Raw genomic sequence first — 64466 nt, 5'->3', positions numbered from 1 at the left:
TTTTTTGATTACTTCTTTCTTCATCTTTCTTCATGATCTATCTCCTAGCCTTGCCTATAAGCCACCCAGTATTTCATATCTATATTCTTAATAGTTCCCCAAAATCATCTCTCATGTATAATTTCTGTTAATAAGTGGAAGGTCATATTAAAACATTAGAAGATATAGAGACAAGCACACTTATATAATTGGATATTAACCCTATGCAGAATTTTAAAATATTTGTATCAGAGATGAAAACACCCAGTTTTTGTAACGAAGAGAGCCAGTTTGGTGTAGTGGTTAAGGTGCAGGATTAGAAAACAGGAAGCTCTGAGTTCTAGTCCTCCCTTAGGCATGCAAGCCATTTGGGTGACTTTGGGCCAGTCACTCTCTTACCCCAGCCCACCTCCCAAGGCTGTTGTGGGAAAATAGGGAGCATTACATACACCACTCTGAGTTGTCCTCCCTCCCCAAATTGGGATATAAATCTGTTAACAACAATGAAGGGCATCTAGATCCTGCAAAAAAATCAAAGAAGCAGTTTGTCTTTTTATTTATTTTTAGAAAATGTCATGGGTGTCTATACTTTGCATATTTATGTGTAGAATAGAAAAAGAAGAGATTAGAACAGCAATTACAGAAAAGCTATTAAGTTTCCCATGATACCACAGATAGACATTTTCTCCCCATTTCTCTCACATTTGTCTTGAAAAGTTTTGTAGGATATTAGATTTTTCTCATGCCACTTAAATGTCAAATTTTCTTCCAACTTAAATCTAAAGGCAATTGGGAAGTAGTAATGAAGGAGAGCAATTAACTGAGAAGAATTTGGAATAGCACCTGTGTGGAAAATTAATTAAGAGTAAATTAATTGAAAATAAATTACTCCATTGAGCTAAAAGATACAATGCAAATTATTTTAAGAATTTGCTGTGACTAGGAGTAGTAATTAATTGGCTTGCCTTTTGTAAAATTTACTTCCATTAATTTTGAAATTGGCTTATTAGTCAGCTTTTAGGTATATGGCAAAATGATAAAATACTTAATTATTGGGCCTTTATGCACATATCTTTTAAGTATCCTTCAACACTAGGTTGTTTAAAAGTGAAACTTTCTGAAAAATGGTTAGTCCAGGGAAGTGCTGAAATAATGTAAGAGTGATTGCTTGGACAACTTCCATAATTATGGTAGGATTCTGCTGTCGATGAGAAATTCTCCCCAAACATAATGTCATGAGTACTGATGGTGAGCAGGAAGGGGCCCCTATCCAGGGGGGAAAACGCATGCGTATTACTGAGGAGTTAAGCAGCCATTCAAAGAGACACAGATCAGACCCACCTTAACTTTTGGGGTTTGTCTGTCTGGGCTTTTCCCATGCTTCTTCAGTTTGTTAGGATTTTCTGTCTAATGTAGCAGTAATAAAACACTAGATACCTATTCCTTGTCTCAGCGTGGTTCCTGGCTGTTAGGACACATAACTTTTGTATCTAATTTTATTTTGACAATTCAGAATCCTATACCCTTGTGTTCTAAAACTGCATCAATGAAGACAGCTCTGTAATGGCTGAAATACCCTTGGAATTGTCCTTTTTATCTCTGCTCTATTACCACCTGCTGTATGCCCATTTTGTCTGACCTATTATGGATCTACGCAACTGAAAACTGCAGATATATTCAGATGTAATAATGCCCACCCACCTACTTCTATTGTTTTAAGTCTGTCATTTATAATAGTCCAGACTATTACATAATTTTATCAACCTTACACAGACGGCTTCTTCACTGGCTCATTCCATACTGTTGTAATGGTTGCCTATCCCAAATACTCAGTCTCACAAGCTCGGGCTTAAAGATAACTGATTTATTAAAGGAATAGTATGCAAATACAGAGAAAGCTGAGAATGAGCAAAAGTGCGCCAAATACAAACTTTAAAAGCCTTGCCTTCAATCCAGTTCCGCCCCAAGCGCTCGTCAGCACGCACCCCCTCCCAGGTGTTAGGAACCGTTATACACGCCTGGGAAAGTAACCTTGAACAGGATTGCAAACCCAAACATACATTCCACAGGTCCAAAACAAAGGAGAGCGCAGGAATGGAAAAACCCCGAACGAGCCAAGCGAGTATACACGGAAAATGAATTGACATGTGAAACGTTACAATGTTAACAGAACATTGAAATGAGCAACATGACAACTGTGGGGATTGAAAAAATTCAGTCATAAGTAGAAATGAATGCTTTGTTTTAAAATCTTGGAAAGACTTTACAACTATAAGAGACATTCCTATACAGCTACCTTCCATGTCTACAGAATAACGATGATTGCCTTCCACTAATGGAAGGGTATACTTCTACTCCCAGTTTTCAGTTGCAGTGCTTACTCAAGACAATACTTGAATTGTATTGGGTTGTTCATCAATACAACACAGAAGCAAATGACTAACAATTTTAAAAAAATGTTCAGTTAGATAATTCAGCGGAATGTTGTATGTCAATATTGCATGCTTTTAATTTTTGCTGGCATACACACACATACGCACAGAGAACCAGTTTGGTGTAGTGGTTAAGGCACCAGGCTAGAAACCAGGAGACTGAGTTCTAGTCCCGCCTTAGGCACACAGCCAGCTGGGTGACCTTGGGCCAGTGCCCCTCTCAGCCCTAGGAAGGAGGCGAGGGTAAACCACCTCTGAAAAACCTTGCCAAGAAAACTGCAGGGACTTGTCCAGGCAGTTTCTAAGAACTGGACACAACTGAATGGATATGTAGATAGATAGATAATGTTCTTCTATAATCAGAGCAAGATTCAATCTATGAATAAGGGTTTTGGTGCACACATGAAAATTGGCAGTGAAGAGTGTGATCATGAGGAGTCACTCAGACAGTTCTCTGTTTATTTAAAGTGAATAATTCTCATGTTTTGAATACAACTATTTACAGAAAAAATGTGTGCTTCCCTACCTTCCTCTAAAATCTCTTGTTGAATACTGAAGCTTATCATTTGTTATGCTATTTAAATCTGCTGTGAGTTTGCTAAATTCTGAATTATAAGGGGGAAGGGATGTTTATTAATTTTACACTTCTAATGGACCTTCCTTCCATGTTGTAATATTAATGCACAATATAAAGTCAGAGCAAAGTCGAGGGATTCTATTGTTTGAATAAACCATCATTAGTTGTACCTCAATAGCACAGAAAATTGAAATACATACACATAGCTCTGAATTGCCATGGTATCACAAATTCAGCCGGCTGCAAAAATCTACGGGAACCAAAGGGATATCCATACAGGTAGCTTAAGAGCAAACTGCTTCTAAGAAACTCCAGCTGCAACGTACTAAATCCATCCACCGCAACTGAAGCAGATTCGGGGATACAAAGGGGAAATCTCGAATTCAACCTAAGAATAAACCCTAACTTTGATCAAACAGCACTTTAAGAGCAGTTTGTTTTCTACCTTTATTATTTTTTATAAATAATTCAAGGCGGTGAACATATCTAATATTCCTTCCTCCTATTTTCTAAAATACTCTTCCGTACGCCCAGAGCCAAGGAAGCACACGCAGTATGTGGCTAAAGTTTACCAGAAAAAAGAAGCACGCTTAGTATTGGTCTCCACGGCTCCCAGGCAGGGCGGGAAAGTCAGCCTTGTTGTCCCTAACACAGCGGGAGCGCGACACTCCATCTGCTGATTCAGCAGCGACTCCAGCAACACAGAATGGGGTTCTTGCCTGATTGCACCTCACACTCCTTCCTCACCGGAAACTACTAATAAGGTCGAAAAAGCGAATCCAAGTTATTAGCGCTAACTACCTAGAAGCCCGCACTGGCAGTGTCCCCGACACGCTCTTTGACGCCCTATAACCTCAGACCAGCCTCCCGCTCCGCCTCTCCGTAGCTTGTGCTTCCGCCGGTCGCACAGCCCTCTCGTCGCGTGTAGGCGTGGCTGTCGTTGCTAAGCAATTTAAACCTTTTTTTCATTGGATACGTGCGTGCGGTCGCGCGGGTAGGGTCGAGTGAGCGAAGCGGCTTGAAAATATGGAGACCGGAAGTGGCCGGAAGGTAAGGCTGCGTCGGGCCAAGACTCGGCGCCGCCGCTTTGTCAGGCCGGTGAGGTACCGAGCATCCTTGGGGATGGGGACTCTCTTCGGCTGTGGTCGAGTGATTCCTTTCTCATAACCCTCTCAGAGGCAGCACGAACCAGAATCGGAGGCGTCGGGCCTGTCTGGAGAAGAAGTAGAAGAAGAAAAAGAGGAGGACAAAGGGGAGGGCGAGGAGGAAGAAGACGACGACGACTACCAGCCCTATGTGCCCCTCAAGCAGCGCAAGCAGCAGCTGGTAAAGTGGCTGGCGGAGGCGGGGAGCCATTAATGGAAACCGCTTGTTGCTGTCTCTCCATATTGCGCATCTGCCTGGCCTGAGGCCCGATCCTATGCATCCTTGTTTATCGAGGGTTTTCTAGGGTCGATGCACTTATTCCAGTGTCCCTTTGGTTCCTGTATTGGTCCCAATTTCCGACCTGTTCTCAACTGGTGCTAGGTTTTCAGAACAAAAGAAGCGGGACCCTAGATCAGTGGTTCTCCATATGGTAGTCTGCGGAAAACGGGGAAACTCAGAAATAAGCTGGGTGGTTTATGAGGAAAGCCACTGACACTTTAGTTAACCTTTTAACGTTAAATACAGTATAATAACAAAATGCCAGTAAGCGTATGCATCTTTTTTTTCCCAGAAAAGTGAGCATTTTGTTTCTATTACGGTGGAACCCTGTGTGTTTGGTAGAGTGATGAAAGTTGATAGAATCATTTTGCATAATTTTTTGAAAAGCTTTGCCATGTAGTGCTTTGCTTATCCCAAATGGGAATAGCATGATGAGTATGTTAGATACAAAATATTGAAACCCCTGCCCTAGATCAAGACTCCCTATAAAATTGTTGCTCTGTAAGCTAGGTAAATGAAATCAGGCTATGACCCTGTAGATCCTGCTTCTGTTTGTTACTTTTATAAGATCTGTACCAGTTACTGACATTGTTAAAATATTGTTCACTTAGCACTGGCTTTTTGTCTTGTGCTAAATAACTAAAACAGGTATGGGAAACCTGTAGCACATCAGGTGTTGGATTCCAAATCACATCACCCTAAGGTAGTAATGCCTAATGATTGGTGACTGGGAGTTGTTGTTCAGCAGCATTTGGAGCAAATCCCCCATGACTGGCTCAGACTAATGCTTTTTAGTTAGTAAAGAGCATAATATCTAATTACTGTGAGATATAAAGAACAGTGCTTAATAGAGTGATTGAAGTATTTGGATAATACACTTATTAAGTATTATCCAAGTATTAAGATCCAAGTACTAACTACAGAACTGCAGTTCTGCAGTTATTTGAGCTTTTGAATGAACCTGCTTTGCAAGGCAGCAATATTTCTGTGGGTAGTATAATAGTACAAGATATTAGTGTCACACTTACATTGAGAGGCTCCATTAATACACCTATAGCAGTAAACACTGTGGCTTGAATTAATCACAGCATAGTAATAAAGTTTTCTTGTAATTTATTTTTAATATAATCTCAGTGTTGCTATTATCCCATTCTAGGGAACATAAAAAATGCCCTGGTAGTTCCAGATAAAGATTAATTTAGTAATGTGGTCTGTTTCAGAATTTGTAACCACCCAGAGTTGCCGGGAGTCAGGTGGCATATTATCATCATCTAGATGTCATTGAAATCATGAGCACTGTAACATCCTATTTATGTTCTCTACCACTGATAGTCAGAGGTAATTCTGTCTCTGATTATAGTACTATATAGTTATGAAATTCTCACTGTAAAATGTAGTGCTTGGTTTCTACCAAAAGTGGAACCTCTCAGGATTTATTAATATTGTTACATTTTTTTTGCTCCTCTGTGGACATTCAGATTTATTTTGGGGAAGTACTTCAGCTATGTTAACCAGATTTGTCCTATAAAATGCATCCAAAAAAACCTATACTATGAGAACCTTAGTATAATTTGTGTACTTAGTGGGAATTTGAACTTAATAGTCTAAAAAACTCTGTGTGATTTTAGATTTCCATTTCCCTTGATTCCTACTCCTTTAATATCTGAAAATATATTTCACATTTGCTGTGAGACATGAAGTGAAAGAAAATCTGAATATTTAAAATTAGCTTGGAAATAGGGAGAACTGAATGGGTTAGATACATAGAGATGGTGAGTTTGATTGAGAAACAGTTGAGAATACAAATCTCACTGAGATCTCTGTCTGCAAAGAAGCTAGCAGTTGAAGCCAGGCTCTAATGGGATTCTCAGCTCTTAACTTTATTCCTTAATGTATGCTTAGCTGCAAAAGTTGCTGCAGATCCGCCGCAAAGGGGTGCTGGAGGAGGAACAAAGGGATAGTGGCAGTGAGTATCATGGCGATGAAGATGACATTCCCCTGGGCCCTCAGTCCAACATCAGCCTTCTGGATCAACACCAGCATCTCAAAGAGAAGGCAGAAGGTAACAGTCAGCTTGCTTGGTTTGATTTATTAGTAGAGAGATGGTTCTGTGTTAACTATCTGATATGTTACTCTTCCCAGCACGTAAGGAGTCGGCTAAAGAGAAACAGCTTAAAGAGGAGGAAAAGATCCTGGAAAGTGTGGCAGAAGGGCGAGGTAAAGAGCAAAAAATTATTTTCTCAAATAGCTTTGGTACTTGGGAAAATGGTGTTGGTGTTATGGAAGATGGCAAAATTGGGACAGCAGGGAAATAACAGTTGATTATGAGTGTGTAGAGAACAAAAAATTTATTTTGCTCCATGCGTAGAACAAGCATGTTATGGCTTGGAAGTTTGGATGGGCCATTCTGAGAGGTTTGCGGTCCAGCCAGACTGAAACCCATAACATCTTAGTTGTTCCAAGTTTCAGCTGAAACAAATCTGAGGGGTCTTGCAAGAGAGTAGGACAGGCTGGTGCACCTTATTCCTTGTTCAGATGTCTCCTCCTCACTTGATCTTTCTGCACCTTCCTTTCCTGTGTCTCCCCTGCTGTGCATACCCAGCTAGTTTTCCTGCCTCTGATTCCCTTATTTCTGTTTAGCTTCTACTATATGCTGTTACCTTTGTTGACCTTCTCTTTTACAGTACTCACTCTCCCCACCCTGAGACACCACTACCTGGAACATGCATGTTCCAGATCCATGGCCAAGCTGCCTGTTCCATACACAGAACAATCCATGCATGGAAGGTTTTCTACATATTTACTGTAAATTTATTTATTTTATTTATCAAATTGGTCACCGCCCATCTCCTCTCATCAGAGATTTACCTGTGTAAATCATAGGTTCAAGTTCTATGGTGCTTCCCAGGGACTTTAGCCTTCTGTTGCTGTTTCTTGGGATAAAACAATATTCAAATACATTGCTTTTATCTTTTCATGATTGCTGACTGTTGTCTTTTTCTTGTGTAGCTCTGATGTCTGTGAAGGAAATGGCAAAGGGCATCACATACGACGATCCAATTAAAACCAGGTAGATGTGCTGTGGTTTGTACAAGACCCTTCTCAAAATATGATGACAGACATTTCCCTAGAATGTTTATTTATGTTGAAATGCATAAGAAAAGGCAGTGAGGTGCACCTCTGCCTTGATGCTCTGCCTTGGAACAATTGACTCTTGGGTGTGACTTTTCCTCCTTACACAAACAGATGGGTAGCTGTTAAAGTCTTGTGCCACATGTAGCATAAGGTAGTAGCCGTGATGCTCATGTGGATTGGACACAATAATACAAGTGGTGGAGCTCTCTGTGAAATCTACTGAGACACATTGCTTATTGTAGAGAGCATTGTATGCTATGCTGTTGGCTGGCAAACCACGACAGCTGTGCAAGATGTTTATTTACATTGAACCTTCCTTGAACTTCCATAGTGGATAAGGTTGTAGCAAAAACTTTCCTCACAAGGCAACACAAGCTGTAACCTGAGCTGTGCCAGGAGGCTATCAGGGGGGTTACATGAGGTATGCATTGCTATTTAGACCAATCAGCCTTCTGCTATGTGAATTACTGTTTTAGTGTACTTGCTTAGCTGGGGGAAAATAAAAGAGAGCTTACGGCTTGAATCGGGGCTCTCATCCCGAGGAAGTTGTGTCTGTGCATTCTTCCTACGTTCTTCATGAGAGACCACAAGCTCTCATCCTGAGAAAACTTGCAGCCTGTGTATCCTTCATGAGAGACCACCACACTTATAAAGAACTTCAGCCTGAAAGTTGCAGTTGATGTTGGCTTGCTAGGAGAACGAACACTCTGTTTAACAGACTTGACAGCAATTTCTGTTCATAAACATCAGAGTAGAAATTTTAAAATGAAATAATCAGGGTCTTAGATTAATATGTTTTTCTGTGTTTCTGCACCAGCTGGAAGGCTCCCCGGTATGTCCTGTCTATGTCAGAAGCACGGCACGAACGTGTGCGTAAAAAATACCACATCCTTGTGGAAGGGGAAGGCATTCCACCTCCTCTCAAAAGTTTCAAAGAAATGAAGTTCCCAGCTGGTAAGTAACTATGTTAGTGATTTCTCTTTCATTTTTCTCTCTCTTCACCCACATTGACTACTTGGCTGACTCTGTTTTCCCACCCTTTTCTGTTCTGCGTGGGTTGCTTTTTCCTCCAGAGATGCTCCACAGGATTCATTTACAGGGCAGAAAAGCTGCAGAGAGAACTTTTTCAATAGCAGCACGAATGGTGGGTCCATCCAGTGGGCCATGGATTTGCCATCAGGCTTTCTCTGGGTGTCTTCCATGGCTACAGGCTAAGGCCCAAATCGCAGATGCAAACAATACTAATTTCAGTAGCCTATTTAATAGACTTCCCAGCCCCTTTGCAAGGAATAATCAGCAGTCTGGTCAGACTTTGATGTGCTCTCTAAATCCCTCAGATAAATAAATAATCATACATGCTGATGTGTGAATACAGGTAGTCCTCACTTAATGACCATAGTTGGAACAGGCAACTCCATCACTAAGCAAAGCAGTCATAAGGTGAAACACCACATGACAGCGCCTGACTACTGCAGTCATTAAGCAAATCACCTGTGGTTGTTAAGCATGACGTCACGTGACTGTGACTTGCGACTTACTGGTAGCTTTCCCAGTGCTTGCTGGAAGCTGCCTTTGGAGGTTGCAGATAGTGATCATGTTACTGCAGGACATTGCGACTGTCGTAAATGCGTGCCAGTTGTGAGGCACCTGAATCGCGATTGTGTGACTGTGGGGATGCTGCAGCAGCCATAAGTTCAAGGACCAGTCGTAAATCTACTTTTTCAGCAATGTTGTAAGTTTGAATGGTTGCTGAATGAGGCAGTTGTTAACTGAGGATTATCTGTATTTCTGCTCACAGAACTTTCCTCTTTCTTTTGGAGGGGGATAAGCAAAGTGATCCATCATTAAGTTTATGTATTCAAATATTTTATGTATCTGTGGAATCAAATGAAACTGGGAGCAACTGCTTTGTTTTAAAGACTTTATTAAAGTTTCAAAATACAGATAAAATGCAAAATATAAGAAAAGCTTGAGGAAAGAACTAAAAGAAAAAAGACAAACTAAAAAAGTGCAGAAATACTTAGAAATACAAGGAAAGTGACTTCTGGCCTTTTCCAACACAGATACGAATACAAATATATAATACCTTAATCTCTTACTCTAGATTAAACCTTAATAAACATTATTTCTATAATCAACAGCAGTTTAATCATCAAAACCCAAAATCAAAAGTTCATTTTTTTTCAGATACAAGCAGATAGTCCAGAAGCGGTTTCCAGGTAGAAACAAATCCAGTCACAGTATTTTCTCTTATCAATGCTGTTAGTTTTGCCATCTCTGCTAGTTCCAATAATTTCACCATCCATTCTTCCATTGTGGGAATTTGTATATCTTTCTATCTTTGCACATACAAAAGTCTTGCCACTGTTGTCGTATACAGAAACAAAGTTCTAATTGTTTTTTAAAAGTTGTTGGTCCATCAAATCCAAAAGAAAGAGTTCTGGTTTCAGTTGTATATCCACTTTCAGAATCTTTTAGATTGTAATACGTATTTGCTCCCAATATTTCTTAGCTTTCCCACAAGTCCACCAAAGGTGATAGAAGGTACCTTCACTTTGGAAACATTTCCAACACACATTTGATACCCCTTTATACATCTCTGACAACTTATCGGGTCTTAAATGCCAACGATACATCATTTTGTAAAAATTCTCTTTCAAATTATAGTTCAATGTAAATTTCAAACCTTTGTTCCACATGTTCGAAACGGGGAGCAACTGCTTTTAAATGTTGCTTCACCTTTTCATTAGCACGGAGGTAGTAGAACCAAGTTTTCTGCACGTCTGTTCAGTTCCATGAATTGATAGATATGTGAGCTTCATATTGTTGGCATTAGCATTTAAAGTAGAGAGCCACTCTGAATTAACTGGTCTTGAACTTTGTTCCACAGTGTTGAAGCTGTATAAAAAAGATTGTGTTAAATATTTGCATAGTTTCTATAGAATCCCATGAAGAAATCTTGAGCATTTTTTCCTATAGACCTCAAGTACATTCAGATTAGCATTACAAATGCTGAACTGTGTGATTAGCCTAACCAAGAATTTCCAGGTAAAAATGTCTTTGGGCATACATACTATAAAGATTGAGAAGTGTGAATTTGAGTGTTTGGATAGTCAGGCATGTATGCCTGCCTTATTTTGAAACACAAATAAGCAATTTTATAAGATGTGCAAAACCTTTAAAACATGTACAATTTTTGCATCAAGATCAGTTATCTAGTTTGCAAAGTGTTCAAGACCTACTTTTGTATTGCCAAAAATAAGCTGGATTTTCCTTGTATAAGGCCTTCCCCAGCAGTCAGCTATGTCAATATATTTGAACTAATTTGTTTATTTAATCACAAGGCACTTCCTTCCAAGGCTGATAAACTGTATGCATTGCCACAAGAGACAGTGGAACCCTAACCCTAATTCCCACGGTGGATAAACATGTGGCAGATCGCATTGCTAACCCTGTAGTCCAGAGAAGAGGGGATGAGGTTCTCACAAAGCCTCCAGAATGTAGGGCAGACAGGGTGTTGAAAAGAGTTGTAAAGCTGGTTCCTTGAAGGTTAGAGCATTGGTGAACACTTCTATTCTTTCAAGAGTTCTGATAATTGATCTCACATGTCATTTAAAGATCTATCTTCCGATGTTAGGAAGCCCGCAGTACCCGCACAACCCCCGCCCTCTGTAGTGCCTGTTTGCAGCACCCCCCGTCCCACAGCACTCGTGCACCCCCGCCACGTTCCTTGCCTGGGACTCCTGCCACTTCCCACTTAACAGCCCACATGGTCCTGGGGTTATGGTGGCAATGGGGACTGCTGGGATTGTTACTAAGCAATGCGTTCACGTGATGTCATGCTTTATGACCTCATCACTTCGCGATGCAATTTCTGGTCCCAATTGCTGTCATAACCCGAGGACTACCTGTATCTATGGCACCAGGGGTGGCTGCTCATCAAGAATTGTAGCTCAGGCACTGGCAAGTTGACTGCCAGTCCAGGGCCAATCTGACATTGAAGCCCTTCTTGGGCAAGGAGTTGTTTGGTGAGTTCATTGACACAGTGCTGATGGAGATTAAGAATAAAAAGAACTATCTACTTTCAGCAAACAAGACAAAAGCAGATGCCATCAGAGAACACTGTCAAGTCTTTTTCATTTTGGAGATGGTCAAGGAAGCAATTGCTAGGGTCAATAGGATCTACAGGGCAGACATTTTAATGGTGTCATAGGCAAAGGGTTCAAGCCCCAACAGAAAAGAACATAAAATTGATGCCAGAGAATGGCAGATGGGCGGATACTTACAGCAATTTTGGACCACCTGGGAATAGACATGCAGAGACAAGCTGATGCTTGGATCAAGTGGGGATATGCTGCAGAATTCAGATCAAAGCCAACAAACAGATTTCTACCATCACCAACATCCAGGAAGTCAGAATTACATCAAAGGATGTTGAAGTCTGTCATCTGCTGAGCATTCAAGCAATAGAGCAGATGCATCAGCATGAGAGTTTTACTGGCCTGTTCTTGGTGTTGTTCATGATCCCAAAGAAAATAGATCTGTTTTGAATTTCAGTCCATTGAGCAGATCGATTAAACACCGTATATTCAAAATGGAGACATCTGCCAAATGGTTTCCTGGCTTCCATTGACCTGTCTAATGCATAACTTCCCATCCCCATTAGAGTGAATCACTATGTGCTTCTCAGGATTGTTTCAATTCAGGACCCTTCCATTTGACACTGCTTCATCCCCAGTAGTCTTCACAGAGATAATCATGGCCTTAATCAGAAGTGTGAGAACCCAAGAGGTTGGTATCTATGCTTACTGGGATGATTTACTACTCAGAACATCCTCTCACAAGGGAGCAAAGAGGAACATAGATCAGACACCTTATGTTTATATAAACTTGGGTTTATGATAAGTTGGAAAAAGTTCCCACTCTGGCCTTCTACAGTAGATGGATGTTGTATGGGTGGGGCAGTCATGAGAAACAGTGAATATAATATTTCTGTTTCAAGAGTGCAATGGATTCAGGCTGCAATTCAGGAAATACTAGTATTCAGGAAGCACCTTCTCATGGCCTTTGCAAGATTGTAAGGAATTAATGATTATGTCTCAGAATTCAATTCCTTGGATGCAGTAATATGCAAGCCTACCCACTACAATGGTTTCTATTTCTGTTTCAGAAGCCGATTATTTTGAAGACAAATTTAATTCTGAAGGTCCCAAGCACAGTAGTCACCTCCCCTTGGTGATGGTTAGCATCAACCAACTTGTCAGGGGGAATGCCCTTGAGAGAACCCTAGAAGGACCAAATCACCATGGATGCCAGCCTGTTGAGCTGGGGAGCTCAGTCATTCATCTCAGGACCTGGTCCACAGATGAGTCATGCCTTCCCAACAATCAGCTGGAGTCGAGGTCAGGGTGGCTAGCATTAGAAGACTGATAGAAGGGAACCACATTCTGATTTGGACAATGTCTACACAAAAGCATACCTGAACAGGCAAGGGGGGAGAAGGTTGAAGGGACTGCAGATGGAGGTTTATCACTCATGTCTATAGGCAGAAAGACATCATGCCTTCCTCTCAGTGGAGTATATATAGTAAAGTGGATGTAGAATGTGTCTGTAGATTGACTAAATAAAGTCCCTGTTGCAAGCAGAACAGTTGCTGTATCCAGAAATGTTCTAGGCAGTCATGGATTAGTGGAGAGTCCCTTTGGTCACCCTCTTTGCAACAAAAAAGAACAGGAAGGTGACTATGGTTTTCTCTAATTACTACAATGTCAGGATGGAAGGGACCAAAGCTTTGATGTCTCCTTGTCCACAATGCCTATTATATGCATTCTCACCTGCCTCAATTTTATCAAAGGTGACATGCAGGGCAAGATAGATAGGTGCAAGAAGAAGAATGATTTTGGCCCAGGAAATCTTGGTTTTTGACTCGGGTCAAAATAAGCATCCAGGAATCATGACATCTTCCAGTGTGGCTGAATCTTCTGCGCTAGGATCCCATCTTATATCTAGACTCAGGTGGCTTCACTTCTGCGCCTGGAACTTAAACAGGAGTAGCTTTTAAAAATTCTCTTCCAAAAGCAGCAATAAAGATAATGTAAGAATAATAAAGATGATAATTTTATTTATTTATTTTCACATTTCTATCACCGCCCATCTCCCCCTAAAAGGGGGACTCTGGGCGGTTTACAATAAAATTCACCTTAAAACCTGACATCATAAAATCACCAATATTAAAATAATAAAAATATAAATATAAAATCCAAGTGGGAGATTTCCATTCTGTCGGGAGAACTCTATATCACCAGCCACCCCCAGGAAGAGCTATTGCCCTTCCCATCCCAGGTGAGGCAGCAAAACCAGGTCTTCAAGCCCCTCCAGAAGGTTGGGAGCGAAGGGGCCTGCCTCACCTCGGGGGGTAGAATGTTCCACAGGGCGCGCGCCACTGCAGAGAAGGCCCGCCTCTTGAACCCCGCCAGATGAAATTCTCTTACAGACGGGGTCCGCAACATGCCCCCTCTGCATGATCGGGTGGGGCGGGTCGATGTTATAGGGATGGGACGGTCCCTCAGGTAGCCTGGCCCCATGCCATGTAGGGCTTTAAAGGTGATAACCAACACCTTGAATTGGACCCGGAAGCAAACTGGAACCCAATGCAGCTTACGCGGTAGAGGTGTTATGTGTGCTGATCTTAGAGCACTCATCACTGTTCGCGCAGCTGCATTTTGGACCAACTGAAGCTTCCGGATACTCTTCAAGGGTAGCCCCATGTAGAGCGCATTGCAATAGTCTATATGGGAGATGACCAGGGCATGAGTGACTATCCGGAGGGCATCTTGATCCAGGAAAGGGCGTAACTGGCGCACAACCTGAAGTTGTGCAAAGGCCCTCCTAGCCACGACTGCCACCTGCTCTTCGAGCAGGAGTCGTGAGTCCAGGAGGACCCCCAAGTTACACACGGGTTCTGAATGGGGCAGGGCAACCCCATCCAGAACTAAAGATGACAACTTCCCGGATACCGAGGAGCCATCAATCCACAGCCACTCTGTCTTACCAGGGTTCAGCTGAAGCCTGCTGCTCCCCATCCAGGCCCCCACAGCCCCCAGGCACTGAGAAAGGGCATTGACCGCATCACTTACTTCACCCGGGATGGAGATATATATCTGAGTATCATCAGCATACTGATGGCACCTCATCCCTTGGTGACGGATGGCCTCACCCAGCGGTTTCATGTAGATGTTAAATAGGAGAGGGGAGAGAACCGAACCCTGCAGCACCCCGCAAAGCAGGGGTCGAGGGTCGGATCTCTCATCTCCTATCACCACCGACTGGGACTGGCCCTGGAGGAAGGAGGTGAACCAGCCCAGAACCACGCCGCCCACCCCCAACTCCCTGAGTCGTCCCAGAAGAATACCATGGTCGATGGTATCGAAAGCCGCTGAGAGATCAAGGAGAGCGAGGATGGATGCACTGCCTCCATCCTGCTCCCGCCAGAGATCATCCATAAGCGCAACCAATGCAGTCTCTGTCCCATATCCTGGCCTGAAACCTGACTGAAAGGGGTCTAGATAATCCGTTTCATCCAGAATCCTCTGAAGTTGTAATGCCACCACTTTCTCAACCACCTTCCCAAAAAAGGGGAGGTGGGAGACTGGATGAAAGTGGTCCAGCGATGGCTTTTTGAGGAGGGGGTGTACCAGTGCCTCTTTACAGGCAACTGGAACCACTCCCTCCCTCAAAGATGCATTAACCATCACCTGGACCCAACCACATGTCACCTCCCGGGCTGCTTTCACAAGCCAGGAAGGGCATGGGTCTAGATGACACGTGGTGGCATTTACAGTCCGAAGGATCCTGTCCACTTCCTCAGGCCCAACAGGATCAAACTGTTCCCAGATAACCGGGTAAGTACGTTCCCTCAGCATCTCCCCAGACTCTGCCCCAGGCTTAGAGTCCAACTTCTTAGCAGCCAGGTGACCAGGCACAATTCATATATATAACTTGACACGAGCAGCTTTTCTTCATTGGTGCAGGAGGAAGAAGTTGTCTCTGAGAGTATCAGAAGTTTCTCAAGTGGGCCTGGACAGTGCTATTGGATCCATACTTAGGCATAAACATTTTCTTGGAGAAGCCAGACTAATTTTCCATCCTGTTATTCATCACTTTCCTTGGTGGGATTTATCTTTAGTATTGAGAGCTCTAGCAGTAGTTCCCTTTGAACGCATTAGATAAGTTCCTATTAAGATGTAGACTTGCTTTTCTTGTGATGGCCACTTTGGCCAGAAGTGCCTGAGGGCTCTATTGATTGGGGGGAAAGTCATGTGTTTTTCACTTAGATCAAATAGTATGGAGGCCTAATCTTTTTTTCTCTTTAAGCTTAGTTTAAGATTTCATGGGAGTCAGGATATAATTTTACCTAACGTGCTGAAATCCAATCATCCCAGGGAGATGGTATAAGTTGGATATGTGAAGATATTTATGCATTTATCTGAAACGCAGTCTTAGGATCAAAAGACAGGAAACCTTTTTGTCTCATATAAACTTGGGGGGGAGGGCTGGAAAGCAAGTCTTCCGTTAGTAGGTAAGCCAAGGATTGTATTATCCCAGCCAACTAGATGATATAGAACAAGGGCTGACCCAGTGCCAGGAGGCCATCAGTGTCTGGATGGCAGAGGAACAAACTCAGACCAAATCCCTCCAGAATTGAATGGCTTTGGCTCTGTGGGCCACACAATTCCATAGTTGTACCATCTTGGCTCTGAACAGAGTTGTACTCTCCCACTCAGAGGTAGTCTGCAACTTGGGGTCCTCCTGGCTCACAGCTCTTGCTCAAACAATCAGTGGCAGTTATGGCCAGGAGGGCTTTTGCCCAGCTCCATCTTGTGTGGCAATTTCAACTGTTCCTGGGTTGGGGAGTCCTATTCATAATCACTCATGCCCTAGTCACTTCCCATTTGGATTATTGTAATACACTTTATATGAGGTGGCCTTGAAAAGCATTTGGAACTACAGCTGGTACAAATTAATCAGCCTGGGCATTTCTGGTTATACTTGGGTGACCCTGGTGTTTTGGGAGCTGCATTAGCTGCCAGTTGGCGTCTTGGTGCAATTCAAGGTGCTGGTTGTCACTTTTAAGGCTCTGCATGGCTCCAGACCTGGTTATCTGTCTTCTGTATTCATCTGCCTCCCAATCAGATTGAACAGATCACTGCCTCTAGATCTTGGCTGTTTGAGAATGCTATCTGACCGGGCATAGAAAATGAGCTGTTTCAGGAGAACAGTTAAGATCTGGCTTTTCTGTCTCTTTAAGCAGATTGATATGCCAGATTTGTTTTGAGGGATGATATCTAGGCATGAAGATTTTGTAATTTACCGGACCTAGGGAACAGAACACTGAAAAACACTAGCCCTTGCCATTGGGCTAGTAGTTTATGATCTCATCTGTGATCCTGGTGGTTCTTGTAATTGAAATCAATTAGCAACTGAGTAGGAAGGGGCTACCTCCATAGGAGTTTTAGTCCTGCCTTCTAGCTGAAAGTGGTGGAGTTAACCCTCTCCTTCAAGGTTCATCTCTGAGTGGTCAGAATGGCTCCTCATGATAAGTCCAATTTATGTTTTGATAGATTTTGCCAAATCCATAATATATGTAAATCAATGATTAATTCATAAGTTATATCATTTTAAAAATTATTGTGAATGAAGTTATGGGGTTGTTGGTTTTTTTTTGTTACCATTGTTTTCATGTGTGTTTTAGAAATATCTCATGAGATATGCATGCCTTTCATATTCAACAGGGTAAGTGTGAATGACTTGCTGATGCCTCAATATTAAATATCAGCATGAAGAGTACCCCAAATCTTCATAGCCTTGTTCTGGAGAGATGGTGGACATAAACTCTGTTTTCTGATCTACTTCTCTTAGTTTGCTAATCTCTTACCCAATTAATCCTCCAGCAATTCTACGAGGCTTGAAGAAGAAAGGAATCCAGCAACCAACTCCTATCCAGATACAGGGTATTCCCACCATGTGAGTGTTGCAAGGGTACTGTCAACCTGCTTCAGATAGGTCGTTGCTAAGCATTATACAAAGAATGTGAAATCTTATACTAATTATGCTCTCCCCTCTCACTGCATTGCCATGGTAAATTCATAAAGAATCTGTGACACTTTAAAACCTTACAGATTTATTGTGGCAAAAGTATTTAGGTGATGGAGTCCATTTTTTCAGATACTGGCAAAGGTCTGGTTCAGACCTTTTTTTTTTGCCACAATAAATATGTGGGATATTTGATGCTGCAAGACTATTTGCTGCAATCCTCCCCCTTGAAATCTGGCTGGGCCTCACCCTCTTTACGTTCTGGAGAGCTGGCTTTTCCCCCAGGCATTGGGATAGTAAGGTTGGGATCCAAAGATTACATAGATGAATGGATGCAGATAATGGATTAGGCACCTGGTTTTTCTGGGTTTTTGTTTTATTTTATCATTTGTGATATTATCATTGTTGTTAGCTGTCCAGAGTTGTGCTTACAGGATTGGCAGCCATATAAAACATTTAAATAAACAAATAAATGAATAAATTTATCACTGCAAGTATCTCTAAGCCCTTTTGGCTGAAATTAACTAAAAAGCCACATTTTGAATTAGCTTGCATCAAACCATTATTGATAAGATGCTGCAGTTTAAAACAAAGTATTAAATCAATAGCAGTTGGAACAATAGAGAACTGCATATTGAAAAGCAGTCTTGCCTGGTAGAATTTAAAGTCTTTGCTATGTAATCTGGTCTGAAATCTAATTCTTCAAAGGTCATTACCAGCAACTTAAACTGGATCTCCAAATGAATAATAACCAGTATAATTGATGCAGTATATAAGTTCTACATCAGCCTCCTCCCCCCCACCAACATTTGAAAGGTTACATTCTGTACCAGATGAACTTTCTGAACAGTCTTTAAATTGAGCTCCATGTAGAACATATTAAAATAATTTAGTCTGTAAGAAAGTAGGGCAATTTAAACTGAAGGCAAGCTTCATTTTCTCTAGATAGGGTACAGTTTGTGCACCAAGCTAATTCAAAAGGGGCATTTTCTAGAGAGAGTACAGTCTGTGTACCAGCCAAAACTCTCACTGGCACCAACTGTCATGAGTGCCGTTGAGCTGAAGACATCAGCACAACGGCACACATGACAATAACGAGGAAGCAGAGGAAGGGACTCAAGATAAGCATAGCACGCACAACAACAGCCACAGACCCTAGCCGGAGGATGCAGCCATCAGAACACAAAAGAGAAAGAAGGAAAGACAAAGACTAGGCGGATCGTGAGGCACACCCAAGCTGTTAGCAAAAGCGCAACGGAGATCGCCCAGCTGACAGCAATCACCGGCTGAATGAGGAAACCGATGATGGGCGATCCCGGGGCACCAGCTGGGGCCTCGCAACCCTTCACCTACCAGCAAGACAGCATGCAGGACAAAGGGGGGATGACGTAACCCAGGGTAAGGGGGCGCTGACTGGCGCGGGGTATTTAAACCCCGCACCGGCGCGCTCCCCTCACTCTCAGCTTTTTTCGCAACTGACACTACGTACGAAATAGACCGGAACCTGCTCTCCTTTGAATCAGCGTCTGTGTTTTACTCTGCGGTAGGCAGTGCATGACATAAAGCTGAGAGTCACAAACTCAGCCTCGCCGAGCCCCACTGGACAACGAGCCGCGGGAGGAATAGACGGCGAGAAGACCACGAGCGATGAGGCTGACGCGTCGCGGCCAAAGCGGGCGAACCACACGGCAAGAAGCGGAGGAGGACCGATCGAGGCCAGAGGCACCGCGGACCCCAGGAGCCATGGACACCCGCCCGGCCCACCCCGAGCCTCAGCTCCAACCCCAGAGGGAGACGGAGGCGGAGGCGACCCGGACACGGGAGGGAGCAACATACCTCCCGAGACCAGCGGAGACCCCCCCCGCCCCACATCGCACCCCAGCCACGGGCGTGGAGCGTCAGCCCAACTGCGGCAAGCACGGTGGAGGACGGAGAGGCAACCCAGCCGACGCACTCCTAAACGGAGGAACCCCACCAGCGGCTCAACCCGGCGGACACACCGATAGACCCGACCCCAGCTGCGGCGCGGATTTCAGACGGGGAAACTCAAGCCAGACTCACGGCCATGGAGGCCCAGCTACAGGACCTCAGGACCATGCTGCAATCGCTGATGTCCCCAGCGCCGCCCAACGACGTTCCCGTGCAGGCCCACACCCCGAGCGGGTCGTCGCACCCCCATGGGCCAAATGCTAATCAACAAGCGGCCCAAGCGGACGAAGCCATGAGTCGGGAAGCGAGAGGAGGGGACTCACAGAACGCCCGGGCCCCAAAGGGCTTCCCCATTTTCTTCGACGGGAACCCCGCGAAACTGTCGTTCTTCATTACGAACGCCAGGGAGTTCATGGGGCAGCACGGACACTCCTTTAACTCCGAAGCGGACAAGATCGCAGCCGTAGCGATCAAACTACAAGACCGGGCGGCGGACTGGTACGTCCAAATGTACAAGTCCAACTCCCCCGCCCTCTCTGACTTCCATGCTTTCATCACCGAGATGAAGCGCTACTTTGAGGACCTACTAGCCAAAGAGAGGGCTAAAAGCGCACTCCAAAGCCTCAAACAGGGCGCACGCACTGTCCCGGACTACGCCCTCGAATTTAAAGCCCTAGCAGGGAAGATCAACGACTGGTCCGAGACCACCCTGCTAGAAATGTTCAAAAGGGGGCTCAACCGCGAAGTACTTCAATGGGCTCTCTACCGGGACGATCCGGAGACTCTGCACGGCTGGATCCACCTCGCGGGGAAAGCAGAACACGCGCACCGCACCTTCCTAATGGCAACGACGGAAGACAAAACCAACACCTACCCAAAGGTACCCGCGCCACACGTGGGGACGGCCGGCCCCACATATCCAAGGAAGAAATTCACTCACGGGCCCTGCGGGAGGTGTGGAAAAATGGGGCACAAAACGGCAGATTGCTTCTCCAACCGAACCCCAGCGAGCGCTCCTAAACCCGCACTGAAACCTAACCTCAAACCAACTAACCCGCCGCCACCCCCCCCACCGCCGAATGACCGGAGCCACAGCGACACCGGACGAAGGCTGGGACGCTTACTGGGGGGGAGAGGACGCCGTAGACCCAGACCAGCCGGCAGGAAATGCTCCCCGCCTGCCTTAAAACGCGCCGCGAGGCAGGTGGTGGGACAGAGGCGCGGATCACTTCGACAGAGCGGCGGAAGCTCCGTAATAATGGCGGCAATCAAGCTCTCTGTGGGCAACGGAGCCACCACGGCCGCGGCACTAGTGGACTCGGGGTGCTCGAAAAACCTGATCCACCCCGACATAGTCGCAAAACTCGCCCTACGCTGCCTCCCCCTCCCCACGCCGCTGGCATTTCACCAGCTGGACGGCTCAACAGCGGGAGGGACACCAGCCACGATGCAGACCGAGCCGGTTACCCTACAAATGGGTACCCACACCGAACGAACATCGTTCATGGTAACCCACATAGGACGGCCCATCGTAGTCTTGGGAATACCATGGCTCGCAACAAACAACCCGCGCATCGACTGGGAGACCCGCACCTTCCGATTCGACGACGGCGAGTACCGGGCGCCAGTTCCGGCAGGCAGGACCAACCCCACGGTGGGATGAGCAGAGGCAGCAACCCAGGACAACACAGCTACCCCAGAAGACCTACCGGAGCAATACGCTGACTTCTCAGAGGTCTTCAGAGAGGCGGAAGCTGATCAACTACCCCCCCACCGCAAGACGGACTGCAGGATTGACCTGCTGCCCGATGTCCCCTTACCTAGGCCGAAGATTTACTCGATGACCCCGAAGGAGATGGCAACCCTCCGGGAGTTCATCGACAAAAACCTAGAGAGGGGATTCATAGAGCCGGCATGCTCACCGGTCGGAGCGCCCGTCTTATTCCGAGAGAAAAAAGACGGCACCCTACGGCTCTGCACCGACTACCGGGGCCTCAATGCAGCTTCCCTATCCAATAAATACCCCTTACCCCTCGTGAAAGACATGCTCGCCCACCTGTCCACGGGCAGAGTATTCTCCAAGCTGGACCTTCGCGAGGCGTACTACCGAATCCGAATCAGGGAGGGGGACGAATGGAAAACTGCGTTCAACTGCCCCCTAGGCGCCTTTCAGTACAAAGTGCTGCCATTCGGACTAGCAGGGGCCCCGGGGGTGTTCATGCAGCTCATCAATGAGGTTCTGCATGAGCACCTGTTCAAAGGGGTCCTGGTCTACATAGACGACGTCCTTATCTACTCCAAAACGCACGAGGAACATGTGACCCTAGTCAGACAAGTCCTCGACAAGCTAAAAAGGGCGAAACTCTATGCCAAACCCTCAAAGTGCGAATTCCATAAAGCACGCCTAGACTACCTGGGGTACCGAATCTCCGGAGAAGGCATAGAGATGGACCCCGCAAAAGTCGAGGCGGTGGTGAACTGGGAACGCCCCCGTAACAGGCGCCAACTCCAGAGCTTCCTCGGCTTTGCGAATTTTTACAGGTCATTCGCACGGGGGTTCGCGGAGATAGCCCTCCCCCTAACAGACCTCCTCAAGACTAAAGGGGTGGGGGACACACGACGCGCCAAGAACCCGGGCACAGTACTAAATTGGACTCCCGCGTGCCAAACCGCATTCAACAGGCTGAAAGCGCTGTTCACCACGGAGCCAATCCTCGCGCACCCGGACCCAGAACGGCCGTTCGTGGTCCAAGCCGACGCCTCAGACTTCTCCCTGGGGGCCATCCTACTCCAAAAGGACCCCACAGGAGTCCTGAAACCATGCGCCTACCTGTCGAGGAAATTCTCTGAGACAGAAAGGCGCTGGCACGTCTGGGAGAAGGAAGCCTTCGTGGTGAAATCGGCGTTGGAAACATGGAGGCACCTACTGGAAGGAGCCACCCAACCATTCGAGGTCTGGACAGACCACCGGAACCTCGAGGCCCTCCGAACGCCCAGACGCCTCAACCCAAAACAGGTCAGATGGGCCCAATTCTTCAGCCGCTTCAACTTTCAGCTGAAGTTCATGCCGGGCAAAAATAACTTCCTGGCTGACGCCCTCTCCCGACTGCCCCAAGACGAGGAGCCCGCCCCAGACATGATCGGGACGGTCCTATCCGCTTCCCAGCTGGGGATGGCGGTGACCACCCGGAGCGGCGCTCGGAGGCAGCCCAACCCCACGGCACAACCGACGGTGGGGCAACCAGTAACCAGACGGCGCCAACCGCAACTGCCAGGGGGGATACGCGCAGACCTCACCGCCGCCCTCAAAACCGACCCTTGGCTCCTAGCAAACCCCGACAAGGTGACGATGGCACAGGACCTGGCATGGGGGGAAGGCAGAATATATGTCCCGGACTCGCAACACCAGGCGATCTTGCGCAGATCCCACGACACCAAGCAAGCGGGACACTTCGGGTTCCTAAAGACCCTGCACCTAACACGACGCCAATTCCGGTGGCCCGCGCTGAGACGGGACATGAAAGCCTATGTAGCATCCTGCCCGACATGCGCCATGGCCAAACGGGCACCAGGTAAGCCCCCGGGACTTTTACAAAAGGTGGCGGAGCCCTCCCGCCCATGGGAGGAAATCTCCATGGATTTCATAGTAGATCTCCCACCCAGCCAGAAGAAAACGGCCATTTGGGTGGTGAAAGACTACTTTTCGAAACAGGCCCACTTCATCCCCTGCTCATCGGTCCCGTCCGCCCAACAACTAGCCAAACTCTTCCTTATACATGTGTACAGGTTACACGGATGTCCCGCACGCGTGGTGACCGACGGGCACACAATTCACTTCGAAATTCTGGCGGGCCTTCCTAAAGCTGACGGGGACCCAACAAGCCCTATCCACTGCCTGGCACCCCCAGACGGACGGAGCCACAGAGGTCCTCAATGCCACCCTAGAACAATTCATACGCTCATACACAAACTACCACCAAGACGACTGGGTCGAACTGCTCCCGTTTGCAGAAGGCGCATATAACGCTGTCCACACGAGCACGGGGAAAACCCCGTTCGAAGTAGTCTCAGGGCGCGACTTCGTACCCATACCGGAGCTACCACAACCCCCGGGACCCCAAGTGGATGCTAGTGACTGGGGACGGAAGATTGCGGAATCGTGGCCAATAATCACGGCAGCACTGAAGGAAGCACAGGCGGCCTACAAAGAGCAGGCCGACAAGCACCGGCGCCAGCAACCGACGTTCCAGGCAGGGGATATGGTCTACCTATCCACCAAATTCCTGAAGTCACCTCAACCCTCGAAAAAACTGGGGCCTAAGTATATCGGGCCGCTTCGAGTAACCCAGATAGTGAACCCGGTGGCAATACGCCTGGACCTGCCGCACAATCTACGGAGACTCCACCCGGTATTTCACACCAGCCTCCTGAAACCTGCAACCACCTCTCGATGGCACCCGAGCACGCCACTGCCCTCCCCAGTGATGATCGACGGCCAACAACATTTCGAAGTAAGAGACATACTCGACTCTCGCCGTCAACGGGGAATATTACACTACTTAGTAAGATGGAAACACTTCCCCCACCCAGAATGGGTGGCGGCGCAACACGTCAAGGCGCCAGACCTGACCCGGGCATTCCACCGGACGTACCCCGACAAGCCAAAGGGGCGACAAGCCGAACCGGCCCCTGAACACCCTTTTCCCCGCGGGCCCCCCCCACCAGCCGCGCCCCCAGGGGAAAGGGCCCCCCAAGCCCGCGACTTGGGTAGACCTCCCCCCCCCCGGGACTCACCCTCCCCTCGCCCCGGGCCCACGAGGGAGTGACATTGGTCACCAGTGCATGCCTGGGGGCAACGCCCAGGATGCACACATAACAATGACGACGCACTTGGAAAAAGATAAGGGTCCTACCTGGAGCTGAAAAGCACCCGACCAGCCACGCCTCTTTCCTCGACGAACTGAGCAAAACAAGCAGGGTGTGGCCGGAGCATGCGCACGCCCAGGGTGTGGTCGGGGCATGCGCACTGGGAACACACCCTAGATGGACACGAGGTAGAAGGCGGAACAAAGGGAGGGGCGAAAACACTCCGGCGGGAAATTAAAAAAAAAACAAAAAACAAAAAACCATTTTGACAGCTCTCCTGGTGAAAAACCGGAAGGCCGGGGGGGGGCACTATTCGGACAGGGGGCAGTATGTCATGAGTGCCGTTGAGCTGAAGACATCAGCACAACGGCACACATGACAATAACGAGGAAGCAGAGGAAGGGACTCAAGATAAGCATAGCACGCACAACAACAGCCACAGACCCTAGCCGGAGGATGCAGCCATCAGAACACAAAAGAGAAAGAAGGAAAGACAAAGACTAGGTGGATCGTGAGGCACACCCAAGCTGTTAGCAAAAGCGCAACGGAGATTGCCCAGCTGACAGCAATCACCGGCTGAATGAGGAAACCGATGATGGGCGATCCCGGGGCACCAGCTGGGGCCTCGCAACCCTTCACCTACCAGGACAAAGGGGGGATGACGTAACCCAGGGTAAGGGGGCGCTGACCGGCGCGGGGTATTTAAACCCCGCACCGGCGCGCTCCCCTCACTCTCAGCATTTTTCGCAACTGACACTACGTACGAAATAGACCGGAACCTGCTCTCCTTTGAATCAGCGTCTGTGTTTTACTCTGCGGTAGGCAGTGCATGACACCAACGCCATTGCAAATTGTATCAAGTCCAGCAGAATCCCTGAATCAAAGATCTGGAAGAGAGTCATTTGCATATTATTATTTTGGAATTCTTTATTAAGGACCAAGGAATGCAGAATGTGGACAAAAGTAAAGATGAAGAGGCTGAGAGCCACTTAGATGGTCTGGACTTAGTTTAGTAAAATGAATAAGCTTAGCACATAGACTGTTGGAAACCTCTGTTCTTCCATTTCCTTTAGGCTTTCTAAGTTGTATATTTTTTAAAACACATTTCTTAATTACCATAAAGCAGTGGAGGCAACCCGTGGCCTCTAGATACCATTAGATTTCTCGCCTTCCGCCAGCTTCAGACAAGGCCAGACATTAGGGTGGGGAGGAAGCTATGTGGTCCCTTCAGCATCTGGGGGCTAAAAATATAAGTGATCTCAACCTTTCGACATGTCATAGTCTGCAGTGCATGGCAGTTCAGCTCTCCACCTCTGTGGTCAGTGTACCTGAAAGCAGCTTTTGTAGCCCTGTTTCTTCTAACCGCAGCAAGTGCTTCATCTGCTCCTTTATTTTCCTCCACAGACTTTCTGGTAGAGACATGATTGGTATTGCCTTCACTGGCTCTGGCAAGACCCTTGTGTTCACCCTCCCAGTTATCATGTTTTGCCTGGAACAGGAAAAGAGGCTGCCATTTTCCAAAAGGGAAGGACCCTATGGGCTCATCATCTGCCCCTCAGTAAGTCACCTGAGTTTCACTGTGCTTGTGCATTTGACATGGGGAGTGGTTTGGGCCAAGAAAAAGATGCGAGAATAGTCTTAGGGGCGGCAGTCCCTGGCTGATCAGGTTTTTGTTTCTGCAGAGGGAACTGGCGCGACAGACTCACGGCATCCTGGAGTACTACTGCCGCCTGCTGCACGAGGATGGGATGCCCACCTTGCGCTGTGCTCTTTGCATTGGCGGCATGTCTGTGAAAGAACAAATGGAGACCATCAAACAGTAAGGGCAACATTTGAAGAATGTTTAAAGCAGAGTTGCTGCATTTTTCTTGTGTGGGTGTTAAGGAAGCAAAAGGTGCGTTCAGCTTCTTGGTCTAATATGCTTTCTTCCCATCCCTACCCAGTATAAAAGAGCTTGTGGTTTCATTGTCAATAGTATAGGCCTGTTATTTTTCAACTACAGAAATCCCTCTTTTAAAAAGATTTTGATCTAATCTCACTGATATTGGCTACACGCATATCTAAATTACTCTGGTTTCTGGCGTGCTATGAGTTCAGAGCAAAAGCCACATTCATTTCTCTTCTATATTCACTGTTTAAGGGAGGAAACTGCAGATATTTCTACATGCAAAAATAGTGGGTTGGTGGGACGCATGCAGATGCCCATTCCCATGTATCATCCTGCCGCCGCATCAGCTTGCTGTGTTTCACCAGGATTGCTTAAAGAGGAAAGAAAATCTGTGGGGCATATGTGGAACAGAATTACCAGTTCTTCCACTGTTATTGGCAGTGATCTTGAATGATATCACTGGGAGGAAAGAAAGCTTCATTGTTTAATGATCCTGCTCTAATTACATCTTGAGAAGTAGCAATCTGTTCTCATCATTTAGGACTTGATCTGCTGGATGGTGGTAAGAATAGGAAAGGCCCTTAGAGTCCTTTTAGCTATAAAAACTAGCCAAGGGCTATGTGGCTACAGCAATTATAGAATGCAGCTTCCCAGGGTGAGATACAGATGCTTCAGAAGGGAATAACCATTTTTTTACTTCATGTTACTGTTATTGTTACTGGTACAGGGCCCTCTCCAATGTTCTAACCATGTTCTATTCCCACAGTGGTGTACACATGATGGTGGCAACCCCAGGCCGTCTGATGGATCTGTTGCAGAAAAAGATGGTCAGCCTGGATGTCTGCCGCTACCTGGCTTTGGATGAAGCTGACAGGATGATTGATATGGGTTTTGAAGGAGATATCCGCACCATCTTTTCCTACTTCAAGGTACTAGGCAGGGTAGACCTTGCTTCAAACCTGATCCCAGTGAACCCTTGAGCACTTGTACGATTATTTTCCTCTCAGCCTTGTGTGTTTTCTGGTACCAGAGGTGTGCTAATGACAGCAGCGGTGTTCTCCTTATCTAGATAAAAACTTTAGGCTAGTAGTAGAGTTAAGATTTAATCTGTATCTGTTAGGATCTTATTTGTCTGTTGAATGTCTCCACTTGTTGGCCTTATAACTCATATAAACCTGACTGAACATTAGACTAATTGGAAAAATTGCTAGGCAGATTTGCAATCTGGCACATGTGCTCCTTTTAGAAATCAGGCATTGAGTGGGTAGAAGCACAGCTGTCTGAATAATATATTGTGAATGGCTATTTATCACGTAAATTATTCTTTCTCAATTATCAGAGAGAAGAGCCATCTTCCATGAGAACATAGGGCAAAATTAAATTTTCAAAATTAAATTTTAATTATCCTGCCTCTTGCGATAATTCATCTCTTAGCTCTGCCTTCTAGGGAAGAGCAGGTTTGTTTTGTTTTTTTCTTCAGAGGCTAAAAGGAAAGAAAAAAATGTTTGAATCTGCTCTCTCCTTCCCTCCCATCATGGATTAGCCAACTAAAGAAAGGACTACAGAATTCAATCTTTTCTGGCAGCTGTCCATACTATGTCCCTTCACTATCAACTCTTTTTTCATAGCATATCAGGAGCCGTCATAGGCTGTCAAATACTGTTGTTGTTGTTGTTTGCTTGATCATCAGTTCAAGGATAACCTCTTATCGAAACTCCTTCCTAGAAAGATCTTCAGTGACCCATTCACTCCAGTCCTCTTGGAAAACAAGGCTAGGAAGGCTTCTGGGACTAGGCAGTGGATCCAGACATGCATTGCTCAGGGTTACTAAATTACTGACAGGCCCATTACAGCAGGCATCACACCCCATTTTGTTTAGGAGCTGCTACTTCCATAGTTCTGGGAACTGTAGTCCACCTTCTGGACATTTGTATTGCTGCTTCTGGGATCAATTCCTCCACATTTATCAAACATTAAATAGATAAATTGCTCTTCACGTAGTTTTGCAAAGGGTTCTTCAATCTGTTTCTGTCCAGTGGGGATTGGAGAAATACTGTTACAGTACATCCCTTTCTTGTTCAGCTCCATTTCTCTAGGACTTGACATGGATCATCATGGATACTATTTGCAAGAGTACAATTGATTTGTGTATATTTTGCACGTTTGTTCAGTTAAAGGAAGCTGAATCTGTAAGCTATGCAAATTAAATGATGTACATTAAATGGTTTGTTCTCCTACACATTATTTGGAAGGCTAAAAAGCTATGTGAGGCACTAAGCCCTTTTTCTTCTGGCAACTAGAAATTCTACCACCTGTTGTTTCTCTTTCCTCTAGTACCTCCCTTCTAGCATGTGAGTTTTTGCCAGGCATTATTTATGCCTTTTCAGACTTATTTTTTAGGAATGAGATTCTCGGTGTTCTAAATTGTTTGCCTAGTAAAGATGTTGGTCTGCATTTATTCAGACTTGCAAAATGTCTATAAAATATATCCTGTGACCAGGTCTGGAAGCAGAAATTTTACAGTGTGGCATCATCAAAATGAATTGTCCAGAATTGTTTATTTGCCATCTGTGATTCTGTTTTTCTCTTAGGGACAAAGACAGACCCTTCTCTTCAGTGCCACCATGCCCAAAAAGATTCAGAATTTTGCAAAGAGTGCCCTTGTAAAGCCTATCACAATCAATGTGGGACGTGCAGGAGCTGCCAGTTTGGATGTCATACAGGTGTGTCACAAGTTTAGAGAACTTCCTTGGTCTGGGTCTGTTTGTGCCTTAAACTGTACTGTATAGGGAGCCAAACTGTAATGAACTTCTTTAGGCTGTGGGTGTTGGGTAGGAGAGATCTGAAAATGTTTCTCGTTTCTTTTTGTTAATAAATTTTATTAAGTTTCAAGAGAAGAATAAAAACTACAAAAAAAGCTACAAAGAAAGAAAGCGTGAAAATACAAGAGAAATGATAAGAAATATCATTCTTATATAATTAATTCATTACATAATTCATTATAATGTCCTATTCAACCATGCTACCCTTCATCTATGCATAGAGATCTGAACTTTGGTTTTTCATATCTATACTCAATACTTCAATGTACTGATCTGTTGAGCCCTAATGAGCCATCCTGTGGTGACTTCTCTGTAGTGTCTTTTACTGTCTTTCTGGTTCTATCTAGGAAGTAGAATATGTGAAGGAGGAAGCTAAGATGGTATATCTACTTGAATGTCTACAGAAGACTCCACCACCTGTAAGTTCAGACCCATCCTGTGATCACTCCCAAAGTCGTCTTGTCTGAGTTCTCTGTGCTCATCATAGAAAAAGAAGCAGTGTTGTGCAAGAACAACTTGATTTTTGGCTGCTTAGTCATTTGTATTCCATCTTGATTTTGAAATAGGCTCTCCCTTTGATTAAGGGACTGAAGTACAAGCTTCCTTCAAGCATCACTTATATGTACTAATACTTTTGCTTTTCTTTGGAAGGTTCTTATTTTTGCTGAGAAGAAAGCAGATGTAGATGCAATTCATGAATATTTGTTACTCAAAGGTGTGGAGGCTGTGGCCATACATGGTGGAAAAGGTCTGTAAAACTCTTTATTTAAAAGTATTCCTTTAGTACCAGACATAAAATGCAGTAATATGAAAGACAACAGAAACTGGATGTGTGAAAATTTTTCTGGCTTGCTACGGTTAGACTGAGATTTTTCTTTTTAAATTTATTTATTTATTTATCACATTTCTTCACCGCCCATCTTGCCAAGTGACTCTGGGCGGTTTACAATTCGATTAAAATAACTAGAGATTAAAACCATAAAAACAAGTGCATCATATAAATATACAGTGGATATAAAAAGTCTACAAACCCCCATCCCGCTCCCGCCAGAGATCATCCAGAAGTGTGAACAAAGCTGTTTCCATCCAGGCCTGAAACCCGACTGAAAAGGGTCCAGATAATCTGTTTCATCCAGGATCCTCTGGAGCTGCAACGCCACCACTTTCTCAACCACCTTCCCTAAAAAGGGGAGGTGGGAGACTGGACAAAAATTGTCCAGTATGGTAGGATCTAGTGATCGTTTCTTTTTGTTAATAAATTTTATTAAGTTTCAAGAGAAGAATAAAAACTACAAAAAAAGCTACAAAGAAAGAAAGAAAAACTAAAAAAGTGTGAAAACACAAGAGAATTTTTTTTTTCAGATTTACAAAAAGATGTGGCTTCCGACTTCTAACAGCAAGGATATACAAAAATTTCCACAATCAATCTCTTACTCTATATTAAACCAAAACACCAAATTATCTCCTTAAATCATTCTACTTTAGCACATAATAAAAATCACTCAGTACAGCTACTCCTCCCTCTTATATTAAAATAAAGAAAAAAAATTCATATAAACCTCCTAAACATCTTTCTCCCCTCCAAAAGATAATACCTTTTTAATTATTCCCTTCCAAACACTATTCTGTACATTTCTGTCTACTATAATAAGAATCAAATTAAAAAACACATAGGTTGTCTGCTATTGTACTTGATAATACAACAGTTTTAGTTATCTTAATTTTAATAAACCCAAAAAACAAGAACAATTCAAAACAGTAAATCCAAATCTTTAAAGGCTAATAACATCAATCAAATCCTTAAAGGAAACTTGATAAACATTCTTTAACCCTAATCCCACTTCAAAATAAACCAGAGCATTTAATATCCCCACAATGTACATAGAGCTTTTTTCTTGAAAGAATCAAACAGCCCAACTGCCCCCCTCAAAGATTCCAGGTTCTTTCCATGGCATTCCACCAGAAAGACAATTTCACTTGTGGCTTGCAGATCTCTCTCTCCCTTAAATTTCTCCAACTCCACTATCCAATCTTCATCCAGCATCTCAATAAAAATCCCAATGTCACTCTTAAAAAAACCTTTTCTATCGCTCTTAAATTTCTCAATTTCATCCACCACATCCCCAACCTGATGGCACATTTTAGATCTCATATTTTCCACAATGTCCTGGATATCTTGCATAAAAGCTTGATAGAAATCAGAAGAAATCTGTTTAAAATCTTGGTGGAAGTCAGAAAGAATCTGTTTGAAATCCTCCATGTCTCATGCAGTAGATTATGGTGCCCCCTAGAAGCTTAACCAGTGAAAGTCGAAGTTATGGAGAAGTTCCAGAGTGTGTTTACACAAAGCGAAAATGAGATAGGCAGACAGTTCTCAAGGGAAAGTGAAAAGAGAAAGCTGAAGGTTCAAGTCAGCTGATTCAGTGTGTAGGAAAATGCTAATATCTTCAAATTTAATACAAAAATTATAACAGGAAGACAATTGTTTACTCTCAGTCCTCCTTTATATTTGGAAAGAAAACGGAATCCAAAACTTAAAAAAAAAATTTTTTAAAGCAATCCCCAAAATAATAATAAGCTCCAAGAGAACCAGCTTCTCCTCGCTGTAGAAAGCCTCTCTTGGGGTACATATACTTAAAATAATATATACAAATTGGTGATTTAGAAATGGGGTGGCTGGTCTTAGTGTCCCTTTAAGGCTACAGCATGGCTTGGAAAGTGATGACGTCCCCACCTCCCAGCTAGCTCTTACCAGTCGAACGCAAATGCTGTTTGTGATCTTCTGGCTGCAAGCAGCTGTCCGGAGGGCAGATAGGGTGATTCCAGGTGTTCTCCTTTATCCAGAGAACATTTTTGGGCTTCAGAAAAACCTGCGTGAGCCTGAAAAAAATTGCTGCATTGTTAGCTTTACCCGCTGAGCTCGTGGGCACAGCTGTTCAGTCCACCATTCCCCACCGGAAGCCCCAGATCCAGTGATTGTTTCTTGAGGAAGGGGTGCACCAGCGCCTCTTTAAAGGTTGTTGGAAACACTCCCTCACTCAAGGATGAGTTCACCATCTCCTGGAACCACCCACACGTCACCTCCTGAGCTGCCTTCCCCAGCCAGGAGGGGCACGGATCTAATTGGCAAGTGGTGGCATTTACAGTTTGGAGGACCTGTCTACTTCCTCAGGCCCAACAGGATCAAACTGTTCCCAGATAACTGGGCAAGTACCAGGCAAACTGTTCCCCAGGCACCTACACAGGCCATGCCCCATGCTTGGCATCCAACTTGGTACGAATCTGAGCGATTTTATCCTCCAGATGCTTGGAAAACTCCTCTGCGCTGTCTTGTAGGTGGGTTACTGGACCCACCTTCCCCAATAGGGATCGGGTGATCTTAAACAGAGCCACTGGGCGGCAATCTGCGGATGCAATAAGAGTGGAGAACTATTGACGTTTCGCTGCTCTTATCACCACACGGTAGGCCTCAATAGCAGCTCTAGCTCGTATTTGGTCGGATTCAGTCCTTATCTTCCTCCACCAGCGCTCTAGACATCTCTTAATCCTCTTCAGAACTCTCAACTCTGTAAACCACAGGGAGTGTCAGGTTCAATGGGACAAGAGAGGTCATGCAGGTGCCTCCCTCTTCCAGGTGGTGGCCAGGGCCTCTGCTGGACATGCAGCAGATGCTTGGGTATAGCCCCTAGCTCCCTTTGGAACTCCATCGGGTCCATCAGTTGCCGGGGCAGACCAATCGAATGGGTCCTGCCTCCTTGCAGAGGGAGGCAGCATAAGAGAATCTCAGGGCCACCAGGGTGTGATCTGACCATGACGGGGGGACAGATTTAATTCTCCCTTCAGATCGCATTGCCACTGCTCTGACAAGAAAACCAAGTTCGGTGTGAGACCACTGCCCAAGTTGGGTCCCAAATAATCCTGGATAGACCCATGGTGGCCATGAACTCCCAAGCTACCTCTGAGGCACACCCCAGGGATGGCAGGTTGAAGTCCCGCAGAACCATAAGCCTGGGGAACTCAACTGCCAACCCCAAGAGGGCCTCCAGCAGCTCAGGCAGGGAGGTTGCTATGCGGCAGGGAGGCTGGTACAATAGCAACAATCCCAGCTGTTCTTGGGAACCCAACTTCAGGAACAGAGTCTCACAACCAGCCACTTGTGGAGCAGCACCCCTGAAGGCCACCAGAGATTCCTGAATGACAACTGCCATCCCCCTCCCCTGTCCTGGAATCTCGGCTGGTGCCATACCGTAAACCCAGCCGGGGACATTTCAGAGGGATACCCCCCTTCAGGGCCCAGCCAGGTCTTGGTAATACACACCAGGTCTACCCCCTCCTCAGTGATCAAATCACATATAAGGGGGAGACCCAAGACCACCACCCAGTAAGAGGGGGTGAGGAGGGGTCTTCAGGCACCTAACAGGCATCCCCCTTAACCTGGCAGCCGGCGTCAGCTCCTGGTCGCCATCCTGGAATCCTTTACGCACTCTTGTCATATATCTCCCTGTCAGCCTTAGAGTTCTAAATTGACTGGAAGCCAGGACTTCTTTTAGATCACAGAACTACAGTGATATGGTATGAAGTATGGCAAAGGTTAGAAGAGGATCTTGAAGAGAAGATTCAAGCAGGAGCTCCAGCAGCTTTATCAGATCTTTAGGGGTTCTCCGTGTTACCCATGGTATCTCATGAATCTCAGTACAAATTATTAAACCAGCTTTGGCCAGTAAAGCAGTTCACTCTGGCATTTCATAAAAGTGTCTGTGAAGATAATGGCTCTTTTGTTCTAGGAGCGTGAATTAGCCTCACAGAGAATGGAAGCTTCTGGATTGGGGGTGAGGGGAAATCCTACAGCTGTTGTTAATGCATTACTTCATCTTGCAGACCAAGAGGAGCGGACAAAGGCTATTGAGGCTTTCCGGGATGGCAAGAAGGATGTTCTTGTTGCAACAGATGTTGCCTCCAAAGGCTTGGATTTCCCAGCCATCCAGCATGTTATCAATTATGACATGCCTGAGGAGATAGAAAATTATGGTACGAAAAAGAGGGGCTAGTTTTCCTGGAGAGTTTGGGTTGCCAGGCTCATCTGCTGGAATCCTTAAATGTGTGAAGAATTTCTCCAGTGAGGCAAAAGCAATATTAAAAAAATACTCTGAGTGGAAAAACTCTTAATCTGCAGGATTTGGCTTACTGGTCTGCTGTACAAGTTATATATACAGTATGTGAGTTCTAAAATGGGTTCAGCTAAATTAGGATATCAGACAGCTACTAGTTTTCCTCTTATCAATTTTTTGCCTGACTCATCTATTACTGTATCTTTTAGCTGGGAGGGGTTCAACAAATGACTGGGAGATGCAAATGGCTACAGGTATCAGCTGCTGAGGATGCCTGAAGGTTAGCCTCTCTGGCTGATTTGGGAGGAGTGGAGCTCTTCCCTGTTGCTACTGAATTTGAATTCTTTTTGTGGCACCTAAACAGAGCTTCTCATGGGCAAAAGGGGCAAGTGATGTCACCTGCATCATAGTGCAAATAGTGTGAATTATGTTATTGGCATAATAATAATAATAATTTATTAAACTTGAATGCTGGCTGACTCTCAGTGACTTTGGGTGGCTCGTGACAATCGAATTACAATCAAATCAATAAAACATAAAAGTAAAGATAAAATATGACAAGTGTGATGAAGCACAGGGTCTCTGTCTCCCTCGCCAAAGGCCTGGGTGAGCAGCCAAGGTCTCTCTTCTAAACTACAGCAGATGGGGGCCATCTGAATCTCGGGGGGAACCTCATTCCAGAGGGCAGGTGCTGCTACAGAGAAGGTATGCTTCCGGGGTCCTAATAGATGACCTGGTTTAATCGAAGGAACCCAAAGCGCATCAATCTACAGGATTGAACCTGCCGGTCAGATATTATGGGAGACAGGCTATTCCTGAAGTAACCAGGCCTTACGCCATGTAGGGCCTTACTGATAACAGCCAGCAGTTTGAATTGCACCCAGAAGCAAACCAGCAACCAGTTCAGTTCACAAAGCAGAGGTGTTACATGGGCATGCCCATTACTGCTTGTGTCACTGCATTCTGAAACAGTTGAAGCTTCTGGATGGTCTTCAAGGGCAATCCCATATAGTGTGGTTTGCAGTAATCAAGCCACAAGGTGATTAGGGCATGAGTGACTGTCTTCAAGGAGAGCCCCACATGTAGTGCGTTGCAGGAGTGAAGCCATGAGATGACTAAGGCATGAGTGATTGTCTGAAGCCCCTCCTGACACAAATTACATAATCCACATTATTTGAGTGACAATATCATGAAGTATGTGACATCACTGTGAAGTACTGGACACTTGTGGCTTCTTTCGACTTTCTTTTGTTCTCCAGTTACCTTTTCCCCTCATATCCATTCGTTTTGTTCCCCTCCTCCTTTTACCTTCCCAGTACTCCTCCTCCTTCCCTTTTCCCCCCTCATTTTTGCTGCTTCTCTTGGAAGAGGAAGAGGAATTTGAGCGCATGAGAGAGAGGGTATCTTATTTTGCCCACAACTAATTAAACTAGTACTTACGAATTCAATTAATTTGTATGCTTTTATTTGGAGTTAATTGGTTTCTGGGGGGTAGATATACCTATATGTATGCACATGTGCAAGTGTGCCACATGCATACATTATTATTGGGAAGTGGGAGGGGCTTTCCAGAATTGCTTTCACTGGACATGCTTAAATTGACATGATAGGGAAGCCGAACACAAGTTTGGACTGTTTTTATACTTCTTTCCCCATCTGCTGTATTTTGCTTTGGTGAGGAAGCATAGTCATATTTCTGTCAGGTAAAATGGTCTTTGTGTCTGATTTTTCCCTCCCCAGTTCATCGGATTGGGCGTACAGGCCGCTCAGGGAATACTGGCATTGCCACCACTTTCATCAACAAAGCCTGTGGTAAGAAGGACAGTTATAAAAGCTGGGCTGTGAGGAACAGAGCCAGAGGAGGGAAGAGGGTGAAGGATGAGTGAACTTCAACTAATTATATTTTTGCCAGCTGGGCAATCCAGTCATGCTTCCTAATGAGTCATTAAGGAAAAAGAATATTCTAGGGAGCTGGGATATGGGCAGTGGGTGGCTTGGGTATGTCACGAGCTTTTCTTATGGAGATAGCTACTTGTGTAGGCAGTGTCCCTTGTTTCCTGTAATTGAAGTCCATTTGTGCTGTATCTGAGAAATTGGCCTTTGTCCACATGACTTGTCTCTTGGTCCCTAGACGAATCGGTGCTCATGGACTTGAAGGCGCTGCTGCTGGAGGCCAAGCAGAAGGTGCCTCCCGTGCTTCAAGTGTTGCACTGTGGAGATGAATCCATGTTGGATATTGGAGGTAAGCAGTTGGCTCATACAGAGTAGGATGAGAGGAGGCCTGTGAGACTGGGGGAGGCTAGAGTGGTTTTATCTTGAGATAGTTCAAGCTTCAGCATGGCTGTGGTAGGTAAAAGCTTGTTGGAATTATGGTCATTGGCCATTCAAAGTGATGGAAGGATTTATCTGCCCAGTGGCCTCATGAAGGAGGGGAAGAAATAACTACTGTGCAAATCAGATGGGAGCCAGGTGCATTTTTCACCAAGTGTCAAAGGTTTTTAAGTCACATTATGGGTATAATATAGTCATGCCTTGTGGCTGAGAGCTGTGTAGGCAATGTTTCTACTTCTCCCATGTTGTATCCACCTTTAAATAATCTGAATTTTAACTGATGCTGTACTTTGTCTTCTAGGAGAAAGAGGCTGTGCCTTCTGTGGGGGCCTGGGCCATCGTATCACAGATTGCCCCAAGCTGGAAGCCATGCAGACCAAGCAAGTCAGCAACATTGGGCGCAAGGACTACCTGGCACACAGCTCCATGGACTTCTAGATTGATTCTGCCTTTTGGCTAGGCATAGGCAAATCAATGAGTGTTTTTGTCTGGAAAGGCATCTTTTCTGAAATAATTCCAGTCTAATTTCTCGGGCCACTCTCTCCAATAGAAGTGGGAAACAGGCTGAAAGGGGACTCCTCCATTTGGGGATCTTATTACTGCTGTTGAAAATGTTGATCCTTCCTCATGGTGAAGTGCTGGGCTTGGCTGTGGTCCCATCTCCCACATTCCCTTCTGTTGTGGGGGGATGCTTAATATGACAGTTATGCTATTTTGGGGCAACCTCATCACCTTGGTACCAGAGGTTGGCCATCCTTTAAAGGCATGCCCCATCCTTTTTAAACACCTGCTGTTTGTTTTTAAGCTGTTCAGTATACTCTTTCTTGAGGATAGCAGGCCACTGCTGCAATAGTCTGTTGCATCAGAGGTTGTCACGCGGTGCTGGGCAGGCACTGTGGTCCTCAGCAGTTGGCCATGAAGAGGCGGCAGAGACTCAGTATATACTTCATGTTCTACTACTATAGTTTCTGGTACCTACAAAACAGTTTGTGTAGTTTTATTTTCCCCTTGCCTTGGCCCCACCTGTCTATTTCCAGCCATGTTGGGTATCTCTAGTGGCTCTGTTTTGGACAGCTTCTGCAGCTGCAGAAGAGACATTCTTGCCTGCAAATGCTTGTTGAGTTAAATGTCTCCTAGGACAGTCTGTCTCTTGGGACTTTTTCGCCTATTATAACTCTCTGGGTGGTTTCAGGCCCCGAAGAGGAAGTTAGCAGGCAGAGGAAGTTGCCTGCACTATCATACTTACTGACTCATCCCTTGGGCAGCCACAAGAGCTCATCATCTTGGCAGTCTCTGTCTCACTCTTTGCTGGGTTGCCAGTTTGGATCTTACTCCTATGGAGCACCCTATGAAAGATGGGATCCTGTACATTCAGCACCCCAAATTTGGGAAGGTAAATGTGGATGTCTAACTTGTAATGGGAAGGCTGATTCTACAGAATCTTAAGGGTAGAGGTGGATGGATTCGTGGCTTTTGTTTTGTTAAAGTCAAGGAGAAGTTTCTTTATGCTTTCCACCATTAGGGCCTAAGATGTTGCCCTTAGTCATACAAGGCAGAGCCTGCAGTAGCTGTGATTATCCAGTATTTAGTTTCCATTCTCCTGCTTTGTTGTCATAATGAGTTGTGAGTTTACAGCTCTACATTCTGTTGTCTCTGGATATGATTAAATCCAAATAAAATTAAATGTTATATACATTAAGGAGTGTATCTTAAATGTGTCTGTTGGCAAAATGTGGGATGTTGGCCTGAAGCAATCATTCTGAGCGGAATATGGGCAGGATTGATTTGCTGGGTATGCCATGAATGGACAAACCCAAAAGTAGAGTCTTTGTCCTGCGGTAGGGAGATTTGGGAAAGCTCAGACATCTTTTAATTTGGGACAACCATGTTGAGATTGTGGGGCGGGGATGGCTTGGAACTCTCCTTTTCATCTTATTCCCTGCTCTCATTTTTTTTTAATCTTCTCAACTCTGGTGTTGCAACTGCCAACTAAGGTAAGTACAATCAGAGTCTTGCCAGAGGTGGAATTTGGCTGGAGAGGCAGGAGTTGAATTGGTGTCTGGCTGTGTGGGGTGGGGAAGTCACGAGTACCAAGACAAAACGGTTCAGTGGTTCTCTCATTTTCAGTCAGTTGCCTTAAAGGCCAGGGCTGGCAGATGTCAGATGACACCCTCACACTGAAAAGGGGCCATAACCTGGCTTTTAATAATCTAGCATTTCTTGAAAGTATTCACATGGTTTCAGTGACATGATCTCAGTAAGCCTAGTAACCATCCCAATAAAGCCAAAGTCCATCTGGAAGGATGAGACCAACTGAGCACTTTCTAACTTGCATTTTTGGTTACTGTTGTACAACTGACACATCAGGGAACTAGATTTCAACTCTCTTTTATTCATCTCTGATTGTACTCTGGAGTTTGGGAAATGGCTGCTGGCAAGCGAGACTAAACATTCCTGATGTTGCTTTCTTGTTTTATTATAATCACCCTGCAAATTTGACTTCATGGAAATGAATGTAGGGTAAAACATGCTCCAGTGGATTGGGCTTCCAGGCCTTAGTATTATTCCTTAGTTCTAGTGGAAAAATATTTTTCATACCAAACTCTTCCTTGCCTTTAAAAACACACAAAGACTCTACATCATGTTACCTAGAGTTCTGTAAAGTTTGGCTGGATTTCATGGCCAATTGAAATGCTGTTTCTAACAGCTTTCTCATTCCATGCTCTGCAGAAGCAAGGGGCTCATACAATGCACTAAAACTAATATGGCTTGATGCTTTGGCTTGGCATGGTGTGAACCAAGCTAACTATTATTTCTTGAATAAACCATAGTCAAACACCCACAACTTAACATAATGGGTGAACTCAGTATATCCTTTTGATAGCTGCTACCCACTGAAGAATTTTACTGGAGGAGCACCAGTTGGTGTGGGTGAGTATGACGATAATCCCCACCTTCCAAATGTTTATACTAGCCTCCCTAAATCTGGTGCTTCCCATCTTGGGCTATACAGTATTTTCATCATTTCCAGACAATTTGCCCATACTTCTAAAGTCCCTTCCAGCCTCTGATCCTCTAAGTTGTATCAGAAATCGGGGGTGGTGTGAGGGTTGCCTATCCTAAATTAATCTCAGACTCACAAGCGGGAAAATCTGGTTTATTTAAGAATAGTATGCAAATACAAAGAAAGCTGAGAATGAGCAAAAGCGTGCCAAATACAAACTAAAAATCCTCGGCTTGAATAAAATCCCTCCCCCTCATTCAACTGTTTCAAATTCCCCATCCCAGGTGCTCCTAACGAGTTCTGTTAATCAACGGGCAAAAGGACCTTGAACACACATGATAACCCAAACACATTCCATCCCCATGAATAGAGATAGAAAGCCTGGTACAAGGTCTCCCAGCAGCTCCCTCCCAACCGGAACGCGTGTCAGCACCATGGCATGCGAAACGTTACGATGTACATTGAAACATCGGAACGATGAACATGACATACTGCCCCCCCAAAAAAATGACGCAGTAAAATACATCAAAGGTTATTATGAAAAGAACAGTTAAGCAGCAGGCTTGAAAGGATAAGCTGAGTGGAAACATTGAATTAAATCAGGAGCATTGACGTGGCGAGCAGGCACCCACTCAGGGTGGGGGAAGTGCTTCCAACGGACAAGGTAGTGAAGGGAGTTGTGAAGTTTGCGGAAGTCAACGATCTCTTTGATTTCAAAGTGTTGCCATCAATCATGATCGGAGCAGGAGGAGGAGGAGGTTGGGGGTGCCAGTGGGTGGAGTGATGGACAGGCTTGATTAAGCTGCAATGGAAAACAGGGTGTAAACGTTTTAGATTGTGGGGCAAGTCCAGCTTGACAGTAACAGGATTGATAATAGCAACAACAGGGAAAGGGCCAATGAATTTAGGGGCAAGTTTCTTTGAAGGTTGAGGGGATTTCATGAATTTAGTAGATAAACCTGGTCCCCGATTTTAAAAGCGTGTTGCAGGGAATGGTGTTTGTCAGCATGGAGCTTGTAGGCAGCTTGAGCATCGCTCAGAGCTTGCTTAATCACCGGCCAAGAATCAGCAAGTTGAGCAGCCCAATCATGAGCCGAACAGGATGAAGAGTGGGGCTGCGGCAATTCAGGGATGGGAACAAAATCTTGGCCAGAAACAACCCGGAAAGGGGTTTGTCCAGTACTTTGGTGGATAGTGGTGTTATACGCCACTTCAGCAAAGGGCAACAATTTGACTCAATTGTCCTGATGGTAGTTTGTGTAGGAACGAAGAAATTGTTCCAGGGTAGAATTAAGAATCTCAGTAGATCCGTCCGTCTGCGGATGCGTCACCGTGGACAATGCCTGTTCGGTGCCAACCAATTTTAAAAATGACTGCCAAAATTGGGAGGTAAATTGTGTTCCGCAGTCGGTCACCAAACGGGAGGGGCATCCATGTAAATGGTAGATGTGGGATACAAATAGGCGAGCTAGCTGCTGGGCAGAAGGCACAGAAGTGCACGGAATGAAATGGGCTTGTTTTGAGAAGAAATCTTTTACAACCCAAATGACAGTTTTCTTTTGGCTGGGTGGGAGGTCAACGATAAAGTCCATAGAGATCTCGGCCCAAGGACGAGATGGGCTGGCCACAGGCTGGAGAAGCCCTTGCGGTTTTCCCCCTTTTTGCTTTGACATGGCACAGACAGGACAAGAGGCAACATAGTCCTTGACATCTCGCCGCAGCGAGGGCCACCAGAATTGGTGGCGAACCAAATGCAAGGTTTTCACGAAACCAAAATGCCCTGCCACTTTGTCATCATGGGAGCGTTGCAACACTGAAACTCGCAAGGTATCAGGCACATAAAGGCGGCGCCCCACCCATGCGAGATCATCCTTGAAGGAAACTTTGGCTTTATTAGCCAGCAACCAAGTGTCAGTTTTCACTGCCTGGAGAAAGTCTGTTTGAAACTGACAAGGAACAGGCGCCCTGCGTTTCGGGGGAGGGGCGGTGCCCTGAGCCGGTTGATTGCACGTCTGGCTTCGGGTGACAGCAGCCAGGCCCAATTGTGGTGCAGTGAGCACAGTCCCAATTACTTGAGGGCAGTGGTCAAAGTCCTGAGGCAAGTGGGACAAAGCGTCTGCGAGAAAGTTCCTCTTGCCAGGTATGAACTTCAATTGGAAGTTAAAACGACTGAAAAATTGAGCCCATCGAATTTGTTTTGGGCTAAGGCGCCAGGGGTGTGTGAAGAGCCTCTAAATTCCTGTGGCCCATCCATACTTCGAACAGACAGGTAGCCCCCTCAAGGAGGTGGTGCCAAGTTTCTAAAGCTGGTTTTACAGCAAAAGCCTCCTTTTCCCAAACATGCCACCGTCGCTCAGTCTCAGAAAACTTTCTGGAGAGATAAGCGCAGGGTTTCAGGATGTTGTCAGAGTCTGTTTGCAACAGGATAGCCCCAATAGAAAAATCAGAAACGTCTACTTGTACCACAAAGGGGCGGTCAGGATCTGGGTGTCTCAAAATGGGCTCAGCAATAAAGAAGGTCTTTAATTTCTTGTATGCAGCCTGGCATTCGGGCGTCCAATTTAAGACCGCTCCAGGATTTTTAACTTTGTGTGTTTCCCCCAACCCCTTTGTGCGTAGCAGGTCGGTGAGGGGCAAGGCAGTTTCAGCGAACCCCTGGATGAACTGGCGGTAATAGTTGCTGAATCCCAGAAAACTCTGCAGCTGCCTTCGGGTATGGGGCCGTTCCCAATTTAGGATGGCCCTAATCTTTTCAGGGTCCATCTCAATTCCCTTGTTGGAGACCTGATAGCCTAAGTAGTCTAGTTGGGTTTTGTGGAATTCACATTTGGACAGCTTGGCATATAGCTTGGCCCTCCTAAGTTTTTGTAACACTTGCTTAAGAAGGTGTTCATGTTCTTCCTCGTTTTCAGAGTAAATGAGAACATCATCCAAGTAGGCCAAAACCCCTTTGAATAAGTGATCATGCAACACTTCATTAATCAATTGCATGAACACTCCAGGCACACCTGCTAAGCCAAACGGGAGGACCTTGTATTGAAATGAGCCTAACGGGCAATTGAAAGCGGTTTTCCATTCATCTCCAGCTCGTATGCGGATGCGAAAGTAGGCCTCGCGAAGGTCGAGCTTGGAGAAGATTTTCCCTTTTGATAGGTGGGCTAACGTCTTTCATGAGAGGCAGAGGATATTTGTTACATAGGGAGACTGAATTTAACCCTCGATAGTCTGTACAAAGTCTGAGTGTCCCATCTTTCTTTTCCCGGAAGAGCGCAGGAGCTCCAACAGGGGAATTGGCAGTCTCAATGAACCCCCATGCCAGGTTTTTGTCAATGAACTCGCATAAAGCCTCGAGTTCTTTCTTAGACATTGGGTAGATTTTTGGTTTGGGCAGTTGCGCGTTGGGGAGCAACTCAATCGTACAGTCAGTTTTGCGATGAGGTGGCAGTTGGTCCGCCTGCATTTCCCCAAAAACATCTGCAAAGTCTTGATAACGGTCTGGCAGCCCTTCTAACTGCGGCAAGCTGGGGCACGGCGCGGCAATCGCAGCCCTCTCTCCCCCCACAGTCAAGGGTCGTCCCAGTGTAGGAGCTTGGTAAAAGCCATCCCTAAATGTAAGGGTCCAGTGCTCCCAATTTATATAAGCTTCGCCAAGTTAACCAGGGGATTCCCAGAATTACCATGGGATCGCCTACAGGTGCAACGATAAATTTTAAAACCTCCTTGTAGCTGCCCATTTGCATCGTTGCCTGTCCAGTGAAGTGGGTTGCTGGACCCCCCCCCCCCCGCCATTGACCTGTCTAGCTGGGTGAAGATCAAGGGCTGCTGGAGGGGAAAACTAGGCAGGTCTAAGGCAGCAACTAGATTGGGGTGGATGAGGCACCTCGAACACCCAGAGTCAACTAGTGCCCAAACTTCTGTGGTTTTAGTGCGGGAGCCCAGCTTAACTTTCACTGCTAGAGTGGGGCAATCAGCACTCACCATAGCGTCCTCATGCCCATCCTCTTCCACCTGCCCCAGGGCGCAATTTAGGGCAGGTGGCTGGCGTTTCCTGCCGGTTCTTTTGCAGTATCTTCGACCTCTGTGAAGAGATATATGTCTTCTTCAACATCGGCAGCTCCCTTGGCCGTGGTCGTTCGGCGCGATGCCGGGGGCGACTTGGCCGGAACTTTCGTCGCTCGATCTCTGGTCTTGAGTTTCGGGCAATCTGCGGCTCGATGGCCTCCTTTTCCACAGCGGAGACACTGCCCACACACATAGCGGCGGTCCTTCTCCTCGTCTCCAGTTCGGTAGCCCGGTGTGGCAGCCATTGTGCCGCTCCGGGGTCCCCGCAGGGTTGTTGTTTTCTCAGTGCACCGGGTCTGCATGTAGGTGCGCTGGGCATGTTCAGCCTTACCGGCCAAGCAGATCCACTCGTACAGCGTCTCCGGGTCGTCTCTGCCTAGCGCCCATCTGAGGACGTCTTGGTTAAGTCCTTCCTTAAATCGCTCGATGAGCATTGACTGGGACCAGTCGGGCACCTTGCCCGCCAGAGCTTTGAACTCTAGGGCATAGTCGGCTACTGACCTGGGTCCCTGGGTAAGTTCCTTGAGGGCTTCCTTAGCCCTTGCCTTGGCCAGGGGGTCCTCAAAAAATAGCTTCAAGGCGAACATGAAGTCGTCAAACGACCCAAGTTCAGGAGTGTCAGCCTCCGTCAGTTGGACATACCAGTTCGCTGCTCTGCCTTTCAGCTTAGGGGTAATGGCCGAAATCTTAGCCTCCTCTGACGTGAAACACGACCCGAATTGTTTCATGTAGGTCTTCGCGTTGGTTAGGAAGAAGGATAGCTTGGTGGGGTCCCCGTTGAATTTGACCGCGAAGTCCTTCACCACTTTCCCTGTTGGAGGGGAATCAACTGTGGGCTGAGCAGCAGGTCCCCAGGTCACCCCAGAGGACCCTCGTTGGGGCAAAGCTCTGTCTCGGTGTCGCCTCCTGCCCCGGATTATCGGTGGTCCATTGGGAGGGAGGGGAGAGGGTTGCATGGAGCGAGGACTCTCGTCTTGGCTTCCCTGGCCTCCCATCATGATGGAGAGGGTTTTCAACAGGTCTTCCATCGAATCCATCCTCGCCTCCAACCTTCTCATCCTTTCCGGGGTCACCAATTCCTCCCTCTGTCAGACATCAGGCAGTCTCTCTGGTGCCACTTTTGTCGATTCTCCCTCGGGGGTCAGCGGGAACCGGTACTTCCAGGAGGTACTGGCCGCCTCTTCTTTGGGTTCTCCCTCATCACTAGATCCCCCCAGTTCAGGGCTTGAGCTGGATCCCCTTGGATAGAACGAAAGGTCAGGGGGAAGGGGGCTCCGCGGTGTTGGATCAGCTTGCGGCTCCAGCACCCCGGACGTTGGTTTCAGCTCTGCCATCGCTAACTCTTTTCCTCACAAGAACTGCACTTGGTAGGAGTTAATGGGTGTCACAAAAAGATTCTCAGCTTTATGTAAGGGTTGCCTATCCTAAATTAATCTCAGACTCACAAGCGGGAGCTTGAATAAAATCTGGTTTATTTAAGAATAGTATGCAAATACAAAGAAAGCTGAGAATGAGCAAAAGCGTGCCAAATACAAACTAAAAATCCTCGGCTTGAATAAAATCCCTCCCCCTCATTCAACTGTTTCAAATTCTCCATCCCAGGTGCTCCTAACGAGTTCTGTTAATCAACGGGCAAAAGGACCTTGAACACACATGATAACCCAAACACATTCCATCCCCATGAATAGAGATAGAAAGGTCTCCCAGCAGCTCCCTCCCAACCGGAACGCGTGTCAGCACCATGGCATGCGAAACGTTACGATGTACATTGAAACATTGGAACGATGAACATGACAGGTGGTGGTATAGAAAATAACTCAGAACAAAGGTTCATTGGCCTAGAATTAATGACACTGATAGGCAGCAGTTTCCCAAGATTTCAGACAGATTTTAACTATCCCACCTGAAAAGGCAGAGTATTGAGTCTGGGGCATTTAGTGTTTCAAAGACAAAGTCACTTGGGAAAAATGGTGCACACCTTCCTTTGGGCTTTTTCAAACAGATTACATATCTGATTTGTGAAATGGAAATTATTATATTTCACTTGCTCAGTCACTGATCTCAGACTGTGAAATGCGAGGTGAGATGCAATTTCAAGAGGGAAAGGACAGGCACTGGCTTTAGATGAGCTAGAAAAATCTGCTCCAATAAATAGTAGCTGAGGGCCCTGAAACCATTGCTCATTATCACATCTGCAGTTTTTTTCAATTCCGTGAGGATTAGAAATTTACATTTTTATATGATTTCAGGGAGCAAAGATATTAAGTCCTGTGCCTGATACTAGATGAGGCAATCATACAAATACTTCCTATATTTATTGAACACCACAGAGGGACTATGGAATGATTAAAAACAAATGTTTGCCTTCCTTGATTCTATAGATTGGGTCCCACATCTGGCAAGAGGTCTGTGGGATAGCTCAGTAGCAGGAAGGTCATAATCCTGTTCCTGCAAGGCTCCTTAGACTTACTTTCTTATTTCCTCCTCACATGTGCAAATGTTTGACTGCAAATTGCTGGTTCCTGGATTGTTTCATCACCCATCCCTTTGCCTCCACTCACAGAAGACCTGGCGGAAAGTGTGGGTCCAGCTTTTTGCTGACAGTCCCTTTGGTGTTGCCCGGCTTGAGTACTTTGAAGCACGCGATGGCGTTGCAGCAGAAAAAGCAACCCTGCGGAAGGGGGAACGTAAAGTGATTCGCCTCTCAGACTGTGTCTCTGTGGAACGAGCTGATGATCAGAGCTCCCCCAAGGACACGGCACCTTTCTACCTGTGCATGCTGGAACGCAACTGGTTGTTGGCAGCAGATCAACCAAATGAATGGATTGAATGCATCTGCCAACTAGCTTTTCAGGTATTGATCTTGTAACCACAGTACGTAACTGGATAGCAATCCCTTGCATCTACTTGGACTGAACTGAATTGTAGGGAGATTTCTCGTGCCCACAAGTTAGCCATACAAGCCCTAATGGAGAAGCCAAACTCACACTCAGTTGCTCCCTCAAGTTTGCTGTTATATTGTTCATGGAAGGTTGGACAGATGACTTTCCAGACCTAAAATTTTATGATTCCAGGTTCTCATTTCAATAGCTTCTTGAGACACTGTATGAAGAGTTTCTGGATGAGGTGGCTATAATTAAAGATATACCTTGTCTACTTATTTTTTCTTCTCAAATATTTTTTCTAATTTGGTTCTGAATGTAAGGGTTTATATTCTCTGCCAAAACTCTTAAAGATTAACTCAGTGAACCACATAGCAGTGTAGCCCTGGAAATTCTGGAATTGCTAACATTTGCAGCTAACAAACATCTGGTTTGTTATTCAGAAGGTTGTCCCAGTGATTTCAGTGTGTCTTTCTTCCAGTAAGAAGGTATAAGAATTCAGGGGTAATGTATACATAGTTTCGTTATCTTTTTCCCCTTTCTCAACTCTATTAATGCAGGGTCTTGCCCAGCAGTATTTATTCTTATTTTTTTACTCTATAGAAAGTAAAAATTAATACAATAGCAGAACATTTCCATGGTTATTGCATTAGAAACAAAATCATAAAATTGGTTTGAGCAGGGTTTTCCTATACAAATACTGTAATTAATATAAATAAATAGATGGTAGCGTGCAGCCTTAAAAGATAAAAAAACACAAAGATAAGTAACGGAAAATATTGGAATTAGATGGGTAGATCAGTAGCTTTAGTTGCATACCAGACTGATAAGATTTGAGATCCAGTGTAGCAAAGTGGTCAGCGTGTTACAGTAGGACTGTGAAGACCAGGTTCAAATCCAGACTGATCTCAGTGACTCTTTCACTCAGTGCAACCTACAGTATTTCACGGGTGGGTAGAGGCAGTAATACATGCAGGACCTTGAACTCTTGGAGGAAGGTTATTGTAAACATAACATACAATAAGTTGCAGCAAGGGTAGCTGGATATGGTGATAGAAGGTGGTGGTCAGGTTGTGATTCAGAGGGACCATTCAGATGTTGCAACTTTGCTTCTGTAGGGTGATTATCTGAGAATCCGACTCACTTCTTTCACCTTTTTTTGCTCTGGTGCATGCAGAGAAGACCTGCCCAGCCTAGCCCAGTTGGAAACACTTCAAGCCCTCAACCCCTAATGGAGGAGAATGCCATCTACTCATCCTGGCAGGAAAGTATGTGTACTGACCCAAGGGTTGGGATGAAGTGCCTGCAGCCAGCCAGGGCATTAAAAGGAGTCACACTCATTTGGGCTGACCAAAGAAAAACCCTCTGGAGAAATCCAAACTTAGAAACTTGCTGTGGCTGAGGTTACTCTAGAGCAACAGAAGCTCAACCTGTGGCCCAAAAGCTGTGGCTGAGGATCCTAGAATTTCACCCAAAGCTGCCACCAGATTATAGGTTTAATGTGATGGCAGGGATAAATCACTGACAATGTTTAATTTAACATATTTTTAATTTTACTTAAATTAAACCAATTTGGTTTTTGTTGTGGTTTCATCCAAGTGTTGGAGTGCAGTCTCCCCATGCCAAGTGCAGCCCTTCACCACACAAAGGTTGCTCACCATTGTGATACACATTCCAGTACTCTGCTTCATTAGTTACTAATCCACATTTGATTGCCCATTGTGTCAATGCTAACAAAGATTCTCAAACAGCAACCATCATTATGGCGAAAAATAATCAACATAATGGACAATATTGTCTGCTTTACCGGCATCCACCAAATCTTCTATCCCGGAAATCATGTTGTGAGTTCTGCCTTTAAAAGTGAAACCATAGCTGTACTCAGGATTTAAAACTAGGTCTGCAAGTTCAGTATTTTTAATAATTAGGCTCTTCCTGATCTCTGGAGCTGATTGCTTCTCTTTGTTCTTCAAGGATGTCTTGTTTACCTTCCAACAGCTCGATTTCAGTGTGAAAGAAAAGGCTATTAAAATAGGGACAATTAGCGGCAAAGAATTTGATAATGATATAAAATGCTTTCGTGTTTATTATTTAGAAAACAATGTTATGCAAAGTGGAATATTTTCCTATAAGATGAAAAACCTCTTGGAAAGATGTGAATTCATGATGAAAATGCCACAAGGTCTTCACACAATGGGAAGGGACTATTAAAAAAAAAGGGGATAGATGGTAACCCTACCCAAATCCTCAAAAGGGATGGGAGAGCACATGGAAAGGGACAAGGAATAACCATCTACAAAAGGTATCGGAAGCAAAGGAGACCAAATTGTATCTAACAACCCTCTAAGCAAGCAAGGATACTCGGGTGAGAACGGAGGGTCCTTGCAAGAGTCATAAGGAGCTGAGGAACAGTCAAGCTTTTAGGTACTACAGAAGTAACAACAGAAAATAGGACATTTTCAGAATGCTGAGCAGGATCATCAAGGGAGCATGGCAGATCAGCCTTCCTTCCTTATGACCAGCTGCAGCTATAGGCCCTGTTTTTTAATATAGTGTTTTAACTCTTGAGTCCTGACAGATTTGTGCCATTTTTTTTGGTGCAAAATTTTGCTGACATGTTTTAACTTCATTTGTTAATGAGCACAAGCGTTGGGACAGAGGTGGACTAGAGCCCAGTGTAGCTGAATGTGGATGTGCAGTGGAGTGTTGGCTTCGGGGCACCAGGAGTTTCTGTTATGGTTTTTATAGTTTTTATGCTTTTATTGTTGTTCTGTGAGCCGCCCAGGCTTATGGTACATAAAAACTTACTGCTATGTAAGTCTTTTAAATAAATAAATTTGTTTCATGTTATCCAATCAAATACTCACTACAGAATGAGAAAAGTTAAAACTGAGACATCCATGGCTCTTTAAAAAATTGTTACCAATGCAATCACCATTGAGGGATTATTTTAAGAAAGATTCTTAGACAGATAAAGAAATAATAGAACAAATACTTTTTCCAACAGTGTGTGTGTTTCCCGTGAACATATTCCCAACAGAGGCTTCTGCAAGGTGTCACTTGAAAGGGAACTACCTGATGGTCCCTTTACCTGAGCAACTGGTCCTGAAGGACGTGCAGTCTGGACAAATTCACTATACCTGGCCTTACACCTTCCTCCGAAGATTTGGCCAGGAAAAGGTATGTAGCTGCTTCCTTCTTCTCCTCTTCCTGTTTGCTTACAGCAGAAAAGACTAGGAGCATCACATATGGAGGACTTCCTGACTCACTGTACGACATGGGAGCTGTCAGCCCTTCAGGGTAGACCAGACTAGGAAATCAAAGTTATGAATGCTGATACAACTTCTACTGTAAGGTTAAAGTAACAGAATCTTGCAAGTCTGAATGTGCCTCCCCCCTCGTTCCCTTTATCTTCAAGAGAACTAGGGAGGGCCGAGTCTGAGACGCCTTCTCAATTTACATTCCTGCTTCAGACTCAGATTTCTTTTGTCAGACCATTGTCTTAGTTGCAGCTCTTCCTCCTGTTCCTCAAGGTTATTCTTACGGCCCATTACAAGAGAAGATAGTGCCATTGATTCCTGTGAATGATGCTGGCAGGACCTGATCAGGTTATGGGCCTATCAGCATGTTTCAAAATAATCAAACCTGTACAGGGCAATATAGACTCTTCAGAAGATGCTTCTCACAGGCAGTTTGCCCAGCAGAACACTAGAATTTTTTTTCTCAGCTCCCTTGTCACTGAAATGTGGAAATTAATCTTTTTGATTTGATAATTCCACTGGAGAGTTTTATTGTCCTCCCCAGTTCTTCAATGCCACTTTCACCTGGAGACTGAATACTATAGTGAATATATTATTTGAGTACGATAGTGAATATATCATTAGAAACACTTCATAGTGACCTTGTATCAATTGTTGAGCGTACGTTTCGTATATGGAAGATGCAAGAGGACGATAGTTCCTCCAGAGAATGCGTACTTTTGTGAGGTTTGAGTCTGAATCTGACTCTGAAAACAAAACTTATCAAGGTTTTCAAGGGGAAAACGAAACTTATCAGGAAGAAATTGGAAAAACAGAAACCAGGGATGATTCAGCAGAGTGGGAGAAATCGGAGGTGCTGATCGGACAAACTTCGGAGGGAGATTTGAACCCTCCAATCAGCGCTCAAGAGAGAAGAGCAGAGAAGCATGCAAATCAAAAAACAATCTGATTGGCTGCAAAGGAAAAACGGCATGGAAAGGATCACTTAAAAAGGCAGGCACACCAAGAGCAAGCTGCCAGGGACAACCGATCCTTCCAGCTCTCAGCAATTGCAGAAGAATCCTTACCAAAGTTGAGAGCCTTGCCTGTAGCCAGGGTGGAATCAGAGCCAGCTCCTCCTGCCATTGCTGACCTGCTTCCTGCACAGGTCACTCCAGTTGAGCCTATTCTTACCGTTCCAGCTGAGCACAGTCTTGCTTCCGGTTCCAAGCCTCATCTCGCTGTTCCAGAACATTTCAGTTTCACTTCCAGCTTCAAGCCTCGTCATGGCATTCTAGCCAAGCCCAGCCTTGTCTCCAGATCTGAGCCTTGCCTTGATGCTCCAGCCAAGCCCAGCCTTGTCTCCAGATCTGAGCCTTGCCTTGATGCTCCAGCCAAGCCCAGCCTTGTCTCCAGATCTGAGCCTTGCCTTGATGCTCCAGCCAAGCCCAGCCTTGTCTCCAGATCTGAGCCTTGCCTTGATGCTCCAGCCAAGCCCAGCCTTGTCTCCAGATCTGAGCCTTGCCTTGATGCTCCAGCCAAGCCCAGCCTTGCCTCCAGATCTGAGCCTTGCCTTGATGCTCCAGCCAAGTCCAGCCTTGCCTCCAGATCTGAGCCTTGCCTTGATGCTCCAGCCAAGTCCAGCCTTGTCTCCAGACCGGAGCCTTGTCTAGATGCTCCAGTCCAGCCTTGCCTTGCCTCTGTAGTCAAGCCTAGTCTAACCTTTGTGCCCGTTCAGAGACTTGTGCCTATGGAGGGCCTAGCTTCACCGAGTCTTGCAGCCTCAATAAGAGAATTAGCTGAGTTCTGCCTCGCTGTTTTGCCACAATCTGAACCTGCAGCCTTGCCTGACCATCCTCTACTGCCTGGGTGGACTTGATTGAACTGCATTGCCTAATCTATTCTAAGGACTTTTACTGTTGTAAATAGTTATTGTAAATAAAGAATTCAATAGTAATTCTGCCTGGCCATCTCATAGTCTGAACAGGACAACTTTATGTGCCAAAGAACCTTTGTTCTCCAGGTCGAAGTCTTAAGTACAATATCAGGTTATTGGAATGTCTACTGTTTAAAACAGTGTTTCTCAATCTTGGCAACTTTAAGATGTGTGGACTTCAACTCCCAGAATTCCCCAGCCAGCCTTGAAGCCCACACATCTTAAAGTTGCCAAAGTTGAGAAAAACTGGTTTAGAAGATACTGTCTGGTGAACTAGGCAGTATTTGACATAGAGAACAAAGTGCTGACATAGTGTACAGCATAACACCTTCTTCTGGTCTGAGGGTATTGGGTTTAGTCTTATCTGTTGAAATTTTCAGCTCTTGTTGAAAATATCCTTCCCAGCCCAAATACCTTCCAGATGTATTGGCCAATGTCTCCCATCAGCCTCAAACATAATAGGTTATAGTCACTGAAGATGAGAGTTACTGAACTAAAATTTCTGGAAGGACCCATGTTGGGGGAAATCTGAATTAACGATCTGAAGAAAATGTCTGGCTGAGATTCTTATGAACCACTGGAGTAGATCAGGAATCAGCACCAGATCTGCAGTATCTATAAATGCAGAACCCCCATATTATCTACAAAATTAAACGACAGAAATTGTGCAAGAATTCTGCATTCTTGAGTGAGATTTTTGCCAATAGTATGGAATCTTTGGGAGTTCACTTGGCACCTTTAAGGGTGCTATCTCTATATTACAGATGGTAACCTGATCTTGATGAACCAGTGGTCTAACTCCACATAAGACAGATACTAATGTCAGTTCAACTGATATCTTATGGATCTGTTTTTATAGATTTGAGATGAGATTGAGCATCATCAGACAATGTTTGCAGTTGTTGGCAAACTTGAACAAAGGAAATAATGATGATCTATAAAGCTCTACATGGCATAGGGCCTGGTTACCTGAGGGACTGCCTTTTTCCTCTGGTGTCAGCCCAGCTGATTCGATCCATCAGGGTACAGATTCCTTGGATTATGCAATGCCATCTATCGGGACCCTGGAAGCACACTTTCTGTATCATGGCACCTGCCCTCTGGAATGAGGCTCTCCCTGAGATCTGGATGGCTCCCGCCCTGATGGCGTTCCAGAGGGCCTTAAAGACCTGGCTTTTCTCCCAGGCTCTGGGCTATATAGTAGGAGCCCCTTGCCTGGTGTATGACATGCTGTATTTTTGTTTTGCAGACCAGATTTGCCCTCCTATTTAATGTTCTATTTTTATTATATATTTGTTATTTTGTTTTTATGATTTCAGCTGCCCAGACTTGATTTGGAGTCAAGCAGTATCTAAGTCAAATAAATAAACGATTGATTGATAGCAATTACCCTAAAAGAATAGCTGTTGTTTATTTCGTATGGCATAGAGGAATACAGCATTACTGCATAAAAGTTCACAGAACAATATATAAAATGTGTATAAAATATAAAACATTGGGACAGTAGATTATTTTGAAACATGCAATACTGAGTAAAATTATAAATAGAATTAAGTTATATATGAGCAGTTACTAGAGTGGCTAAGCCTATGGCCGAATATCTAGATCGTTTAGCCACTGGACAGCAGTTCCCTTAAGTTGATGTGGTTCTTGCAGGGAGCCAGGGAACCTTCTGAGGGGGCATTCCATCGCAATGTGATGTAAAGTTTGCGGGACATTCCCGCAGTCACAGAATTATTGACCAGCCCCCATTTTTGTTTCCAATATTGGCACCTGCCATGATTAGTATGAATCCAGTTAAGCGCTGTCCAGTTTTTCCTTGGGAGATCAAAGCCATAGGGGCCTTGTGCTGGATCAGATGCTAAGTTAAACAGATCTGGATTAGAAGTTGCCGACTCCTGGCGCCATGCTGTCTCAATGTCAAAGTCTTCTCTGACTAATTGCCGTCTGAGTTTCTATGGCGGGTTCCAAGATTTAAGCCTAAACATTTGATCATGGCAGTCTTCGTGTATAGGTAGTAGTTGGTTTGCCTCACATTTCTGCCCCTCCCTTTTTAAGGCTAGTTGTCTTCTAAGGTAGGGAGGTGGTATGTTAGATAATACCGGCAGCCATTCAGAAGGCATCGATTTAATGGTTCCTGATATTAGCCTCATAGTGTGGTTAAGCTGGGTGTCCACTGCTTTTGTGTGAGCACTGTTTAGCCATACAGGGTGTCATGAGCACTGATGGTGAGCAGGAGGGGGTCCCTATCCAGGGGGGAAAATGCATGTGTCGTAGTGAGGAGTTGAGCAGCCATTCAAAGAGACACAGAACAGACCCGCCTTGACTTTTGGGGTTTATCTGTAAGGGTTTTCTCACACTTCTTCAGTTTGTTGGGATTTTCTGTCTAACGTAGCAGTCATAAAACACTAGAGACTTATTTCTCGTCTCAGCGTGGTTCCTCGCTCTTAGGACATCAGGCTACAATACTCAGCCACTGAATATGCCAGAGCAAGAACTGATGTCCTAAGAACTGTAGCACTTGTTCCCCAGCTAGTCCCGGAGAGTTTGTGTAGAATGTTGTTCCTGGCTTTTATTTTATCCGTAGTTTTTCTTAGGTGTTCCCTATAGGTTAAGGACTGATCAAGGGTCACTCCTAAATATTTTGAGTTGCAGCTTCAGCAGCTGATTCCTAAATTCCACTTTTGGTGTATAATTGGCTTCTCTGTTGTTCAAGTGAAAACAAGCGACCTCGGTTTTGTTGATGTTGGGTTTTAATCTCCAAGTTACAAAAAACGTATCCATTTCCTTTAAATCATTTTCGAGGGCTTTTTCAGAGGTATTGTAGTCTTCAGATTGTTTAACCAGTGCAATATCATCAGCATATATAAACTTTTTTGCAACAGTACTTGGTAAATCTGATATGTAAGTATTAAAAAGTAGTGGGGCCAGCACAGAACCTTGTGGCACACCGTCATTTAACCTATACTTCCGGCTGATTTGGCCATCCAGATGCACTTCAGTGTATCTGTTTGACAGCATGTTGTTGAGTAGGGTAGCTGTTTTCTTACAGTGCGCAATACGTAAGAACTTTAAGATCATCCCTTCTCTCCACACTGTGTTATAGGCCGATGACAGATCAATAAACATGGCAACAGATTTTTTCTCTCTGTTGGAATCCATTTTCTATGTGGGAGATTAGTGATAGTACCTGGTCACAGCAGCTTCTTTTTGATCTAAATCCAGCCTGTTCTATAAGCATGTGTTCCTCGACCAGAGGTTTAATTCTGCTTAAAATAAGTCTCTCCAGCAGTTTGTAAGAGCGCTATAGGTCTGAAATCCTCCACAGATTTCCCCTCTTTGCCAGGTTTTAAGATGGCAACTATTTTTGTTCTTTTAAAGATTGTTGGCAGTCTCCCTGTTCGTTGGATGTCACTGTAAAATTGTGGGAGCCAGCTTATAGTGCGTGGCCCGCAGTGCTTCAAGAACTCAGGATATACTCCATCTAGGCCAGCCGCATTCCCTAATTTTATCGCTTTCAGTGCTTCAGCGATTTCTGATGTAGAAAATTCTTCTGAGATGTTACTTTCAGATGTTAGTTCATTGGCTCTGGCTTTTTTCTCCCTTTTGATTTCACTAATTCCCTCTTTATTTGTTCCAGGTATTTTCCTTGTAAGATTTAAAATTCTAATTGCTACATCACTAGGGCCAATGTTGCCAGTGTTTCGGGTTTCTTTCATGGAGCTATCTCCCAATTTTGTAAGCAAGGACCAAGCCTTTTTGCTGGCATGTTGAAACTCATTTGCTCCATGAGAGTGTGCCACTTTTCTCTTCTAGCAGAGTCTAAACATTGGAGGAGTTCATCAGCAACTTTGGGCTCATGATTTTCTGCGTATTGATTGTATAACTGTGCATTCTTGGCTCCAGCCTGGGATGTATATTTTTCTGTAGCCCCTTGGGATATGCTTCTTAGCTACAGAGAGTAGCAATCCCATGAATCGGTTATAGTTTTCTTAGGGGGAATCCACTGGATGTTGTGGTCGTGTTCAGCAGTAAATGCTCGCCATTTGGCTTTTTGAAAGTTCCATCAAGGCTGAGGGGTCGATCTTACAGTTGGAATCTGTACTTCAACATTTAACAGCACAGGTCTGTGCTGACTTCAGGGAAAATCTGGGAGTACTCCTTTGTTGCAATGTAGTGGTCTATTGTGTGCATCCCTGGGGACAAAACATAAATCAGGGATATAATCCCTACTCCATCTGGCCGAGTGGAATGTACCCTTGTCCTTCGTGTCATGGACCAAGAAGACACTTTCAGTGTCTGCCCACTGTGCTATCATTTCACCATCCTCATTAGCGTCGCTATATCCCCACATTGTATTTCGGCTATTAAAGTCGCCCATGATTACTGAGGGGTGCAGTATGTTGGACAGTGCTCTATCATCCCATGGTAGCTGTTGACGTTTTCTTTTTCTTCTCTCTCCCCAGACTGTCTTCTCTTTTGAGGCGGGGCGCCGCTGTGATTCAGGAGAGGGCCTCTTCACTTTTAATACTGCACAGGCTGCAGAAATATGCAGAGCTGTCTCAGCTGCAATAGACCGTCAAAAGGCCATCCTTATGGAGAACAAGAAAGCTGGGATTTCTCAAGCTCAAGACTGTATGCAGAAAGTGGGGGCATGGGCATGGCCCACCGGCACAGAGAGTTTGGAGGAAGTGCAACCGCTCTATGCTAGAACCCCAAAGGGGGGCATGGAAAATAGCCTCTCTAGTGAAAACCACTCTGTTTCCCCAGAGCTTGGGTCTCCTGAAGCACCCATCATCTATGCTTCCATTGGCAAGAGCTTACCTCTCATGTTTCAGCCTTGGGGCACGACAGAGACAGAATCCCCAGAGCAAGGAGCACAGCTCTCTGACCATCTCTACGAGAACCTGCATGATCTGGAACAGCGGGCCTCTGGTTCAGAATGTGTTGGCTATAGCTACAGAGACTCTCCCAAGGGCAGCAGCAACAACGACCAACTGTCCATTTATGATAACAACCCTGCAACAGTCAAGCGCTTGAGCAGCCATCCTAGCTCAAGTGCAAGGGCTGACTCCTCTCTGGACAGACTGTGTCCATCTCACCTGCTAGATGGCCAGGAGACTGCAAGTGGAGGTGAAGGGAATGGAAGGCCCAAGGCAAAAGGAGCTGGTGCGTTCAAGCACAAGCTGGTTACCATGCTTAGTAGAGAAGGAGGTGGTGGTAAAAGCAAGAACTCTAGTCCCATGGACAAGCCATAATAAACTCCTCCAGCTGAGGAGGAGTTCTGATTCTTCTGATCTGCGTATCTTTTTTTTTCTTTGTCTTGTCTCATATCCGTAACATCCAGACAGGGATAAACTATGTACCCTGATGGGTTGGATGGGGATAAAGCCCTCCAGACCTATTCCGTTCCTTGAAGGCTAAGTGGAATATACATTATTTTTGTTTTGCAACATCATAATCCTAGGCTGTCAATAATATTTGTTCATCTCAACTCTGTGTTGCTCTTAGAGTCTTGACTCTCTTCGCTCATTTCCTTTTCAGCTACTGTACCATAGATCATTTCACTATAATCCTGGACTGCCTTTCAGTAGTCATCTCTTCCATATGTAAAGACGACAGTAACTCAGTGATACAACACCTGTGTTTCTTCCATTCCGGCCTTAACGATCTAAGACTGTAGGAATGGAGAAAAAACATTAGTATGACTTTGAGGAATTATTGCTAGTTCATATAGAGATAGGAAGACCGTGGTTTAAAATGGCTTCATAGATATTTTGGGTCCCAGTTTTGGCACTGAGCTATAAAAGAGTACAGTATGGTAAATTTCTAGTAATTGCTTGGTCCTGCTTTTTTTCTTCCACTAGAGTGCAGTCTCTCTCTTGCATTTAAGAGCTCAGCTTGAGATCCTGCCCCATAAGACACTAGGTGGATGAATTGCCGTGGATGTGATAGTGTGCCTGTTCCTCTTAAACCCTACAGACTATTGGAATGCAGACAATACTGTAGAGTTCTGCATTCAAAGCTCTGTTTCTCTTCATTTGTTCCTCAGTTACTGGTATGGCATTTCTGTACTCTGAAAATTGAGCCTCAGATGTTTTAAGGCAAGAGTATTATGCATTAGGGAAAACCAAAGCAATAATTCCAGCTGCAATACGCCAAGATAGATCATTCAGGAGTGCAATTTTACTTCACACATCACTTGAAGCCACCATGTGATTTGCTTATTTCTGAGATAATGTGATATGTGTAAAATCAAAGAGGTCTACATAGAAATGATAGAGATCCCCTTGGCCTGCTCATAAATAATTACAATTGAAATGGATAAGTATATTAGTTAATATAACAGAACTATAATTATCTATAATAAACAAAAGCACAGCAAAGTTATTAAACAATCCAAACAGCAATTGTTAAGATTAACACTTTGGTTAAAGTGTTAACCAAATTTGATAAATAAATAAAACAACACTTGCATCCAGAAAGCTTTGCCTCATGGCAACAGTAGTAATAGGCTTTCTAAATCAGCTTCCTCCACATGCCTAGAGGATGCCCAGTCTCTCAAAAGAAAACTCCTAGAGCTGGGAACTGTTGTTGATGGAGGGTACTGTGATTCTGCAATTGCCTGGCCTCTTTTATGAATATACTTCCTGGTCTGTATACAGACGAGAACCTCCCTTTTTTTTTATCTTTAGGAAAACATTTAATAGTTTTACTGTGTCTTTTGGTTAGTAAACTGGAACACTAGTACTTCACTTTGACAGCACAAAAGATCAGAGAAGAGACAGAACTATTCTGAAGCACCGTGAGAGAGCTGTCATGCAGCTATGTTTGGTTTTGTGGAAAGCTCTGGGTAAGTATAAGATCATCAATCTTATACAAAAAAGGGAGAAATCTTGGCTTTTACGTTTACGAATCTGCCTCTTTTCTTAAAGTAACTCTAATAGCCATCAACCTGAGCCTAGTAAATAAGACATTCATCCAGAAGAAAGGATTTGAGCCTACAAATTAAGCATCAGAACCAACTAGAGCCAATTGTGGTTTGATGAACAAACCATACAGAATTTATTGCAGCATAAGGTTCATGGACTAGAATGCACTTTGATATGCAAGCCATACAAAGTTGGCACATAACTACAGACATTAAGTGTTGCCACAGTTGGCCAAAGCTACAAAATCCACAGAATGGCAGTATCTGTCACATTTTCTATGCAGAGCCCACATATACACACACACAAATACATGGGTATGTGTTTGTATGTATGTGTATACACCTCCACATACAGTTAAAAACACACATAACATTAGAGTATGCTATGATTTGTTCTGGATTCTTTCAAAAGAAAGAGTATAAAGTTTTAGAGCTGTAGTATTTTGAAATATGGACCAACCTTAAAATAGCCATCTGTCAGCTCTGTGTAGAAGAATGAGGGAGGTTTTTTTTTTCAGCAGCTCAGTTAACAGGCTGCAGTGAACACATGGAGTGGATGGAAGGAGGATTTCCCGTTGCTGCCATGTGAAGATAATAATGGAGCCACTTCCTGCTTTGCTTGACTAAGCAATTCCAGATGTGCTCCCTGAATAGAAGCAGCAGGCAGCCTGCTGTAAACAACTCTAGTCCTCAGTCAGAAGGACGACAGGCCCTGCTCTGCCAATGCAGTAGCTTAAGCAATAGCTCAAGAATCAGTCACAAATCAATACATCAGGAGGGGTAGGGCGGTGAGTCGCTAAGGTTTATTACTAATTGTTTCAGGTGAGTAGAGTAAGGGTGCATCAGTCTCTCCAGGCTTAGAGCTATCATTTCAGTTCAGCAAACACGTATTTCTGTTAGCAGGATGGTTTCCATTTGGGTGGATCTGATGCATAAGGGCAAGCATCCTGGCTGCTACACTACCAGCTTTATCCAGCAGAGGGGGTGAACTGATCAGCTCCTTCAGCTAGTATAGGGCCCCATGGCCCTCCAGGTATTCTGAACAATTCCCATCTGCCACACTCAGCATGGCCAGGAGAAAGCTTGCTGGTAATTCAACAACTTCAGTGTCAAAGAGCCAGTGATGATGCACTGATGATTCAGTGATAGCCAGTGATGATGCAGCATCCATTAACTTTGGGATGCAGGGGTGAATATAAGGCCAATAACTACTTTTAGTTGGCTGGCTGGGGTTAATGAGAATTACTGCCCAACATCTGGAGGGTCATGCATGCTTCACCCTCCTGCTCTAATTGCTTGATGTAAAGCGTAATTTAACAAGGATGTAAAAGAAATAAAACCAGACATCCAATATCTTAGAAAGTGAGCTTGGTCATTGGCATCTGAGTTGCTGAAGAGGGTTGTAAAGTTATTCCTCCTCCAGAGTTCCAGTTCTTTTATTTTTACCAACTCTTCCAGAAGACTACAACCAGAGGAATAATTAGGCTAAAAGTGGTGGGTATCCAAGGAAGCAGCTTGAGGATTGTGTTGGACCTTTAGTTACTGCAAACTTTGCTCCTTCCACCCCCCTTCAAAATTTGTAGCTTTTCAACTTCATTTTTAGTTTTTTAAATTGCCTTTTTTCCTGGAAGCAGTTTCAGAATGCAATGCTGAATTCAGAACTTAACATCTGGGAGGTAAGTAGCTGCAGCAGAATAAATTGCTGAGAGTTTATACAGAATGCAGAACCATCTTTAATGAGCCAATTCTGGGAGAAACTAGGCTGTACTTTTCTGATGCTAGACATAGTAGTTTTCTTCCGCTCTCTCAATGACTGTAAGAATTGTATAAAAAGTTCCCTATAGGTATCAACAGTAAATAAGTTAAATATACTGTGCAAGCATAGCCATTATGTTCTCTTACAACATTTAGGTTATGTTACAGACTACAGCTGTAGATATCAATATTTCATAATTAACACAGTATAATTTGGTTCATGCATAGCACGGAATCATAGTTTGCTTAACCATGTTTCATTGAATAAGCCACAAGTGGCTGGGTTTGTACAATATGCTGCCATAAATTAGTTTACAAACCCAGTAGCTAGTTTCACCCAGCATGCAAAACCAAAACCAAATAAATTGTTTTATGGTTCAAAACAGGAATGACAAGCTACAATCTGAGGCTGCATGCAACTTCCTGGCCCCATTTTTGTAGCCCCCAGAATCATGAGTTCCAATTTAAATGGGAATGTTCAATGTTGTGGGATCTTTCTAAAAAATAACAAAAACCAGAACCAGAACCAATGTAAGAGTTAAAATAGCTTTGTTAACACACCCATTTTATATAAAACAAAAACTAACCCTTTCCTAATGGAGAAATGAAAACAGGCTAAACATAAGTGTGCCAGTGAATCAATTCTGTAAATAGCCAAATGGGAATGCTTCATTCATTAGGGTAAGTTAGAAACTTCATAGTATTTACCAGAGGCAGATGTCCTTTCATAGGTAGTGTGAATGTTATCTTCTTTCCTTTGAACCTAATAGTCAAACAGACTGAATGCCAGGGAAGGAGTCCAGATAGTTTGCAAGAAGTAGAAGGTTTGATGTTTTTATTATCAAAGCAGCTACTTATGACCTGGAAATCAAACTAGTTGTGAAAGACTGTCGTAACAGTGTAGCGCATAGTTGCCATGAATTGTATAGTAAATGTAAGAATACCTGGAAGAACTAAATAGATATCAGCTGGCAAGTTTTATTGTTGCTATAAAACCAATAGCTTCTTGATAAATGACCCATGTGATTCCTTTTCAACAAACAGGACTCAGAAAGTACTATAATTCCTTTTGTTATTTAGAAGCCCGTGTACTCTATCCACACTGGCTGGCCTCTGACCCATGTTGAAAGTAGACCTAATACAACTAGTTTAGGTATCTAAGTATTTGCTTTCATTTAAATTCCTACATTTTTGTTTAAGGCTTAAATTGAGCACTAAGCTTAAACTGAGCTATAAAGCATGACTATCTCTCTCCTGTTTTTTTTAAACATCTGTATGAGCCTAATTTACCAGTTCCATTGTTTTCAAAATGTACTTCATTAAAAAAAAAGTACTGCTGCTTAGAATATCCTATGTTCTATGAAGGTTGCACATGCTCAAAAGAAAGGATGTCAGCAGGCTTTTGAGAAGCCCAACCTTTGCAAATATATAAATAAAATAATTGAGAGAACATCCTTAAAAACATAACCCAATGAGGACTGAGCTTATTAAACTTACGGTATCATATAATGCAGAGGGACTGTGGGAAGACTAGAAAAGGTGTTTATGTTACTGGCCAACACCTGAATTTTGCATTTTCTGCTTGGGCCTACTGCATGTACATATGCAGAAACAGCGTGATGCTTAGACTTTCTTTTGTGGTAGCACTGAGGTTCATTTTCAAAGGCAACACTCATCAGTTTCCCCATAATAATTCAAAATAAATCGCCCATCATAAAAGGTCCTAAAAGCCTACTTTGCCATTGGGGAAAAGTACAGAGGATGTGTGGGTCAAATTAACTTGATATTTCTAACAGCAGCATTCAGGATTTCAGAGCCTGAACCCCAGTAGGGCGGCAGCTGGAGAGCCTGATGTGCAAGTGCGTCCTCCATCATTCATCTCCTTCAGCAAGAAAACAACCTGGACTGTGATTTTTTATACTTTTCTTCTTTTGACAAGACAAATACTTAATAGCAGTTGGGAGAATGGAAAGCTCATTGCAAGAAGTTTCACAGAAAGATTAAACTAATAATTAAAGCAAGATTTAGATCAGGTAGAGTTGGATTCAATTGTTTATCCCGCTCATTGGCCAGGTTCACACGTTGCACTATAACAAGTTATAGTCAGTTCATACACCATGCTACTAAGTTTGCTTGCTTTAGGTTTGGTGAACATTGTGTGAACCGAGCTATTATGCTGCATAAATTATGACTATGTGTTGTATGAACCCAGATATTTGTGGTTAATTCAATAAACCCAAAAACTGTCAGTGTGATGTATAAACCTAGTCATATCAGCTTGATTCTCAGAACACTAAATCAGAAACCATGGGTTATAATGCCTAACAGCTGCATTACACGTTGTGTTAAGGCAAAATGTAACAAATCACAGAACGGCTTTACATGCTATGCAGATCAAGATAATGATTTACTTTGGAACAGCCTAAACTGCCTCACAAGGTTTTGGGGAGGATAACGTTGGAAGAAAAAATTATATACATAACAATCTCTTTAGAAGAATGGTAGGATAAAAAAAAAAACAAATTTAGCAGTTTACTCCCACAGGCTTGGCAGCATCTTGTGGCCAAGGAATCAAATCAACACGGTTCTCAGCCACCTCGGCCTTGCCTTTTTGTTTAGACTGAAGCAAATGCAACAAGATCATTGATTCCTTCCTACTATAAGACCTATGGATATTTAATAATTACAGTACTAGATAACATTTTGGAGATCTTCTTTGGAAGGAACTGGCTTCTCACCACATTAAAACCTTAGTGTTATTGTTTACAAGGTAAGAAATCTGGAGAATGTGAGCTTTGTCATCCCCTTTCTAACATAAGCAGCTAACTCCTGGGAATTGTGAATCAGAACATTCTGCCTTAAATAGAAAAGAAGCAACTGGAGATTTGCCTTATTCTGCTGTGCAGCTGCATTGGCCCAGTAGTTTTTCCTGGCTCTGTGCTGTCTTTTAACTCCTGCGTGGGTGTCCTCTGATGACCTTCATATAATGTTGATGGAACTGGTGTCTGTATATAGATCCGTGTGTAGGACTATAGATCATTCTATATGCTTTATAGCTATGTACATTACTTTCAAGTTTTTGCCGTTTGCTTTCGTCATTTGCATCTTTAAAGTGCTTTTCCCTGTAATCTTTGAAGATTTCTGAAAATAAGAAATGAAAAACTTCCTGTACTGCAAAGGAATCTTTAAAGATTTTCCTCACAAAACCAAACCTAAGGCCACTCTTAACAGTCAGTCAAGTATAATCCTTTTCTTGTACTTTTGGTTAGGCATGTTTTTCATCTGGGGTGAGATTTTAAGACAGCTAATTGAACATGGCTGCAGTAGAAGGTCCTTCAGCCATTTTGTGAACAGGGGTAGGTGGGGAAAATAGTTATGGGCACACAGGTTGAACGCTGCAAATGAATGAAGCTACTTGAAATTTCTAACAAATCTCTTTTTCTCTTCAAAAAAGGATCACGGCAGATTGCCCCAGGAATGTAAGCATGCAAAACCAAACCAAACCCTAGAATCTGTAGACAGAGACAAAGCCACAGATACAGCTCTTACTCTTCGTGTGGCCAAAATTTGTACCATGATCCATCGAATGACTCTTCCAAAATAGGAACAGTGCTGAGTTGCATAGGTCCTGAGCTTTACCTGGATCTTGCCAACAGGGTCTTCATGCCAATGTTTTGTTTGCTTTGTTACACTCTCATTTTAGATTGGTCAATGATCATAACAAAGATGTGATTTGGAAACAAAGCAGTGGATGGCTTCAACAAGTTAAAACAAAAAAGATGCTTGAGATCCACCCTCATCACAATTGTTTGAAGCTGGTATAACTGTTGTGGCTCCTGGAGAGAAACTCAGGCATTGTAATTTTCTGAGGTGTTGAAAATTCATTAGAAAGCTTTGGAATCCTTCCAGATTGAGAATTCCTGCTGCTAATAATAATTTTGAGAAGGTACTATGCACTGATTTTGTCTTTCGTAAGTTTTCTCTGGTAAGAAAAAAATATGAAGGAAACTGAGAAGCCATGGGTGGGTTGCAGAAATATTCCCACCCATCTCAGTAAAATTCTGTGCACAGTT

At 44.5% G+C, this 64466-nt stretch overlaps 2 protein-coding genes across 3 annotated transcripts; both read left to right on the top strand.

The window, feature by feature from the left end:
* Window positions 1-3930: 3930 nt before the first annotated feature.
* Window positions 3931-38283, top strand: DDX41 (DEAD-box helicase 41). The gene is made up of 17 exons (XM_063292075.1): window positions 3931-4038; window positions 4165-4314; window positions 6316-6475; window positions 6556-6630; window positions 7423-7483; window positions 8366-8502; window positions 17499-17571; window positions 25840-25993; window positions 26118-26254; window positions 27090-27252; window positions 28915-29046; window positions 29493-29564; window positions 29797-29893; window positions 34024-34173; window positions 35994-36065; window positions 36385-36495; window positions 36886-38283. The coding sequence occupies exons 1-17, from the start codon at window positions 4015-4017 to the stop codon at window positions 37020-37022; spliced, it is 1905 nt and encodes a 634-aa protein (XP_063148145.1). The 5' UTR covers window positions 3931-4014; the 3' UTR covers window positions 37023-38283.
* DOK3 (docking protein 3) lies at window positions 37921-57139 on the top strand. 2 transcript variants are annotated; one of them, XM_063292077.1, is made up of 5 exons: window positions 37921-37977; window positions 46214-46504; window positions 47710-47800; window positions 49540-49712; window positions 56174-57139. In XM_063292077.1, exons 1-5 carry the CDS (start codon window positions 37921-37923, stop codon window positions 56963-56965), a joined length of 1404 nt encoding a protein of 467 aa, XP_063148147.1. In that variant the 3' UTR covers window positions 56966-57139. The 2 variants fall into 2 exon arrangements, with proteins under 2 accessions (XP_063148147.1, XP_063148146.1); XM_063292076.1 differs by lacking the exon at window positions 37921-37977 and having other exon boundaries at window positions 46033-46504.
* Window positions 57140-64466: the final 7327 nt, after the last annotated feature.

Source organism: Candoia aspera, chromosome 2 (assembly GCF_035149785.1).
Source record: "Candoia aspera isolate rCanAsp1 chromosome 2, rCanAsp1.hap2, whole genome shotgun sequence".
Classification (NCBI taxonomy): Eukaryota; Metazoa; Chordata; class Lepidosauria; order Squamata; family Boidae; genus Candoia; species Candoia aspera.
This window is presented reverse-complemented; position numbering and strand designations above follow the sequence as displayed.

Bases quoted from the DNA above. Each gene is read 5' to 3' on its own strand.
- DOK3 (XM_063292076.1), top strand. From the start codon at position 46,148: ATGTTTGACTGCAAATTGCTGGTTCCTGGATTGTTTCATCACCCATCC. The intron at 47,801-49,539 runs GTATGTGTACTG...TTTTTCCAACAG, and splicing joins CTACTCATCCTGGCAGGAAA to TGTGTGTGTTTCCCGTGAAC. The intron at 49,713-56,173 runs GTATGTAGCTGC...CTCTCTCCCCAG, and splicing joins GAAGATTTGGCCAGGAAAAG to ACTGTCTTCTCTTTTGAGGC.
- DDX41 (XM_063292075.1), top strand. From the start codon at position 4,015: ATGGAGACCGGAAGTGGCCGGAAG. The intron at 29,565-29,796 runs GTAAGTTCAGAC...TTTCTTTGGAAG, and splicing joins TACAGAAGACTCCACCACCT to GTTCTTATTTTTGCTGAGAA. The intron at 36,496-36,885 runs GTAAGCAGTTGG...TTTGTCTTCTAG, and splicing joins ATCCATGTTGGATATTGGAG to GAGAAAGAGGCTGTGCCTTC.